The sequence below is a fragment of the Hyla sarda genome, chromosome 1 (assembly GCF_029499605.1).
Source record: "Hyla sarda isolate aHylSar1 chromosome 1, aHylSar1.hap1, whole genome shotgun sequence".
Taxonomy (NCBI): domain Eukaryota; kingdom Metazoa; phylum Chordata; class Amphibia; order Anura; family Hylidae; genus Hyla; species Hyla sarda.
The window spans coordinates 602711880-602783968 of NC_079189.1; the positions used below are offsets into that span (position 1 = coordinate 602711880).

Consider the following 72089-nt stretch of genomic DNA (forward strand, 5'->3'; position numbering starts at 1 on the left):
TGTACACATACAGCTCAGCTACATGTACATTACACATATACAGCTCTACTGTGTACGCATACAGCTCAGCTACATGCACATTACACATATACAGCACTACTGTGTACACATACAGCTCAGCTACATGTACATTACACATATACAGCTCTACTGTGTACACATACAGCTCAGCTACATGTACATTACACATATACAGCTCTACTGTGTACACATACAGCTCAGCTACATGTACATTACACATATACAGCTCTACTGTGTACACATACAGCTCAGCTACATGCACATTACACACAGCTCTGCTGCAGACATATATAACACACACATACACAGCTCTGCACCACGCACATCACACACACACACACAGCTCTGCTGCATACACATAACTTCAGCTCATCCAGCAGCGATCACAACCAGCACAGCAGAGTCCTGCATACACTGAGCAGATGAGCCTAGAGCAGCAGCCCCTGATCATGTGACTCCTCCTCCTCTTTCTCCATGTGACTGATCACATGACTGTGACATCATGGCAGGTGGTGTAAGCACAGGGTAAGTACACGGCTCTGTACAGTCTGCGGTGGAGGTATGTAGTGTATATATATATATATGAGGATTGTGATGTCATCAGGAGGAGTCGCAGTTCTCGGTGACGTCATTACGGGGACATAGAAATTATTGAAGAACTTTTATTTACTTTGTATTTGTGGATGTAAACAGCAGCGATTCCTCCATTGTTACCATTAACCCTTTAATGACTCGGTGTATTTGCATTTGGTTTCCTCCTCGCCCTCTAATGACGCTTTTATTTTCCCTCTTACAGACCCATATGAGGACTTATTTTTTGCGCTTGTTTTTTGGCAGCAGAAATTCCCTATCAGCCCCCTGAGCTAACGGCATCAGTGTACAGTGACCCCCCCGACCTACGATGGCCCCAATATACGATAATTTCAGCATACAATGGTCTCTCAGAGGTCATATTGAAGGCAGCATCAACATACGATGCTTTTGTATGTCGGGGCCATCGCATAAACGTCTATCCGGCAGCGCTGACTGCTTCAGCTGCCACCGGATAGCCGTTTACGGTGCCCCGTGTGCTCCTGTGATGGTCTCCTACCTGTCCGGCGCGTCTTCTTCAGGATCCCCTCCATCGCCGGCGCTCTCCTTTGTCGTCATCACATCGCCATGCATGCCCTCCCGTCATCCAATATGAGCGGCGTGCGTAGTGACGTGATGACGGCGACGGAAAGAGAGAATCCCGGGGAAGAAGACGTCCGGAGCATCGGGGACGCGGTGACAACGATGGACGGCGACATCCAGGGCAGCGGTGACGGTCCGGAGCGGCGGGGACAGGTGAGTATAGCTTCCTATACTTTACATTGCACGGATCCCTCAACATGCGATGGTTTCAACAAACGATGGTTCATTTGGAACGGATTCCCATCGTATGTTGAGGGACCACTGTATTTAGATCAGTGTTTACCAACCAGGGTGCCTCCAGCTGTTGCAAAACTACAACTCCCAGCATGCCTGGACAGCCAAAAGGTTTAACCTGTTAAGGACCAAGGGCATACCTGTACGCCCTGAGTCCGCTCCCGTTCTATAACGCGGGGCCACGGGGGACCCGTGGCTAATAGCGCGCGGCTCAGGGAGCTGTTCGGGATGTCCGCGGCGAAATCGCAGCATCCCGAACAGCTGTGACACAGCAGGAGGGCCCCTACCTGCCTCCTGGTGTCCAATTGCCGAATGACTGCTCAGTGCCTGAGATCCAGGTATGAGCAGTCAAGCGGCAGAATCATCGATCACTGGTTTCCTATGAGAAAGATCATTTAACCCCTTCCCTAATAAAAGTTGGAATCACCCCCCTTTTCCCATAAAAAAAACCTGTGTAAATAAAAATAAACATATATGGTATCGCCGCGTGCAGAAATGTCCGAACTATAAAAATATCATTAATTAAACCGCACGGTCAATGGCGTACGCGCAAAAAAATTCCAAAGTCCAAAATAGTGCATTTTTGGTAACTTTTTATATCATGAAAAAATGAATTAAGCGATCAATAAGTCCGATCAATGCAAAAAATGGTACCGTTAAAAACTTCAGATCACAGCGCAAAAAAATTACACTGAAAAATAAAAAAGTTATAGGGGTCAGAAGATGACATTTTTAAACGTATACATTTTCCTGCATGTAGTTATGATTTTTTCCAGAGGTACGACAAAATCAAACCTATATAAGTAGGGGATCATTTTAATTGTATGGACCTACAGAATAATGATAAGGTGTCATTTTTACCGAAAAATGTACTATGTAGAAACGGAAGCCCCCAAAAGTTACAAAATGGCGCTTTTTTTCAATTTTGTCTCACAATGATGTTGTTTTTCGTTTCGCTGTAGATTTTTGGGTAAAATGACTGACGTCATTACAAAGTAGAATTGGTGATGCAAAAAATAAGCCCTCATATGAAATTTTAGGTGCAAAATTGAAAGAGTTATGCTTTTTAAAGGTAAAGAGGAAAAAATTTAAGTGCAAAAACGGAAACCCCCCTGATCCTTAAAGGGGTATTCCAGGCCAAAACTTTTTTTATATATCAACTGGCTCCTGAAAGTTAAACAGATTTGTAAATTACTTCTATTAAAAATCTTAATCCTTCCAATAGTTATTAGCTTCTGAAGTTGAGTTGTTGTTTTCTGTCTAACTGCTCTCTGATGACTCACGTCCCGGGATGTGACATCATCATTGAGCAGTTAGACAGAAAACTTCAGAAGCTAATAACTATTGGAAGGATTAAGGTTTTTTTAACCCCTTAAGGACCCAGCCATTTTACACCTTAGGACCAGAGCGTTTTTTGCACATCTGACCACTGTCACTTTAAACATTAATAACTCTGGAATGCTTTTAGTTATCATTCTGATTCCGAGATTGTTTTTTCGTGACATATTCTACTTTAACATAGTGGTAAAATTTTGTGGTAACTTGCATCCTTTCTTGGTGAAAAATCCCAAAATTTGATGAAAAAGATGGGGATGAAAAAAATGAGGGTGTGTGTGCAAGGGGGGGGGGGGGGGGGTAGGAAGTATGTACTGTCTGGTGCTTGGTGTAAAAAGTGTAATAACAGTAATAGAAAAAAAAAAAGCTGCGGCCAAAACAAAAAATAATGGATGGCAAACGCAGCTCCCTGAACCCCTAATAGGACCAGGGGTCAGGGATCAGACCCTAATAGGACCCTTGGGGACCTATTAGGAGGTCGGGGGGGGGGGACTTTTTTTTTAAAACTTTTTTTTAACTTTTTAAAAACTTTTTTTACTTAATTAAATCCTACCTGTCCCTGCAATCCGCTGTCCCTATTCTAAGGCTCCTGAGGGGGCTCCGGAGCTCCGAGGGGGGATCCACGGTCTTCTCCTCACTGCTGCACCCGCTAACTGAACACAGAGAGCGGGTGCAGCAGCAGGAAGGGACCGCTAACCCCTCCTCTGCCGCACTGCTATTGGCTGGACGATCGCCCTGCAATAGCAGCATTGCTGGGGAAGTGACAGTATTGTCACCGCTCCCCAGCAACGGCAGGTGATTGGCGGTGAATTATACACCGCCGATCCCCATTTATTACCGGGTCATCGGGTCACAAGTGACCCGAAAGACCTGAATCGCCGAAGATTGCTTGCGTGATTTTGCAAGCGATCTCCGGCGATCGCCGACATGCGAGGGTCCCGGGCCCCCCCTAGACATTTGCACGGCATGCCTGCTGAACGATTTCAGACATGCCGTTCCAATCTCTGCCCGGCGTGCGGCAGAGACCGGAGAAACACCAGGATGTTCTGGAACGTCCTTGGTCCTTAAAGCCCAGGGTGCGGGACGTTCCAGAACGTCCTTGGTTCTTAAGGGGTTAATAGAAGTAATTTACAAATCTGTTTAACTTTCCGGAGCCAGTTGATATATATATAAAAAAAAGGTTTTGCCTGGAATACCCCTTTAAGGGGTTAAATCAACTTTGTCTTCGGTATCATCAAAGGGTTAATGGCGGTCAGCGATCGCGCTGATGTGCGGCATTAGCAATAACACATCTGCTTATAGGGTATGAAGCGCACTCAGCTTGTAATCTCGCTTCATACACCCGGAATGTAACCAGGGTGTACATGTACGCTGTGTGTCATTAAAGGGGTACTCCAAAGGATAGGGAAGATGTCTGATCATGGGTCTCCTGCTGCTGGGGCCCCAACGCTATCTCCTGCAGCACCCGACATTCTAAACAAACGCCAGGTTCCTGCAGGAGTGTCTGTCACGACTACACCCCCCTCGTGATGTCACGACACGCCCCCTACATTTATGTCTGTGGGAGGGGGCGTGTCCCATACACATCCATGCCGCTGGGATCCGATCATCCAGCATGGCGGCCGGAGGTTCCCTCACCTTGCTCCGGCCGTCTCCCGGGGTCTCCTATTCTGGTCTGAGATCGAGCAGACCAGAGCAGAAGATGACCGATAATACTGATCAGTGCTGTGTCCTATACATAGCACTGCACAGTATCAGCAATCAACTGATTGCAATGAATAGTTCCCTATGGGGACATAAAAAGTGTAAAAAAAATAAAATAAAATAAAAAAGTAAAATAAAAAAGTAAAAAAATTTGTAAAATCCCCTCCCCCAATAAAAAAGTAAAATGTCCGTTTTCCCATTTTACCCCCAAAAAAGCGTAAAAAAAATAATTAATACACATATTTGGTATTGCCGCGTGCGTAAAAGTCTGAACTATTAAAATATATTGTTAATTATCCCGTACGGTGAACGGCGTAAACGTAAAAAAATTGCTGCTTTTTTGTCACATTTTATTCCCAAAAAAATTCATAAAAAGTAAAACCTAAGCAAAAGGGATACTGATAAAAACTACAGATCATGGCGCAAAAAATGAGCCCTCATATCGCCCCATATACAGAAAAATGAGAAAGTTATACGTGGTCAAAATAGGGCAATTTCAAACATACTAATTTGCGATACAATTATAGAAAAGAATATAATCATGGGTATCATTTTAATCGTATTGACCCACAGAATAAAGAAAACATGTCATTTTTACCGGAAAGTGTACAGCGGGAAAACAAAACCTTCCAAAATGTGCTAAATTGCGGTTTTCTTTTCAATTTTCCCATATAAATAATATTTGTTTGGTTGCGCCGTACATTTTATGGTAAAATAAGTGATGTAATTGCAAAGTACAATTGGTGAGGCAAAAAACAAGCCCTCATATGGGTCTGTGGAGGGAAATATAAGAGTTATGATTTTTAGAAGGCGAGGAGGAAAAAACGAAAATGCAAAAATAAAATTGGTCTGGTCCTTAAGGGGTTAAAGAAATGTGTCAAACATTTTGATTAGTCAGGGTCTCATTGCTGGGACCCCCACTGACCACATTATAGCGAGCGGGAAGGATCGAACGGTAATGCCCTTCACTCCCCAGCTCGCAGCAATTTCCTTCCAGCTTCATTATGTGAATTAACCCCTTCCCTAATAAAAGTTTGAAACACCCCTCATCTCTTTTAAATAAAATGAAATCTTTTTTTTAAATATAAAAAAAAGCCCTTCCTCTAATAAAAACTTAAAAAAAACACACCTCTTTTTCCAGTCAAATGACATAGAAAAAAGTATCAGTAATTGGTATCGGCGAGTACTTTAAAAAAAAAAAGTATCGGTACTCGTACTCAGTCTTAAAAACATGGTATCCCTAATACGTACCTATCATGTTCTTGCCATGTCACGTTACCTTTAAGCAGGTGTTTGGCGATTACTAATTTAGAGTTGGTTTTCACATGTTACTTTAGCGTCCGTGCGTCGCAGGTTATTTTACCGTTGTTACATGTATAAGTTACTTTAGCTTTGGTGAAGTAAATGTTGTTACTACTCGTTACCTTAACGCGGTCATTACACGGGTCTCCAGCTCCGGTTCTTGTACACACGTCACTTTTAGATTTCTTCCGGCACATACGGTTATTACGTACACGGGTCTTACAGCTTCGTTACTGTGGCGCCTGAGCGTTGTTACCGTTTATTTTACTCTTGCGTTACGGCAAGTTTCGTTATTTTCCACCATTGACGCATCTCATTGGTTCACTTGGGCATGGTTATTGCAGGGTAATTACAGGTCATTATTCATTACATATTTTATCACATCATGTGCATTTACACATTGTCAAGCAATTAATCATGATCCACTCGCAGCACATCCTTATAGACGCTATTAAATACTCTGCTTGCCTGCCACGTCCGCAGGGGAGTACACTAGATGACCTATTGTTTCTGACACGTTTTCAGAGCAATAGCAGCAGGACACATGGGCGGCTGTATACATGGCATGCCCGTCTTGTTTTCAGGTGGGATATACCGCTCACTTATTGTTGCTGACACGTTTTTCAGAGCAATAACATCACAACACATAGCCAGCTGTATACCTGTTATGCCTGTCACGGTTTCAGGTGGGATGCACTGTGGGGCGTTGCTAGGTCTGCAAAAGACTGAGGGCTAGAACGCATTGCCCAAGCTATGCCCCTAACCACACCCCAGTCACGTCCTTAACCACACCACATTACCACTGACTAATAACACTATATTTGTTACTGAATAAAATAAACTATACAAAAGACTATATTTCCAAATATATTCACCATACAGTGATAGATAACGGCTGTACACAGGATCTATATACCATATAAGTGATTATATACAGGACCATATAGTGGTATATACTGTACCAGCTGTACATGGGCTCTGTATACCATGTGATTATATACAGAACCATATAGTGGTATATACCAGCTGTACACACGATCTGTATATCATATAAGTGATTATATACAGGACCATACAGAGGTAGATACCAGCTGTACACAGTATCTGTAAACCATATTATTAATTGTATACAGAACCATATAGCGGTAGATACAGTTGTACACAGTACCGAAAGACAAAGAAAGTAACAGCACGACTCAAATCGGGGCTGAAGATTTATTGCACCATAAAACAAAGCATTTTATGTTATTTGGTGCAATAAATCTTCAGCCCTGATTTGAACATCTAAGGCTAGGTTCAGACTACGGAATTTCCGCCTGCAATTCCGCTTTGAAATTGCAGGCGGAAATTCCGCTTGCTAAAATGTATAGTGTAGTGAATGGGTTTCCGTTCAAAAATTCGCACTTCAAAATTTGTGAAGAGGAATTTGTGAACGGAAAATCCGCTTGGAAATTTCCACCTGAAGAATGGCGTTGCTCTTTCTTCAGGCGGAAATTCGTGCGGAACACATTGCAGTCTATTGGAGACTGCAGTGTCCACGCGGTCCTAGCGCCGACTGATTCAGTCAGCGCTGGCCGCACTCGGAATCTCTGGGCGGAAATTTTCTGCCCGGAGATTTCGTAGTCTGAACCTAGCCTAAACCTTGGAGTTGGACTCCATAAGTGATTAAGGGTACATTCACACCTGCGTATTTTCTGCTGGAGATTTGCTTAGCAGATTTTCCTACCGCTTAAAGTCAGTGGGCAGCAAAATCTACTAAAGCAAATCTGCAGCAGAAAATACGCAGGTGTGAACATAGCCATAAAATTACATTTAGGGAGGGCGCATGCACGCAGCTCACCGGAAGAGACGCCTGTGATGTGAGCTCCGTGCCGGTCTCACCTTAAAAAGCCTCTCTTAGCGCCCTGAGGGCTCCTACAGCGGTAAACCCAACCTGTACTACCGTCTGATATGCCCCGGTCCACTCAGAAGAGAAACAGCAAGCTTTCCCGGAGGCTTTCCCAGTCCATTCCGGACTTTTTCAGAACCTCACCCCGACCCAATATGGCGGCGGCCGCATCCCCGCTCTGTCCTGAGATGGTGTCTGAGGGGGAGGAGAAGATCGCTCCAGAGCAAATGTCTACAGCTGATATGTTCCGCCAGATTAAGCAGATGTTCCAGACAGAACTACAGAAGGCTGTCTCTGACTTCTCCGCCCAACTGCAGGACCTAGGCCAAAGGGTCTCGGACAATGAGAACAAGCTGGACAACCTAGCTGATACAGCCGAAACCGACCGTAAAGATATTGAAGCCCAGGCGGTCAAGCTTGAATCCCTAGAACTAAAAATGGAAGATCTAGAGAACCAGTCTAGGCGGGCGAACATTCGCATTCGTGGCCTACCTGAATCTGAGACGAATCTTAAGTCTGCGGTAGACGCCATGTTTCAAGCACTGCTCCCACAATACTAGCCTGAGATTCTATGCATGGACCGTATACACAGGGTGCTCGGCAGACCGAGGTCCCCTGATATCCCTAGGGACGTGATACTCCGACTGCACTACCCAGAGGTGAGGGATCCACTATTGTTTGCAGCCCAAAACCTCCCAGCCTTACCTGGTATGCCTGCCGAGGTCCGTTTATTCTCAGACCTATCGCCCTCGACCCTTGAAAGACGCCGCTCTTTCCGCCATATTACGCTTGCCCTCTCCCGTGACGGCGTGAAATACAAGTGGGGGTTTCCTTTCTCCCTAATCTATCAGATTAAAGGCCACACTTACCAGGTCCGCTCCTTGTCGGAGGCTCAGGATGCCCTGACCAAAGAAGGGATTAGCTGGGTTGCTCCCACTCCTCAGCCCTCAACTGCTCTGCCCCAGAGGAACCCCAGACCGACCAGGACGTGGACGAAGGTGCCATCTCCGCCGAGTAGGTTCCAGCGACGCCTCGGGAACCCAGCTGACATTTACACTGTACGGGACATTTGGGACTCTTCTTTCTCCATTAGTTGGACTCGCCTCTTTTCCGGAGGCTGGTGGGATTGTATTGTTGTGCCCTACGACCTCTCCTGAGGATGGAAGTATGTGAAGTCACCCTAATAAGTGACTTTGCTTTCCCGATGAACACTCCGGTTCCAGTTTATGTTCTTTGTGTGTTTTGTTTTATGTTTGTTTGTGGGTTTGTGATTCTCCACAGAGCTCGATGTGCTGGCGGTACTGCTATATTTGCTAATTGCTATCCTATGTTATATGTGTCGCATTTTGTCCCATAATGTCAGGGGATTTAATTCCCCTCTTAAGAGGAAAAAGGCTTTTTGAGAATACCAGAGACATAGACCTGATATTGTCTAAATTCAGGAGACCATTTCACCACTTCTTCTCGACCAGCACATATACATCCACAATACTCTAGAATACATGTTTCTTCCTTTCTATCAAAGTGCAGGGGTGTAATGATATGTCTCCATAATTCTTTCCCTCTAGAAGTACAACGAGTTCTTCACGATGAGGAGGGTAGATACGTGCTGCTGTTGGGCTCCCTGTACGGTAAGCAGGTTTGCTTGCTTAACTCCTATAATCCTACTTCTGCTCCTATCCCTTGTTTTCTCTCTCTGTGCTCCCTTCTGCTATCTTACACTTATGATATCCTACTGTGGGCCGGTGACTTTAACTTTGTATATAATGGGGTCCTGGACAGATCCTCCCCTGCCCCACTCTCCAGATCTAGGGCTCTTCAACAGCGCCTTTCCGCTGCCTTTCAGTCCCTACAACTTGTAGATGCATGGCGGGAGCGCAACGGCCAATCTAGGGGGTACACATACTACTCCCCTTCGCAGAAGCATTACACAAGAATAGACTGGATGCTTTTGAACACACCCTCCCTCCCTAATATGCTTTATACTAGACACATCACCACACCATGGTCTGATCATGACATTGTGTACTCAGAATTGGACTTTGTTGGCGGACCCATCACTCCATTCAAATGGCGACTCAATGAGTCCATGCTGACTAACCCCATGGTTAAACAATCTTTAGTGGAGGATCTGACATCCTATTTTTCCATCAATGTCTCCCCTAGTTCTGATCCGATTTGGGTGTGGTCCGCTCACAAAGCATTTATTAGAGGAAGACTTATCTCTTTGGCATTCAAAATGAAAAGAGACCGAGACAGGCATCAGACCACATTACAGGACAAATTAGCGCGTCTCTCCTTAGCTCACCAGCAAAACCCATCCCTCTATCTTCATCAGGTCATTAGAGACACCAGGCTGCGGCTGGATGCTGTGTTGTCACACAGGGTCGTAAAAGCCCTGCGATGGACTAAGGCTTCCTACTACCGTTATGCCAACAAGCCTGACAAATTGCTAGCCAATATGTTGCGGCAACGTCAGAGGCTTAACTATGTTCACGCGATCCAGTCGCACCCTGGTTCAAGGACATCACATCCAGACCGCATCTACGAAGCTTTCCACTCTTTCTATTCTAAACTATACTCTGCTCCTAACCAGTCGCCTGCTCTCTCTTCCCGCTTACTTTCCTTTCTCCACTCTCTCCATCTCCCTTCCCTTGCTGAAGCAGACAGAGAATTCCTGAACGCTCCATTCACTTACGAGGAAGTCTCTGACACCATAGCTTCTTTGAAACTAGGTAAAGCCCCTGGCCCGGATGGCCTGTCGGCCATCTACTATAAAAAGTTTTCATCAATCTCATACCCCACCTGGTTTCGTTATTTAAAGGCTATTTCGGGCGTCACATTTACCCTCAGAATATCTGGACCCTCTGATAACAGTTATACCTAAACCCTCCAAAGATCCTTCTATAGTTTCTAATTATCGTCCCATTTCCCTCATTAACCTTGACACTAAAATATTGACCTCCATTCTAGCACATAGGCTCAATAGATTCCTGCCCCGTCTTATCCACGCCGATCAGGTCGGCTTCATACCTGGTAGACAGGCTGCTGATAACATTCGTAAGGTATTGGGTGTACTCCACTGGGCCTCATCTACCTCCTCCCCTTTAATGTTGTTAGCTTTAGACATCGAAAAAGCTTTCGATAGTGTCTCATGGACCTATCTCTGGGGAGTACTGGGATCTTTTGGATTCACTGGACACTTTCTTCACATCGTAAAATTACTGTACTCCACCCCCTCTGCATATCTAAAACTACCAACGTCATGTCCCACACCTATCCCTATTAGAAGGGGCACTCGCCAGGGGTGCCCATTATCCCCAGCACTATTTTCTTTGGCTATAGAGCCCCTGGCGACCCTCATTCGAGGCACCTCCGAAATTATGGATGTTCCCATTGGTCCCACGACACACAAACTGAGCCTCTTCGCCGACGACCTCTTACTATCACTGACTCACCCCTTGTCTTCTTTACCCAACCTTTTCAATGTTCTTACTGATTTCTCTTCTCTCTCGGGCCTGCAAGTCAACACCTCCAAATCTGAAACGATTTACCTGGGTACTCCTACCCACACCCAAAAACTGATCTCTTTAAACTTTGACTTTCCAGACCCTACCCCCCACTCTCTCCTACCTTGGAATACGCCTTACTCCCGAGATTGCTTCCTTGTATGGGGCCAATTATCCCTTAGCTTTTAGGTCCATTAGACGAGATCTTCACACATGGGATTTACCTCATCTGTCATGGATCGGCAGGGTACAGACTGTGAAGATGGTGGTTTTAGCCAGACTGCTTTACCTGTTTCGTGCCCTGCCGGTTCCTGTCTTGATGGCTGATATCAAGTCTCTGCAGACTGATGTATTCAAGTTTATCTGGAAATCTAAAACTCCCCGCATTGCACGTTCTACTATGCATTACCATAAAAGGTTGGGTGGGTTATCGGTGTCCAACTTTCAGAAATATTATTACTCTGCTAGACTGGACCAATTGGCGTGGTTTCTGGCGGAGGGGGAAGTCCTGCTGTGGGTGCACCTAGAGTCCTCCCTTATAGCTCCATACTCTTTCCCATCCCTAATGTGGTCTACGCTCCCGGTTGCTAAATATGTCCCGTATTCTGTGCGGCTTACTCTCCATTCCCTGTCTCTTTGGCGACTGGTACATTTCCGCTTTCATCTACAATCTGGCTCTTCCTCCCTCACTCCTCTTCTTTGAAACCCTTTCTTCTTACCAGGGGTGGACCTGTCGAACTTCTCCTGGTGGGTTGATCACAACCTCACTGTTGCCAATAAATTTCATATACATGGAAAGATGCTCTCCCTGACCGAGTTTAGGGACCAATATCAACCCCCGATATCGGAACACCTTCGTGTTCGTCAGGTATTCTCGTACTTACAATCTGTATTCCCTGCATGCACTATCCCTGTTCTGACCAGATTTGAGCACCTTATGCTTTACACTCCATTATTTATCACATGTTAAATGCCCTGGACATTAAATTACCATTCATGCTACAGTGGGAGGCCGACTTTCACACTTGGCAGGACTGCTGTGACATACTGAGAAGGGGCAGTTGGCAGGTTTCTCTTACAGAGACCTCATTGAAGATCCTCCACAGGGCCTACTATGTACCGACACGACTACACGCCATCTTTCCCCCTATCTTCCCCTGATTGTTTTAGGGGTTGTGACTCTTTAGGTGACATGCTACACATTTGGTGGACGTGCAGTGTAGTTAAATCTTTTTGGTCTTCTGTCCTTACTATTCTTCGGTCAGTTCTCACCTTCCGCTGTCCTCTCCACCCTACTTTTTGTCTTCTTAGCAAGCGGCCACGCAGGATGCCCAACAGCCAGTTCCGTCTAGCGCAATTTATTTTGCTCGCGGCTCGAATCCACATAGCCTCTAGCTGGAAGTCTCCGATGCTGTCCATAGATAGAGTGGTGGATAGGGTCAATTCCATGATGATTTTGGAGAAGATTAATGCTATGAGGTCGAACCTTGTTGATAACTATAATAGAGTGTGGTCGCCCTGTCATAAGTTCATTGTATATTCCAGGACGGTGGCTTACTAGCCGAGGGGGTTCATGGCCCCTGGCTAGGACTGTGTTGTGGCTCTCAATGAGCCTTTTTAATTGGTTTTAGAGCTTTGTTCACCATTTTGTACATGTATTAAATTTATATGTGCCTTTTTTCCTTTTTTGTACTTAATAAAATTATGGAATTCTTATAAATTATTGGTGTGCTCTCTACAATAGTGTGTGGTCTGTTTTTCTTGTTTGGATTATATTGCTTTTTTGCACACTTGTAGAGCACCCATGTTATGTATTGGATAGATTGAGCCCCCCATTATCCACTGTTTCCTGGTCGCCCTGGCAGTCATCTTCTTTCTGTCCTGATATACGCTATTCCCTATCACTAGCCTAGTTGCGCTGCCGCGTTGAGTTCGTATATTATTACCTCTCTTCACCTTGCTGATTAGGTTTTCGATATTGTCTCCAGACCCACATTTGTTCTTATTTGTATTGTTCTTCATTCTAGAATATGACCTGTATTTGTTTCGGGTTGCATCCCGATACGTTTTATATGTACTGCATTGATATTCCATTTGCTATCTTAATAAAATTTATATGTTTGACACTAAAACTTCATTTAGGGACTCACAATCACGTCTTTACTGATCAGCGTCGTTGTCTTTCCTTTTCTTGTCCATTCAGATCAGACCATCATGACGGCTTCTTCCAGCCAAAACTTCATCTCTTTAGCATCTGCAGGGTAAACATGTTAGACTCTGGATTTTTCCAGTGCCAGTGCCCTCCTCTACACAATCTCCCCATCTTTTCACTATGAGGTCTTTTCTCTTGTAGGTCCATTGTTGCTTTGAGGTTGGGTTAGAAACTCTACAGTCCCGTCATGTAGGTAAACGAGTGGCTTGTAGCAGTGGTTATAATCCAGGATTGGTCACGACAATTCCCTTTGTGGTCTTTGGGCGGAGCTGGACCGATCACTGCTGTGGGCTCTAGGATTGAGCAAGGCCTCTCTTCTTTTCGGTAGGACTGGTTACGTCTACACACACAGCGCACTTTTGTAATGTCCTATTCATATGGCTGTGGGGGTTCTTATCATCGTTATGGTCCATACTTTTTCCTATGGCTTGTCGGGTTTGGCCCCTTTTGACATGCAAGCAGTGTATGACGGGCGTTTATTAGTGGGGGTCCACGTGGTCTAGTGGTGGGAGGATCCTGTTTTCATCAGCTTACCTGACAGGTTAATACGGTGAATGTGCACATGGTGTTTAGGGAGTATTAGTGGCGTCTTGGCGAGTAAGGGTAATGGCAGGGGGGGTCCTTAGTTCCACTGGTACTTCACTAAGGGCTGTTTGTGTAGGCCATGGTCCGTGTGCTAGTTCGGCAGTCGAGACCCTTGTCTTACCTCAAGTTTAAATACTATGCTAGTTCCCTATGTATGCTGGGTTTTGCCCTCTTAAGGAGTACCCCCGATGGCAGCCTGGGCACACCTCTAGCCGCAGATTAGGTGAGGTAGGTATGTTACTTGCACCTTTAGAGGCAGGTTAGGTGAGTTAGGGGTATGTGTCGCTTACACTTTCAGTCGTAGCTTAGTTTAGGTAGGTTTACGTTCAGCACGCAAAAGGCCTTGGCCATAAATTATATATTTTATATATTTTGCTTGGAGGTTTCCTTGTTTTTCTTGTAGATGTTTTTCAGTTATTTTGCCGAGTATCAACATTATAATATTTGAGTCATTCTCAGTGTAATTTATTTTATTATACATTTTGACACCTTTCTGTTTAGTGATAGTGATGTATACACCATTATTATTATTTTTATTAGTATTAATATTGTATAGTTAGTACGGCTGAAAAAAGACTTAGGTCCATATGTCTGCAGATCTGCCATGCACAAGGCTCAAAACTTTGGTTATTCTGTATTTTTGTGGTATTTTCTGTACTTTCCTAATCTCACTAACCTGCCTGTCTGTGTCCCAATGGATGTAACTAATATAAAGTAACATTCCTTATATAGAGAACAGTGCTGAGGTCTCTCCAGGTTCCTATAAGGTGTCAGGACGTGGCGGTCTATTTCTCCATGGAGGAGTGGGAGTATGTAGAAGGACACAAGGATCAGTACAAGGATCAGGTGATGATGGAGGATCAGCAGCCCCTCACATCAGCAGGTAATAGACATGACTATATACACACGTCCTCTCATTATTTGTATGTAAAGAATGAATTCAGTCTCTGTATGTGTTCCCTACAGTCAGATCCAGTAAGAGAACAGCAGCAGAGAGGTGTCCCCGTCCTCTTCTTCCACAGGATCAGGATCAGGTAGATGGAGATATTCCCTATGATCTGTAGAAGGGCTGTGAAGCTCTTGTGTTCAGTCTTGTTTTATCCTACAGTATTATATGCTTTATACTTGTGGAATGAGAAAGGTGCACATCTATGGGGCTCAGATAACTCCTCCTGTCATGTCAGTTTTGGCATCATGATAATGAAATGGTTACCATTATGGGGGGATGAATTTAGAGAGCAGAGACACACAGAGACTGCAAAGCTCCTGGTCTGCCCCCTAGAAACAGGGGGCCCCAAAATGTATTAAATTCTCCTCTATATCTAAATCCTGTGGGTAATGCCAGTGATCGGCCCCTGCCAGCATATGCTGCTCCCAACACTCACTGCCGCTGGGTTGCAGACACTGCTTTGCCTTCCCAATGACAAGTCCCGTCTTCTGCCCACATCCCTCCTTCTGTTTCTTCCTCTGTTTCTTTTTTGTTAAATAAATGCCCCTTTATTATCGTAAAAAAACAAAAACAAAAAACACACAAATCATACACATACTAGGTATTGCCACGTAATGACGTGTACTATAAAGCTATAATGTAAATGATCCCGCACTAAAAAGAAAAACAAAAAAGCGCAAAATTCGCCAATTTTTGTACAAATAGGGGAATAAAAAGGATTAAAAAGGCAGCACGTATTGCAAAAAAGTCACGGCTGTCGGAACATGATAACACAAAAAAGGGAAAAGAAGAATTTTGCTCAGAAAAGGATAAAGAACATAAAAAGCCATATAAAATGGGTATCGCCATAATCGTACCAACCCACAGAATAAATATAACATGATTTTGACCACACAGTGAACACCATAAAAAATAATTGAACAAAAAGCCAGAAATTTTCCAGTTTTTCACAATATTTTGGAGTTACTCACAAATAATGCTGGATGTGTCAACAAAAATGCACCACTTATATGTACAATATGTCACGAAAAAACAATCTGCGAATAATTCTGCTCAGAAAAAACTTTCTAAATTTATTACCATTTAAAGTGACACATGTCAAATAAAAAAAAGACTGGTCATTAAGGTAAAATATGGATCCCTCCTTTAAGGGTTAATCAGCCAGTGCATGTGTTTCTAATATTTTCTTCACTTATCCTAGTTGTCTACCGCCACTTTTCTACCTAAACTTGACTCCACTACCTCGCTTCCAGCCTACTACTAACACCTCCATACAGTCCCACCTCTGCCTGATTCCCAGTGCCTGCCACTTGGACCATCTGCCCCACTTGGCAAATGGCTACTGACACCAGGACCACTCACGGAAAATGTCCTGGGGACTTCTACCAGCAGAGTTCCAGCTTGCACATCCTGGAGTGGGATAAAGGGTAGGAACCTTAGAGGGTACTTAGACTCGACAAGGTCACTCCCTGAGGGTAGTCCTGGTGCGGGTAGCTGCTTGCCAGGTAGGCCAAATAGGATCCTCTTCTCTGTGTGTGCAATGTATGGGAGACATCATAGAGTCTAGGCTGCACCCACCAGGGTAGGGACAACTAAAAATCAAAAATGAAGCCTCTAGAGCAGAAATCTGAAGAAAAATGCCATAAATGCTATTGTGTATAATGGCCAGAATCAGTGCTACTTGTTATGTACACGCACAAGGCAGCTTATCCTGATAAGATACCTAAAATGACAGCTGCACTTTAATAATCTTTTTTTACCCTAAAACATTGTAAGTGACTTCTCCTACTGCCTGATGACTTTTATGATATTTCTTCTACAGCTTATGGATCAGGGTAAAGATCTGAACTATATTAATGCTACGGACATAAAGGAAGAAGAGACATATGTGAGCGGTGATGATCAGTATAAGGAGGACATTCCTACAGGGAAAGATATGAACTATATTAATGCTACAGACATAAAGGATGAAGAAGAAGAGACAGATGTAAGCGGTGATGAGCAGTATAAGGAGGACATTCCTACAGGGAAAGATCTGAACTATATCAATGCTACAGACATAAAGGAAGAAGAGGAGGAGAAAGATGTGAGCGGTGATGAGCAGTGTAAGGAGGACATTCCTACAGGTAACCCCCAAGGTGAGTAGTAACCACTAAATGTAGGGAAGAAATTTCACAGGGAATTAACAAAAATATCAAAAAATTAGTGTACGGCTGTTCTGTCACTTTTTGTTCTGTGTATATTCCCCATTTAACCTAAATATGAATGAAATCTGGATAAAATTGTGACACTGTTATAGGCTATGACACATGCTGTGAGCTTATAATATGGATGTAGAATCATCTTCTGCTGTCAGTCATTATGAGGGAAATGTTTTTTTTTTACAATTTTGGGACTAAGACATATTATCATCTTTTATATGTTGGTGGATGTATTTGGAAGTCAGCAGGTGGCGCTGTGTTAAATGTGAATGTTTATCCAATGTTCCTGGTTCCTCTGGTATTCTTATCCACTTTCCATCAGTCTTCTCTGTATCCTCCATCTTATATCTCATGTACTTGTTCTCTGTTTCTAGTAAACAGGTAATTCTCGCACAATGTTTGAATGCTGAGGCTTATTTCCTCATCATCCGCTGTCACTACTTAGAAGTGAAAAGTATTTTCCCAATTTTTTGACTAAGGAACTATAAGCTCCTTTTATATGTAGATAAAAACATAACAGATTTGTTGAAATATAAGCAACAGCCGCAGATTGATTAAATGTTGTCTGAAGTATATTGAAGTCAATAGGTGGCGCTGTGTTAAGTGTTTGTTGATGTGTACACTGATTTCTTTTGTATAAAGAACCACTTTCTACAGTTATAAGGTTCATCTGCTCTGTGTCCTCCATCTTGAATCTGATGTACATGATGTTCTCTACATGTCCTAAAGAAGCACTCCGGAAAATTATTTGCTTATATAGTGCAGTATAGGCTTTTGTTAGAGGACACAGAAGACAAACAAAAACAGACAGCAGAGGGTGGTGGGGAGGGGGGCACAAGAAGTAAGGGATCAAAAGAGGGATGGGAAGGGGTCAGGAAGGCCGTCCGTCTTCCAAATGATCCCAGGGTTCCCATATGGAGGTAAATAAGTCCATAGTATTATTCAGTGAGGCTGTGAGGGTCTCCAAAGACCTAATTTCCTGTTCCCTGGCTATTAGGTCCAACAGGGAAGGGGGGCTAACCTTTTTCCAGAATTTAGCTATCAGTGTTTTAGCTTCTAAAAGGACATGTAGAAGTAATGTAACACCCTTCTACCCCAAGGAAGGAAGAGAGACAAGAGGAAGAGGTAAATCATAGGGTCCAAAAGGTACAACCCCAAACAAATCCATCACCAATCGGCCAACCTCAGCCCAAAACCTCCCTATCAACGGGCATGACCAAAAGATATGAAGGGTCAACCCCCACCACCCCACCGACATATCCTATATAACTGAGCAAGTGAGATTACCTATGAGCAGGCGCACCATCTCCCACCGGAGCATTATAAAATAGAGAACATATCAGAGAGAAGGCCCTGGCTGCAGAGCTGTTCAATCTTCATAGGGATAGATACCGCCAGCGCCCCCAATTTGGAGAACATGATGACGTTTGTGTAGGTATCACAGCCATTCGGAGGAGGGAATTCAATTTCTGGAGCACGGACTATGCGGGCCACTTCCCAGGTATAGTAAATGAATGGAGAAGGGGGTCCAGCTCTCAGATGAATCGCTGTTAAAACATATCTTTTACTAAGTCATATTAAAACATGGAACAAACAAAACAAAAAAAACTAATAGTGCGTTAAAACAGCATGCTGACACATTTCGAGCTTATGGTAAGCTTTTAGTCATGCCATGACTAAGAGCTTGTCATAGGCTCGAAATGCGTCGGCGTGTTGTTTTTAACGCACTATTAGTTTTTTTGTTTTCCTTTGTTCCATGTTTTAATATGACTTAGTAAAAGCTATGTTTTAACAGCGATTCATCTGAGAGCTGGACCCCCTTCTCCATTCATGTACTATAAGCATAGTATAAGGACCTAGCAGACAGATGGTCGGAGGTGGTCCGCCAAGTAATACTTCCGGTTCTGCTAGACCTCCTGCAGATTTGCTGCCCATCATAACAGACATGAGCAAATAATACCGTTTGTCGGAAAATTGCTGATTGCATGAAGCGGATCTCCCTGCTGCACCCGTCATTCGTTTAGAGCATCTGGTGAAGCACCGGAGGCTCATGATGTAACGGCCATTCCCCCTCAATGCAAGTCCCTCCCATAGACCTGCATTGAGGGGGCGTGATGTCACAAGCCTCCGGCTCTGTATTGCCAGTCATCCGGCACGGAGTGAAGTTTTTTTCTGTGCACCGGATGTTTGGGGTGCCGCAGCCGAGATTGCGGGGGTCCCTGGCAGCGGAATCCCCGCCATCAAACATCTTATCCTTTGGATAGGGGATAAAATGTCTAGGGACGGAGCCCCCTCCTATAGACATCAATGGAGGGGCGTGGCCATGATGTCATAAGGGAGCGTGGCAGTGACATTGCAGCCACTGCTCCAGTCCTTCTGAACCAGATGTTCAGAAGGTTGGGGCACTTGTCCTGTGGAAATCAACAGGGTTTCAGACTTTTCACTAAAATGTATGTGGAATATAAAGAGGGAGTGAAGAGTATCTTTTGGATTATTTGATAGATTGCGCCCTTCCTGTTTTTAGGGTTTGGGGGTATGAGAAAATTGTTGACAGCAGGTTTACTGATTCAAGAGGCCAACGTCATGCAGACTCCTGTACATGTATGACAGCTGCGCTCTAACAGAAAATATATATGGCGGGTGTCGGCTGCTATCAGCACCCTGCACTTTCTGACAATGACTGACATCAGTGATCCCGCTGATGTTGGTTATTTGTGCCTTTAAATGCTGCAAACAAAAATGCTACAATTGATTGCGGCATTTAAAAGGCTAAGTGTCAGGTGCCCGATTGGCATCCCTGCAATGTGATTGTGGCGCTGATCGGTCACTATGGCAGCCGTGTACCTGCCATAGTAATTCTACCGATAGTTTGCCTCAGGCAGGCTGTGCCAGCAAAGAACTGATCTAACTAGCATAGCACTGATCTGTATAAGCAATCTAGTGATTGCTTATAAATGCCCTTTTGAGAGACTTGGGGGGAAAAATTTAATAAAATAAACGAATGTTAAAAAAATATGAAAAAGACCCTCCCCTAATAAAAATTTTAATCACCTGCACTTAATTTTTTTCAAATTAAATCTATGAACAAAAGAAGAAATATGTCAGAATTATCAAAATATGTTATATATATATGGAGTAATCAAAAAGAAATATTAAACTCTAAAATTGAGGATTTTTTCTTGTCTCAAAAAATGCAAAAATGCTGAAGAAATGCATTAAAAAAATCTGTCAAAAAATTCTCATCTACAAAATATGAGCCTCCATACGGACCTGTAGAGTGAAAAATAAAAAAATTGGACAATTGAAGGTCAGAATTGGGGGAGTATGAATTGATAATTTTTTTTTTTAACAATGGTAAAATAAAAAACATGCTCTATAAAAAAAAAAGTTTAAAAAAATAAATATAATTTTTGGATGCTTTATTATTATTATTATTATTATTATTTCTCTTTTCTCTTATTTTTTTACCCGCAGTTTTTTTCCAGTTTCGCAGTACACTTTGTAATGACACCTTTTGTGTTACCATAAAGTACAATTTGTCTTTCAAAAAACAAGCCCTCGTATGGGTCTGTGGATAGAAAAATAAAGTGTTCTGGCTCTTTGAAGGTGAGGGGGGAAAAAACGAAAATGCAAAAATGAAAATTGACCCGGTCATTACGAAATTAAAGAGGTACTCTGATGGAAAACAATATTTTTTTTAATCAGCTGGTGCCAGAAAGTTAAACAGATTTGTAAATTTCTTCTATATAAAAATCTTAATCCTTCCAGTACAGTGGTCCCTCAACATATGATATTAATTGGTTCCAGGAGAACCATCATATGTTGAAACCATCATATGTCGAGTACATATGTCTATATAAAAATGGTAATTGGTTCTGGGGCCTCGGAACCATTGTATGTTGAATACATATCTCTATGGGAAACTGCTAATTGGTTCTGGGATGACCATTGTATGTGGAGTGTATGGGGAGGGTTTAACAAACCAGGGTGCCTCCAGCTGTTGCACAACTACAACTCCCAGCATGCATGTACAGCCATTGACTGTCTGGGCATGCTGGGAGTTGTAGTTTTGCCACAGCTGGAGGCACACTGATAGGGAAACATTGATGTATGGGGTGTATAGTGTGTATATGTACTGTATGTGATGTGAGACATCGCATACAGTACTGTACAGTTCTTTAAATACCTTCAGGGGGGACAGAATGTCCTCCATTACCATCCTGCCGACTACAGCTCTATAGGAAAGGAAGGGGAGGGCAGCCAGCAGCTCATTGGATGCCTGCAGCAAGATGCTGCAGGCTATTGGCTATGGCTGCACTGGGGGGCGGGGCTTACACGGAGCTCACAGTGGAAGCCTGTATGAGTTAGCAGGACAGCATGTGAGTAACAGGAGGCAGAACGGGGCACATTATACAACTATCTGTCAGTTGCTGAAGTTGTCAGCGCTGTCAGATAGCTGTTTGTATGATGGCCCCGACACACAGCACCATCATATGTCGATGCTGCCTTCAACATACGATGGGCTCTGAGAGGCCATCATATGTTGAAATGATCATATGTCGGGGCCATCATAAGTCGGGGGGTCACTGTATTTATCAGCTGCTGTATGCTCCAGAGGAAGTTGTGTAGTTCTTTCCAGTCTGTCCACAGTGCTCTCTGCTGACGCCTCTGTCCATGTCAGGAACTGTCCAGAGCAGGATAGGTTTGCTATAGGGATTTTCTCTTACTCTGGACAGTTCCTGACATGAACAGAGGTGTCAGCAGAGAGCACTGTGGTCAGGCTGGAAAGAGCTACAAGGATAGATGTAAGGAAAATAGAAACAAGGTGACTTCATACACCAGTGTTTCCCAATCACGCTGGCTTCAGCTGTTGCAAATCTACAACTCTCAGCATGCCCGGACAGCCTTCAGCTATCCGGACATGCTGTGAATTGTAGTATTGCAACAGCTGGAGGCACAGCCATACACAGTAGAGGAAAATATAATAGATTCTTTCCTGCAGTGTAACATGCTGGGCTTTGTAGTGCCATCAGTGTTATTGGGACATATCTGGGGTTCAGAAAATGATTAGATCAGATGGGGAGAATGTTCTATGATGTCAATTTCTATTGTCAAATTCTATGATGTCGTGGAATAATTCAGCACTAACTATATATGTGACTGACTGGACATGGGACTGACTGGACATGTGACTGACTGGACATGGGACTGACTGTACATATGTGCAAAATGTTTAAGGTTCTATTATTGATAAATAACAATCTGTTTTATCCTTGACAGATTCTTGTACCAGGAGATCAGAGGAGAATCTTATATCTTCATATTATAAAGCAGATGATGATATCACACAAGATACATATGAAGAACATTCCATTATCCCAGATACACCCTCAGCCCTTCACAGACAAGATCTGTCATCTCATCCTGTTATACCCGTCCTGTCTACTGATCCATCACAGGCTGTTAAGTCACATCTTGTTGAGCATCCGAGAATTCACACAGGGAAGAAACTTTTTTCCTGCCAAGAATGTGGGAAATGTTTTATTTTCAAATCAGAGCTTGATAGACATGTGAGAATTCACACAGGGGAGAAGCCATTTTCATGCCAAGCATGTGGGAAATGTTATACTATCAAATCACATCTTGTTCGACATCAGAGAACTCACACAGGGGAGAAGCCATTTTCATGCCAAGAATGTAGGAAATGTTTTACTATCAAATCATATCTTGTTGCACATCAGAGAACTCACACGGGGGAGAAGCCATTTCCATGCCAAGAATGTGGGAAATGTTTTACTACGAAATCATATCTTATTGCACATCAGGGAATTCACACATGTGAGAAGCCCTTTTCATGCTCAGAATGTGGAAAATGTTTTATTCTCAAATCAGAACTTGATAACCATGCAAGAAATCACACAGAGAAGAAGCCATTTTCATGCCAGGAATGTGGAAAATGTTTTATTTTCAAATCACAGCTTGATAGACATGTGAGAATTCACACAGGAGAGAAGCCATTTTCATGCCAAGAATGTGGGAAATGTTTTACTCAGAAATCACATCTTGTTGAACACCAGAGAACTCACACACAAAAGAAGCAGATTTCATGACCAGAATGTGGAAAAGTTTGTGTTTGTTAAACAATTTTATTTGGCGGAGTAAACATGTGTGCGTTTTTTGTGACTTTTCATCTACCACACACTCAATTTGGGTCCACTGGATGGTAATTTATGTGAAGTGCGACTTGAAAAGTAAAAAAAAAAAAAGGAATGGTGTCCCATTTTTGTTGTGTAAATCGTGTGGAAAAAATGTATTTTATGGACATCAGCGATGTGGAAATCCTATCGCCCGACGCCCGGGACATGTAGTTCCGGGCAGCGGGCAGGTGAAATTTTCATAGATTTATCCCTGTATCTGGCTAGCAGGGACAGACCGACTTCCCCCTTATTTTTATTTAATGCCGGTGTGAGGCGCAAGAGCGGATGCAAGTCTGCACCTCACACACAACTATATATATGGAAAAATATATATGGAAAAATTGGCGTTGTAGGGGTCAGATGGGGGGGGGGGGGCTTGCCTTGGGAATAAAAGGAGCTAGTTACAGCTAGTGTAAATGTTCGAACTATCAAAATATAATGTTATTGTTCCCGTATGGTGAATAACGTAAACGTAAAAAGAAAATAAGTCCAAAATTGCTGCTTTTTGGTCACAGAATATAAAAAAAAAAAGTTTTTAAAAAAATGTATTCAAAGTTTAATATATGCAAATGTGGTACCAATAAAAAGTACAGATGACGGCGCAAAAAAAGGAGTTCTCATACCGCCGCTTATACGGAAAAATGAAAAAGTTAAAGGTCATCAAACTAGAGGGATTTTAAATGCACTAATTTTGTTAAAGTTTGAGATTTTTGTTAAAGCGGTACAATAATAGAAAAATATATAATCAGGGGTATCATTTTAGTATCAAACAACCAATTTTATTGTAATAGGCAAAAAGGTAGCAATACCAAGGTAAAGCAAAAGTATCGGGACGCAGCCCGAATCAACAAAGAGGTAAAATCAAATGAATAAAAGGGAATAGGGGGATAAACAAGTCCATGGGTCAGACATGTGTGGATAAAAATAGACAGCAGGGTAATAAAACAGAACGGGTGTTGTCAGTGATTACGTTAGAGACAAAGTATGGCGAATCTCCGGGCAATAGGAGGATGATATCCAGGGAGACCAGACTTTCTCGTAGGAGGCCATTATGTCGGCGCGAACCGCGTTAATTTTTTCAAAGATCAGAATATTATTAACTCTATCAATTACTCTATCAATAGACAGGACTGGGCTTTTCCAGCATGTTGCTATATGGATCCGCGCAGCCAGCAGTATGAATTGCGCTAGTCTAAATTGGCTGTTGGGCATCCTGCGTGGCCGTCTGCTAAGGAGGCAAAAAGCAGGTTGGAGGGGACAGCGAAAAGAGAGAACAGAGCGAAGAATAGAAAGAACAGATGTCCAGAATGTTCTGACGAGAGGACAGGTCCACCATATATGAAGCATGGTTCCCCTATCTGCGCAGCCCCTAAAGCATAAGGGAGAGGCACAGGGGAAGATGGAATGTATTCTCGTGGGAACATAATACGTCCTATGTAATATTTTCAGTGACGTCTCAGTAAGGGACACCTGCCAGCTCCCTCTACTCAAGGTGTCGCAACATTCCCTCCAGTCTTCCAGAGACAGTTCCATATGGAAGTCAGCTTCCCATTGGGTCATGAACGACAGTTTAGTGTCGGGTGGGGGAGAATTTAGTATTCCATATATTATGGCTAGAAGTCCTCGTCTAGAAGGACTATATTGCATAAGACGTTCAAACCTAGTCAACTGTGGTATGGTGCATGCAGGGAAATTAGAATGTAGGAATGAAAAGATCTGATGCATTCGGAAGAGTTCTGAGGGTGGGGGGCGAAATTGTAGAGCAAACACTTCCTTTGTCATCAGAACCCCTCGAGTGTGGAATTGATGGGCAGTAGTCAGGGATAGTGAAGTCCACCAACTGAATGAGGAATGAGCAAGACCGGGTGGGAAAAAAGGGTTACAGAGGAAGGGCAGGAGGGGAGGAGGGCAAGATTGTAGGTGAAAGCGAAAGCGGACCAGTCGCCAAAGGGAGAGGGAATGAAGAGTGAGAAGAGCAGAGTAAGGGACGTATTTAGTGACAGGTTGAGTAGACCACATTAGAGAAGAGAAGGAGTGGGGAGAGATGAGGGAGGATTCGAGGTGAACCCAGATGGGGGTATCGCCATCTGTCAGGAACCAGGCAATCTGTCCTAGTCTGGCAGCATAATAGTATTTTTGAAAGTTGGGGACGGACATACCACCTAAACGCTTATGAAGGTACATTACATTACGTGCTATGCGGGGGGTCCCGGATTTCCATACAAATTTAAAGACATCGGACTGAAGGGACCTGAGATCCGCAGTTGAGACCGGAACCGGAAGAGTGCGAAACAGGTATAGTAGTTTAGGCAGAATCACCATTTTAACCGTGTTTATTCTTCCGATCCACGATAAATATGGTTTGTCCCAAGTGCGGATATCATGTCGAATAGATTTGTATAGGGGCGGGTAGTTCGCACCGTAGAGGGAAGCAACCGCCGAAGTTATACGAACACCTAGATAGGACAGGGCAGGCATTGGAGGAGGAAAGTTAAAGTTAAGGGAGATCAACTGTTGTGTATGGAGGGGAACATGTATATAGAGAGTTTCAGACTTAGATGGACTAATCCGGAGACCCGAGCAAGACGAGAAGTCTGTGAGTAGGCGAAACAGGTTAGGTAGAGATGATAGGGGGTGTGTCAGGGATAGAAGGAGGTCATCGGCAAACAAACAAAGTTTATGGGTAGAGTCCTTAATCGTGACCCCCAGCACGGTGGGAGAGGCTCGTAGGGATCTCGCCAGGGGCTCCATCGCCAGGGCGAAGAGAGCAGGAGATAACGGGCATCCCTGGCGAGTGCCCCTCTTAATAAAAATCGGGGAAGGGGAGGAGGTAGGGAGTTTGAGAAAAGCCGTAGGATTAGAGTACAGCAGGTGTAGGAGGTGTACAAACGGCCCAGTGAACCCCATTTTAGAGAGGACCCCCCAAAGGTATGGCCAGAGAACTGAGTCGAAGGCCTTTTCTATGTCTAAGGCCAATAGCATAACAGGAGTAGAAGTGGAGGAAGCCCAGTGCACCACCCCCAGCACCCTTCTAATATTGTCCGCCGCTTGTCTCCCCGGTATAAAGCCCACCTGGTCAGCGTGAATAACACGGGGCAGTATAGTGTTCAGTCTGCGTGCCAGGAGAGACGTTAATATCTTCGTATCCAGGTTAATTAAGGAGATTGGGCGGTAGTTTGAGACCAGGGACGGGTCCTTCTGGGGTTTGGGGATCACCGTTATAAGGGCATCCAAGTATTCAGGGGGTAAAGAGGGGGCCTGAAAGAGGTTATTATAAAGGTTAACTAGGTGGGGAACTAGAATAGGAGAGAATTTCTTATAGTACATTGCAGACAGGCCATCTGGGCCAGGGGCTTTTCCCAATTTCAGGGACGCGATTGTATCTGACACATCTTCGTATGAAATTGGAGAATTAAGGAGATCCCTTTCGGGGTCAGTGAGAGAGGGGAGGGAGGTAGAATCAAGAAAAGAGTTCAGACTGGGGGTGAAAGTAGGCGACTGGTCAGGGATAGAATAAAGTTTAGAGTAGTAAGAGTGAAAAGTCTGGTAAATCTTATCGGGGTGGGAGGACCGGGAACCAGGGTGCAGCTGAATGGTGTGAACATAGTTAAGCCGTTGTTTGGTGCGGAGCATATTGGCAAGCAACCTATCTGGCATATTGGCATAGCGGTAGTATGTGGCCTTAGTCCACCTAAGCGCTTTTTCCACTCCGGTGGACAGGACAGCATCCAGGCGCAACCTGGTATCCCGGATAGCATTATGGAGATAAAGGGAGGGGGCACGCTGGTGAGCCAGGGTGAGTCGAGAAAGCTTATTGTGTAGCATATGTTGAAGGTGGGAGCGACCTCTTTTCATGTATGAAGCTAACGATATGAGCCGTCCCCTAATGAAGGCTTTGTGGGCAGACCATACCCAGATCGGGTTTGAATTCGGAGTAGCATTGGTGGAGAAGTAGGATGTGAGATCAGCTGTAAGAGAACGTTTAACTGTCTGGTTAGTCAGCATAGACTCGTTAAGTCTCCAGGTAAAAGGTGTGGTAGGACCACCTATGAGATCCAGCTCTACACATACCATCTCATGGTCAGACCAGGGAGAGGCAATGTGTCTCGCGTACAGGAGGCATGGTAAAGTAGAGGTGTTGAGAAGTAGCCAGTCTATGCGAGTGTAATTTTTCTGGGAGGATGAATAGTAAGAATACCCCCTCGACTGACCATTGTGTTCCCTCCAGGCATCCGCGAGTTGAAGTGAGTGGAAGGCCGAGACCAACCTTTTCTGCAATGCTCTAGATCGACCTAAGGGACTAGGAGAGGACCTATCCAGGACGCCATCATAGACAAAATTAAAATCGCCCGCCCACACCAGAACATCATAAGAGTATGATAGGAGTAAAGAGCAGAGAGAAAGAAAGAATGAAATAGGAGAAGAGTTAGGAGCATAAGAGTTAAGTAGACAGAACTGCTTACCGTACAGGGTGCCCAACAGCAAGACATACCTGCCTTCGGAATCTGTATGAACGCGGGTCACCTCGAATGGCAACGTATTTTTCAAACAAATCATTACTCCCCTGCTTTTGGAAACAAAAGAAGAGACATATAACCGGGAGTACTGGGGATGGAGGAAGCTAGGGCAGGAGGACTGGGAGAAATGAGTCTCCTGAATGCAAATTATATCAGGGCGGTAACATCTATAATCGATGAAAGCTTTCCTCCGTTTGGGGGGGGAATTAAATCCCCTGACATTATGGGAAATTATCTTACACATAAAACGGAAGACCAGGCAATGCGGAGACGGGACAAACACGCAGAGACGGAACAACCATAGAACACATGGACCCACTGACTAACAAAAACGAACAACATCAAACCACAAACAAAACAACGAACAAACAGAAAAAAGTCAAACTGGAAAGCGAAGCCGTATAATATAGCGGCTCCGCCTACTTCCATCTATCGAAGGAAACGAAGGACACATCAGTCCGGTCACACCAGCCCTTCCAGGGTCGGTGGCTTCAGGGTGCCAGATGAGAGGGGGTCACTTGCAACGGCGAGTCAGCCATCCGGGGCCATCCCCAGGCATCGCTGTGATTTACGCTGGGTCGAGGGGACACTGGTCCAAGACTTGGAGGGTCGGGGACCCCGTCGAGGTAAGTCGGTCGCAGGAGGCCGTTCTGGGGCAGTCCAGGGGATACCCTCTTTAGTGAGGGCAGTTTGGGCTTCAGACAGGGAGCGAAACTGGTAGGGGCGCCCCTTAAGTTGGCAGATGAGGGAGAATGGAAATCCCCATTTATACTTCACCCCTTCCCGGACCAGGGCCAGCGTGATGTGGCGGAATGTCCTGCGCCGTTCTAGCGTGGACGGGGATAAGTCCGAGTAGAGGCGCACTTCAGCGGGCATGCCAGGTAGTGCTGTCAAGTTGCGGGCAGCGAAGAGTAGGGGATCTCTCACCTCCGGGTAGTGCAGGCGGAGGACCACGTCCCTCGGCATTTCAGAAGATCTCGGGCGACCTAGGGCTCTGTGGACACGATCCATACGAAGAAGCTCAGGCTCATATTGTGGCAGTAGGGCCTGGAACATCGCATCAACCGCAGATTTCAGGTTAGTCTCCGACTCAGGTAGTCCCCGAATGCGAATGTTGGCTCTGCGGGAGCGGTTCTCCAGATCCTCAAGTTTGAGGTCGATAGCATCAAGCTTGGCCGCATGTAGGTCAATGTCCCGACGGTCAGACTCCGCGGCCTCCGCTAAATCGTCCAGTTTGTTTTCATTGTCGGAGACTCTCTGGCCTAGATCTTGGAGTTGCGCTGCGAAGTCTGAGACAGCTTTTCTGAGCTCCGACTGGAACATTTGTTTGATCTGGCGAAACATATCTGCCGGGGACATCTGCGCCAGGTCCGGCTCCCCCTCCTCATCGGACGCCATATCAGAGCGGTGTGGGGAGGACGCTGCCGCCGCCGCCATATTGGGTTTCGGGGAGGCTCTGAAAAAGTCCGGAATGGACTGAGAGAGACGCTGTGAAAGGTTCTTATTTCGTGACCGCTGCCTCCTGGGCATGACCAGGTCCAGTTAGCACTGAAGCCACAGCGTGTGGAGCCTTTAGGGCGCTGAATAGGGCTTAGATAGGTGAGACTGGCGCGGAGCTTACATCACCCACGTCTCTTCCGGTAAGCCGCGCGCATGCGCCTCCGGGGTATCATTTTATTCGTATTGACTCACAGAATAAAGAAAACGTCATTTTTACCGTAAATTGTACGGCGTGAAAACGAAACCTTCCAAAATTAGCAATATTGCTGTTTTCAATTTCCCCACACAAATAATATTTTTTTAATTTTGCCGTACATTTTATGGTAAAGTGAGTGAAGTCATTACAAAGGACAACTGGTCACACAAAAGATATAAAAGAGTTATGATTTTTAGAGTGTGAGGAGGAAAAAACAAAACGCAAAAATAAGATTGGCTGAGTCCTTAAGGGGTTAATGTTATATTACGTCACCATCATAAATGAGAAAATATCCAGCGCAGCAGCTCGAATGCAGGAATATTTATTTCAGTGCAGCAACACACACGGACCAGGACAGCAGTGACGCGTTTCGATCATCTAAGCGATCTTAGTCATACTGACACAGAGTCACAAGTTTGGATGATTAAGATCGCTTAGATGATCGAAACGCGTCACTGCTGTCCTGGTCCGTGTGTGTTGCTGCACTGAAATAAATATTCCTACATTTGAGCTGCTGCGCTGGATATTTTCATATGTCTTATATTATCTTCAGCAATGTCCATGATCCGTGATGCGGAGGGCGTTCTAAGGGGGTGAGCTGGTTTACTGTTTCAGGTGATATCTTTATATTATTATATACAATATATTATGTCCCCATCATACAGGAGATATCTTTATATTATTATATACAATATATTATGTCCCCATCATACAGGAGATATCTTTATATTATTATATTATATACAATATATTATGTCCCCATCATACAGGAGATATCTTTATATTATTATATTATATACAATATATTATGTCCCCATCATACAGGAGATATCTTTATATTATTATATACAATATATTATGTCCCCATCATACAGGAGATATCTTTATATTATTATATACAATATATTATGTCCCCATCATACAGGAGATATCTTTATATTATTATATACAATATATTATGTCTCCATCATACAGGAGATATCTTTATATTATTATATACAATATATTATGTCCCCATCATACAGGAGATATCTATATATTATTATATATACAATATATTATGTCCCCATCATACAGGAGATATCTTTATATTATTATATACAATATATTATGTCCCCATCATACTGGAGATATCTTTATATTATTATATTATATACAATATATTATGTCCCCATCATACAGGAGATATCTTTATATTATTATATACAATATATTATGTCCCCATCATACAGGAGATATCTTTATATTATTATATACAATATATTATGTCGCCATCATACAGGAGATATCTTTATATTATTATATTATATACAATATATTATATCCCCATCATACAGGAGATATCTTTATATTATTATATACAATATATTATGTCCCCATCATACAGGAGATATCTTTATATTATTATATACAATATATTATGTCCCCATCATACTGGAGATATCTTTATATTATTATATACAATATATTATGTCCCCATCATACAGGAGATATCTTTATATTATTATATACAATATATTATGTCCCCATCATACAGGAGATATCTTTATATTATATACAATATATTATGTCCCCATCATACAGGAGATATCTTTATATTATTATATACAATATATTATGTCCCCATCATACTGGAGATATCTTTATATTATTATATACAATATATTATGTCCCCATCATACAGGAGATATCTTTACATTATTATATACCGTATATACTCGAGTATAAGCCGACCCGAGTATAAGCCGAGACCCCTAATTTCAACCCAAAATCCCAGGAAAATTTATTGACTCGAGTATAAGCCTAGGGTGGGAAATACCTCATCCCCCCCTGTCATCATCCAGACCCGTCATTAACATCCTCATCATCCCCTTGTCATCATCCCACACATCCCCCCTTCATCATCCCCTTGTCATCATCCCACACATCCCCTTATCATCCCACACATCCCCCCTTCATCATCCCCTTGTCATCATCCCACACATCCCCCCTTCATCATCCCCTTGTCATCATCCCACACATCCCCTTATCCCACACATCCCCCCTTCATCATCCCCTTGTCATCATCCCACACATCCCCCCTTCATTATCCCCTTGTCATCATCCCACACATCCCCTTATCATCCCACACATCCCCCCTTCATCATCCCCTTGTAATCATCCCACACCCCCCCCCCCTTCATCATCCCCACCCCCCTTCATCATCCCCACACCCCCCCCCCCCCCTTCATCATCCTCTTCTCATCATTCGCCCTCAGTGGTCTTCAACCTGCGGACCTCCAGAGGTTTCAAAACTACAACTCCCAGCAAGCCCGGGCAGCCATCGGCTGTCCGGGCTTGCTGGGAGTTGTAGTTTTGAAACCTCCGGAGGTCCGCAGGTTGAAGACCACTGCGGCCTTCAACCTGCGGACCTCCAGAGGTTTCAAAACTACAACTCCCAGCAAGCCCGGGCAGCCATCGGCTGTCCGGGCTTGCTGGGAGTTGTAGTTTTGAAACCTCTGGAGGTCCGCAGGTTGAAGACCACTGCGGCCTTCAACATGCGGACCTCCAGAGGTTTCAAAACTACAACTCCCAGCAAGCCCGGGCAGCCATCGGCTGTCCGGGCTTGCTGGGAGTTGTAGTTTTGAAACCTCCGGAGGTCCGCAGGTTGAAGACCACTGCGGCCTTCAACATCATCCAGCCCCCTCTCACCCCCTTTAGTTCTGAGTACTCACCTCCGCTCGGCGCTGGTCCGGTCCTGCAGGGCTGTCCGGTAAGGAGGTGGTCCGGTGAGGAGGTGGTCCGGGCTGCTATCTTCACCGGGGGCGCCTCTTCTCCGCGCTTCCGGCCCGGAATAGAGCCGTTGCCTTGACAACGACGTATCTGCGTCGTTGTCAAGGCAACGTGACTATTCTGAGGCCGGGCCCGAAGCGCTTAGAAGAGGCCTCCCCGGTGAAGATAGCAGCCCGGACCACCTCCTCACCGGACCACCTCCTTACCGGACAGCCCTGCAGGACCGGACCAGCGCCGAGCGGAGGTGAGTACTCAGAACTAAAGGGGGTGAGAGGGGGCTGGATGATGTTGAAGGCCGCAGTGGTCTTCAACCTGCGGACCTCCGGAGGTTTCAAAACTACAACTCCCAGCAAGCCCGGACAGCCGATGGCTGCCCGGGCTTGCTGGGAGTTGTAGTTTTGAAACCTCTGGAGGTCCGCAGGTTGAAGACCACTGCGGGTGGGGGAGTTCACTCGAGTATAAGCCGAGGGGGGTGTTTTCAGCACGAAAAATCGTGCTGAAAAACTCGGCCTATACTCGAGTATATACGGTACAATATATTATGTCCCCATCATACAGGAGATATCTTTATATTATTATATACAATATATTATGTCCCCATCATACTGGAGATATCTTTATATTATTATATACAATATATTATGTCCCCATCATACAGGAGATATCTTTATATTATTATATACAATATATTATGTCACCATCATACAGGAGATATCTTTATATTATATACAATATATTATGTCACCATCATACAGGAGATATCTTTATATTATTATATACAATATATTATGTCCCCATCATACAGGAGATATCTTTATTATATTATATACAATATATTATGTCCCCATCATACAGGAGATATCTTTATATTATTATATACAATATATTATATCACCATCATACAGGAGATATCTTTATATTATTATATACAATATATTATGTCCCCATCATACAGGAGATATCTTTATATTATTATATACAATATATTATGTCCCCATCATACAGGAGATATCTTTATATTATTATATACAATATATTATGTCCCCATCATACAGGAGATATCTTTATATTATTATATACAATATATTATGTCCCCATCATACTGGAGATATCTTTATATTATTATATACAATATATTATGTCCCCATCATACAGGAGATATCTATATATTATATATATATACAATATATTATGTCCCCATCATACAGGAGATATCTATATATTATTATATACAATATATTATGTCCCCATCATACAGGAGATATAAAGATATTATTATATACAATATATTATGTCCCCATCATACTGGAGATATCTTTATATTATTATATACAATATATTATGTCCCCATCATACAGGAGATATCTTTATATTATTATACAGAATATATTATGTCCCCATCATACAGGAGATATCTTTATATTATATACAATATATTATGTCCCCATCATACAGGAGATATCTTTATATTATTATATACAATATATTATGTCCCCATCATACAGGAGATATCTTTATATTATTATATACAATATATTATGTCCCCATCATACAGGAGATATCTTTATATTATTATATACAATATATTATGTCACCATCATACAGGAGATATCTTTATATTATTATACACAATATATTATGTCCCCATCATACAGGAGATATCTTTATATTATTATATACAATATATTATGTCCCCATCATACAGGAGATATCTTTATATTATTATATACAATATATTATGTCCCCATCATAAAGGAGATATCTTTATATTATTATATACAATATATTATGTCCCCATCATACAGGAGATATCTTTATATTATTATATACAATATATTATGTCTCCATCATACAGGAGATATCTTTATATTATTATATACAATATATTATGTCCCCATCATACAGGAGATATCTATATATTATTATATATACAATATATTATGTCCCCATCATACAGGAGATATCTTTATATTATTATATACAATATATTATGTCCCCATCATACTGGAGATATCTTTATATTATTATATACAATATATTATGTCCCCATCATACAGGAGATATCTTTATATTATTATATACAATATATTATGTCCCCATCATACAGGAGATATCTTTATATTATTATATACAATATATTATGTCGCCATCATACAGGAGATATCTTTATATTATTATATTATATACAATATATTATGTCCCCATCATACAGGAGATATCTTTATATTATTATATACAATATATTATGTCCCCATCATACTGGAGATATCTTTATATTATTATATACAATATATTATGTCCCCATCATACAGGAGATATCTTTATATTATTATATTATATACAATATATTATGTCCCCATCATACAGGAGATATCTTTATATTATTATATACAATATATTATGTCCCCATCATACAGGAGATATCTTTATATTATTATATACAATATATTATGTCCCCATCATACAGGAGATATCTTTATATTATTATATACAATATATTATGTCCCCATCATACTGGAGATATCTTTATATTATTATATACAATATATTATGTCCCCATCATACAGGAGATATCTATATATTATATATATATACAATATATTATGTCCCCATCATACAGGAGATATCTATATATTATTATATACAATATATTATGTCCCCATCATACAGGAGATATAAAGATATTATTATATACAATATATTATGTCCCCATCATACTGGAGATATCTTTATATTATTATATACAATATATTATGTCCCCATCATACAGGAGATATCTTTATATTATTATATACAATATATTATGTCCCCATCATACAGGAGATATCTTTATATTATTATATACAATACATTATGTCCCCATCATACAGGAGATATCTTTATATTATTATATACAATATATTATGTCCCCATCATACAGGAGATATCTTTATATTATTATATACAATATATTATGTCCCCATCATACAGTAGATATCTTTATATTATTATATACAATATATTATGTCCCCATCATACAGGAGATATCTTTATATTATTATATACAATATATTATGTCACCATCATACAGGAGATATCTTTATATTATTATATACAATATATTATGTCCCCATCATACAGGAGATATCTTTATATTATTATATACAATATATTATGTCCCCATCATACAGGAGATATCTTTATATTATTATACACAATATATTATGTCCCCATCATACAGGAGATATCTTTATATTATATACAATATATTATGTCCCCATCATACAGGAGATATCTTTATATTATTATATACAATATATTATGTCCCCATCATACAGGAGATATCTTTATATTATTATATACAATATATTATGTCCCCATCATACAGGAGATATCTTTATATTATTATATACAATATATTATGTCCCCATCATACAGGAGATATCTTTATATTATTATATACAATATATTATGTCCCCATCATACAGGAGATATCTTTATATTATTATATTATATACAATATATTATGTCCCCATCATACAGGAGATATCTTTATATTATTATATACAATATATTATGTCCCCATCATACAGGTGATATCTTTATATTATTACCGTATATACTCGAGTATAGGCCGAGTTTTTCAGCACGATTTTTCGTGCTGAAAACACCCCCCTCGGCTTATACTCGAGTGAACTCCCCCACCCGCAGTGGTCTTCAACCTGCGGACCTCCAGAGGTTTCAAAACTACAACTCCCAGCAAGCCCGGGCAGCCATCGGCTGTCCGGGCTTGCTGGGAGTTGTAGTTTTGAAACCTCCGGAGGTCCGCAGGTTGAAGACCACTGCGGCCTTCAACATCATCCAGCCCCCTCTCACCCCCTTTAGTTCTGAGTACTCACCTCCGCTCGGCGCTGGTCCGGTCCTGCAGGACTGTCCGGTGAGGAGGTGGTCCGGTGGGATAGTGGTCCGGGCTGCTATCTTCACCGGGGAGGCCTCTTCTAAGCGCTTCGGGCCCGGCCTCAGAATAGTCACGTTGCCGTGACAACGACGCATAGGTGCGTTCATTGCCAACGTACTCCTGCGTCATTGTCAAGGCAACGCCTCTCGTCCGGGCCGGAAGCGCGGAGAAGAGGCCTCCCCGGTGAAGATAGCAGCCCGGACCACCTCCCCACCGGACAGCCCTGCAGGACCGGACCAGCGCCGAGCGGAGGTGAGTACTCAGAACTAAAGGGGGGTGAGAGGGGGCTGGATGATGTTGAAGGCCGCAGTGGTCTTCAACCTGCGGACCTCCGGAGGTTTCAAAACTACAACTCCCAGCAAGCCCGGACAGCCGATGGCTGCCCGGGCTTGCTGGGAGTTGTAGTTTTGAAACCTCTGGAGGTCCGCAGGTTGAAGACCACTGAGGGCGAATGATGAGAAGAGGATGATGAAGGGGGGGTGTGGGGATGATGAAGGGGGGTGGGGATGATGAAGGGGGGATGTGTGGGATGATAAGGGGATGATGAAGGGGGGATGTGCGGGATGATAAGGGGATGATGAAGGGGGGATGTGTGGGATGATGACAAGGGGATGATGAAGGGGGGGATGTGTGGGATGATAAGGGGATGATGAAGGGGGGATGTGTGGGATAAGAGGATGATGAAGGGGGGATGTGTGGGATGATGACAAGGGTATGATGAAGGGGGGATGTGTGGGATGATAAGGGGATGATGAAGGGGGGATGTGTGGGATGATGACAAGGGGATGATGATGAGGATGTTAATGACGGGTCTGGATGATGACAGGGGGGGATGAGGTATTTCCCACCCTAGGCTTATACTCGAGTCAATAACTTTTTCCTGGGATTTTGGGTTGAAATTCGAGTATATACGGTATATATACAATATATTATGTCCCCATCATACAGGAGATATCTTTATATTATTATATACAATATATTATGTCCCCATCATACAGGAGATATCTTTATATTATTATATACAATATATTATGTCCCCATCATACAGGAGATATCTTTATATTATATACAATATATTATGTCACCATCATACAGGAGATATCTTTATATTATTATATACAATATATTATGTCCCCATCATACAGGAGATATCTTTATATTATATTATTATATACAATATATTATGTCCCCATCATACAGGAGATATCTTTATATTATTATATACAATATATTATGTCCCCATCATACAGGAGATATCTTTATATTATTATATACAATATATTATGTCCCCATCATACAGGAGATATCTTTATATTATTATATACAATATATTATGTCACCATCATACAGGAGATATCTTTATATTATTATATACAATATATTATGTCCCGATCATACAGGTGATATCTTTATATTATTATATACTATATATTATGTCCCCATCATACAGGTGATATCTTTATATTATTATATATACAATATATTATGTCCCCATCATACAGGAGATATCTTTATATTATTATATACAATATATTATGTCCCCATCATACAGGAGATATCTTTATATTATTATATACAATATATTATGTCACCATCATACAGGAGATATCTTTATATTATTATATACAATATATTATGTCCCCATCATACAGGAGATATCTTGCCCCAACAATCAGCACCGTGGGTTCTTCTAAGCAGTTGTCTAGAAATCTGAAACTGAAAATAGTTGACGCTCCTAAAGCTGGAGAAGGCTATAAGAAGATAGCAAAACATTTTCAGATGTCAATATCCTCTGTTCGGAATTTAATTAAGAAATGGCAGTTATCAGGAACAGTGGAAGTTAAAGCAAGATCTGGAAGACCAAGAAAAATATCAGACAGAACAGCTCGCAGGATTGTGAGAAAAACCATTCAAAACCCACATTTGACTGCACAATCCCTCCAGAAAGATCTGTCAGACACTGGAGTTGTGGTACACTATTCCACTATAAATACTTGTACAAATATGGTCTTCATGCTGAAAGTTGGAGAGGTGTGCACCCCTCACTGGTGAGGTTCGCGGTCCGGCACTGCAGGGTTGCAGTCTGATATGGATTCACAGCAGACAGCCAAGGTAAAACCAAACTGGTTTATTGTTTAAAATAGCATAGGGACAACGCGTTTCGCAAGGCACCCCTTGCTTCATCAGGTCTGAGGTATAGTGGTACAGACAGGCTTTAAATATTTAAAAAGCCCGCGAATGTTGCATAACAATAATGACGTCACGAATGACCTCAGTGACATGCGCATTGCAAGCAGGATAAAATGCAGGTTTAAAACATATATAAACAAAACTCAGTAAAACTTTTTATTTGTGAATATACCATTAAATGTGTGGATGCTTTTACATTTGCTTGTTATCCTAGTCTTTTGTGTGTGTTTTCGGTGCTGATGTCCTTCAACCATGTTTGTCGCAGCAGGTATACCAAGCGGCTATGCGCTATGTCTGTATGGAGGAAGAAATCCAATGGAAAGAACCAAGGTAACACAGGAGGACATCCATGTACCACGCCATAAACCTCGGGATCCCAAGCCACATGGCTACGACTCCAGGACCTATTACAACACCAGGAGACCACCCCATCCCCACAACACCCAACGCAACAATCCTATAATAACAAAGGACATAAGAGGACCCAATACCCAAACAGGACAAGGACCTACAGCAACTAACAACAAAACTAGAGATGAGCGAACTTACAGTAAATTCGATTTGTCACGAACTTCTCGGCTCGGCAGTTGATGACTTATCCTGCGTAAATTAGTTCAGCCTTCAGGTGCTCCAGTGGGCTGGAAAAGCTTGATACATTCCTAGGAAAGAGTCTCCTAGGACTGTATCCACAATTTCCAGCTCACGGGAGCACCTGAAAGCTGAACTAATTTATGCAAGATAAGTCATCAACTGCCGAGCCGAGAAGTTCGTGACGAATCGAATTTACTGTAAGTTCGCTCATCTCTACACAAAACCTCAAACTGTGACATGAGAGGGACTACAAGACATCACCTGCCTTTAACATCTAATCGAGAAAACAGGGACACCAAAGACCCCTATACAATCCAAGGTCCAACTGATCGAAATCAGGTGCACCATCGACAGGATCCAAGAAGAACTAGGTGAGGAACGACCAAAAGAGTATACCAATCAAACCACTCTACACCTGTCGCCCACCCCCCCAAAGGAGACCAACTAGATTCCTTTGCGAATGACTTATCCTTTCTCACCACCCATGAGGAATCTACCAGAGATTCCTGAGACATTTGAAGGATCCCCTAAAGAAACTTCCTACAGAAAAATCCCTCTCACCTAAAACAGGAAGAGAGATTATTACAATAGACAACATCAGGTCTAATGGAATACAAACACTGGTCCCCTTTTTAAAACCCTGTGAGGCCATCCCGAATAAGGAACTAAGCCACAACAACAGCATAACTGAGACTAATTTTTGGGAGTTGGGAGCCAAACCCAAGATCAAACAGAAAACCCTGGACCAATTTTTCGCGCCAGGAAAATCCACCAAAAGGAAAGACAGAGACGTAGAACCAGAGGAGGAGTCAGAGAAAGGAGAGAAAAAGAAAAAAACACTAACTATGGATCAAATGAAAACACCCAGCCAAAAAGCTTCAAATATGAAAATATATAATCTCTCCACACACAAACTGACTCCCTACGAGATCCTCCTTTTAGAAAAAGGCTTATCCTTTTGTCCCTCCAACAAACCGGACAACTTCACACTTTTCATAGATCTACACCAATATACCAGGAAGCTTACCCTCCATAGGCATTTCAAACTAAAAGAAACCAAGGAGGGAACTCCCACAGGAGATCATCCCCACAGAAACAATCCCGGGGATCCACCCTAAACTCAAGAACAAATCACACTCTTATTCCACCTACAGCCAGGGACATATGGTAAAAGCATTCCATGACTTGGTAGCCACAGACCTTAAGAAGCTATCAGCAAAACCTAATCAACATCAAGAAGGCAAACTACCCAAAAAAGAAAGAATTGCGCAGAATTCCCTCAAGAAAAACCAGGAAATCATAATCCGGCCCGCGGATAAGGGTGGGGGAATTGTGGTTCAGAACTATGAAGATTACCAAAAGGAAGCCCTATCATCCTTGATGATCCCAACTATTACAGGAAAGTAAGTGACGACCCGTATCCTGCTCTGAAAGAAAAAAAAAATAGGTGCTTTCGTGGAAGGAGCATTCAAAAATAACATCATTAACAAAGAAGAAAATAAATTTCTCCAGATTCAAAACCCGGCTAAACCATTCTATTACCATTTACCCAAAATACATAAAAATCTCACCAACCCTCCAGGCCGACCCATCATTTCTGGTATATATATAGCCACACATTTTTCACAGTATCTTGACTGCATTTTGCAAAAACATGTTCAAACTCTATCCAGCTATCTAAAGAATTCGGACGACCTCATCTCTCTCTTACGTAAAACACCATGGAAAGAAAATTATTTCTTAATCACCATGGACGTAACAGCATTGTACATTAATATCCAACACTCTATTGGCTTGAGCTGTATCAACAAAACTAACAGAAGACCCCGACATTCCTATCACTCAGACTTTTCTACAGGAATGCATGGAAATCATTCTAACCAATAATTTTTTTTAACTATGTTGGTACCACCTACCATCAGATCCATGGTACCGCCATGGGCACAACAGTGGCACCGTCCTATGCCAACATAATGATGGGATGCTTTGAAAAAACATTCCTCACTACCAATGAGCTATTCAAGAAGCATGTAATTCTTTATATAAGATATATTGATGATCTCTTCTTTTTATGGGATGGACCAGACGACTTAATCAACCAATTCACAACAGATATCAATAAAAATGATTGGGACATCAATCTCATGTCCAATTTTTCCATCCGAAAAAATTGAATACCTGGATCTACAGATATATCACAACACCAGCTAGATATTAACAGTGACCTTTTTTAAAAAAAAGTAGACGCCAACAGTTATATCTCTTTCAACAGCGGGCACCTTAAGAAATGGCGTACAAACATCCCGTTCAGTCAGTTTAAAAGGATACGCAAAAACTGTACTCAAGACGACATCTACCAGCAACAAACAGAGATCCTAACTGAACGCTTTAAGGCAAACGGATATCCTGAACAACTTATTTCGGGAGCAAAAAACCTCATGCAAGAAGAATGTCTGCCAAAAGAAAACTACGGACCAACACAACAAAGCACCACCACAACTCAATTTCATAACCATATACAATTCCGCTCACAATCAGATAAAAGGAATTTTCAAAAAACATTGGCACATTTTACAGAATGACCCTATCCTGAAAGACCCATGAACCCAACAATCACATATAGGCGAGCACCCACCCTGAAGTCAATGATAGCGCCCAGCAAATTAAAACAACATAAGATCCAACAATCCAGCCACAGGAACCCAGGCGTCCACAGATGTGGAAGTACGCGTTGTTTATGCTGTAAATCTATCAAAGCAGGATCAAGATACATAAAGAGTAACAACACTGGGGAGGCCTTTCCGATTAAGCATTTTCTGAACTGCCATTCTAAGTTCGTAATTTATGTGCTAGAATGCTTATGCGGCCAGCAATATGTCGGCCGCACCTCACAGGAATTGTATCTGAGGCTGAATGGCCATAGGAGAAATATGAAAAAAGGCTTCCTTCTACACAGTGTGCCAAGACGCTGTCTGGAGAAACACACAGGAATCATCAATCCAGTCACCATCTGCCCTATTGACTACGTAGAAGAGCATGTCTCTAATAGACACGAAGAACTCACCAGGAGGGAGATGTACTGGATCTACAAACTGGACACGCTAACACCTGGTGGCCTCAACAAAGCCACGGAATTAATTAAATAAACCCATTTATATCAATCACAGCTACAAACCTAGCCCCTCTCCTGGCCAGACCCCCATACCATTACTTTAGACCTTCCACTCCCTCTATTTCACCCTGCTGGTACCCATTCACACATATAGGTACTATCACCATCTCCAGGGTGTTATAGTCATTACTAATATTTTTACAACTGGATACAGACGTTAGCACTATAACATCTGTGCACATATGTATACTAAGTTATACACTATTATATTAATATGGCTACTACTGCTATTACTACTACTAATATTTGTAATATGAATGAACTGGATATTTATGCTCTAACATCTGTGCACTTATGTTTACTGAGATGTACATAGTCATATATATATATATATATTTATTTGTACATTAATGTGTATATATATTAGGGATCGATCGATTATCGGTATGGCCGATATTATCGGCCGATAATCACGATTTTGGGCATTATCGGTATCGGCAATTACCTTGCCGATAATGCACCGCCCCCTGCCCCACGACCACCCCCCAGACCCGCCGCACCGCGTCGCACCCCCCACCGTAGTGCTGGGCGGTATACCGGTATGAACTGGATACCGTTTTTTTTTTCTCCCACGGTATGGATTTTTGCCCATACCGCTATACCGGTCGGGCCCCTCCCCCACCCTCCGAGTCAATAAAAAAAATTAAACTTACCCGTAATGGGGGTGGTCTGGGCCATCCATCCTTCCTGTAGTGTCCGGCGGCATTCCGGGTGGAGGGTGAACTGGTCCGGGCTGTCCTTCTCCGGGGGTCATCTTCTCCACTCCGGGCAGGCTCCGGCCTAGTACGCTGCATACACGCCGCTACGCCGTGACGTCAGGTGCGTCGCTGCGCACGGGCGTCACTGCGCAGCGGCGTCTAAGCTGCGTTAGTAGGCCGGAGCCTGTCCGGAGTGGAGAAGATGACCCCCGGAGAAGGACAGCCCGGACCAGTTCACCCTCCACCCGGATTGCCGCCGGACACTACAGGAAGGATGGATGGCTGGGACCACCCTGACAGGTAGGGGGAGAGAAGCGGGTGGTGGCGGCGGTGGCCTATGGCACTGCAAAAGCCACTGCAGTGCATGGATTTAAAGTGCCCGCTTTAAATCAATGATCTGCAGCAGTGTCGCGGGGGGATAAATAGCCGATAACTTATACCGGAATATCGGTATAAGTTATTGGCTATCGGCCCTAACCTCCACCAATTATCGGTATCGGCCCTAAAAAATGATATCGGTCGATCCCTAATTTTATATTATATATATATACACACACACACACACACACACACACTTTGTCATAGCTGGGGTCGATTCTTGTTCCTACTTTGATTGCCAACATGTTGTGAACCCACATACACACACAATCTACTATCCACCAATACAATAATATCCTAACAGTTTTGTATCCCGTATCGATACACTAATCAGCTATACACCTATCATGGATACATATACCCACATATACTAAATACTACCACCTATCAATATCATCAGATAGGTTCATCCATGCAGTCCCGCACACCTCCTCTATCTCAAATCATAACTAATAACTCAACACCAGAATCCCCCGGCAAAAATTGGTGCGCTAATTCACACACAGATGCCCCGCATCCAACTGTCGGCCCACCATAAACTAATAACAGATCGCCTAATATAATATAATATCAACCCGATACCTCTACCATCAATTAGCAGTAATAGAGAATGAAATCTGTCGATGACTAACGAGTACTGGCCTTAATATATATTGCGACCGACCAGAAGAGAGAACAAACAGCTACTATAATTTCTTAGGTTCGCCATGGGATGGGGACCCCCCCAACACCCCCCACAAACAAACCGTCCATTAAATAAAAAACACTTACACTTGCATGGGGTAAAAGGCCACGGCCGTTTATTGAGGGTAATTAAATAAATAACTTATTAATAAATAACCATTAAATAACCATAAATAATTCATAATAATAATTAACCTATAAAACCATCAATCAAATTAAACCACTAGTGAAACTCTTTCACCAAAGCTGTCCACCCAGCAGATCTGGGTGACATACCCCATACGCATGACCCTCAGTCATGCCCACCCACAACCGTGGCCTTCTCAATCATATTTTGCAACCCAACATTAAAAATGTCCATACCGATCATTGACAAATGCACCTTGTCGGACCAGTATAGACCGCGCACAAAACCTTCCAAGTCCACGTGCCTGTAAGAAAAGCCATTTAATTTTAACATAAACTTCTCCATACTCCTGTTCAATCTCTTACGAATTCTATCCTTGAACCTTTCATTTTTGTCCAACCAAACCAGCCTCGGTATTATTTCTGAAAAGACAATTAACGCTGCAGGACAAACTTCTTTAACTGCAAATACTGTTTGCTTTAAATTTTGATATAACATAGACGTACTCCATTTCCCTATATCATTACCCCCTATATGCAGGATTAGAATATCTGGGTTTGGCCAAATTGCGGCTTTACTCAAACATAAATCAAACAGTTCTGATAAAACTAAACCTCTTTTTCCTCCCCAGAAGATGCAGACTTCCTTATCAGGGAAACCAAGATTTAGGCCATATGATCTGCTTACTGCACGTCTCCTGGCCCAGTGGACGAAGGAGTGTCCCAGTATCCACACAATCTTGGTTGCCTTGTCTGCAAAAGAACCAATGTTTAGTCAAGGAGCAACTCTGGGCGAATATACATTTTGTAACGGTCAGATTGCCATCTACCCAACTTCTTAATCTCCTCCACGGACAACCCTGCTAGAGCCGCTTCAGTCGCGGCCCCAATCCTAAATGAATGTGAGCTGATTCCCGCATTAGCCAAACCCAATTGCAAAGTAGTGATAGCTGAGCCATCCTTATGTACAAATAAGTAAATAGAATTATCTGGGCGAATCTTCAAATAGCTTTCCATCCTTTTAACTGGGCATAAGTCATTACCAGGAAGGCTAAAAATGTGCAATCTTTTGCCCTTCCCCATTGGATCCGTTTTCGATTTTTTAATGTTTATCTCTAAACTATCTTTTGTTACGGAGATATCGCTTACTTCTAACGGTGCTGGGACATGTTTTGAACTCGCGGTGAATTCACCTACTCTGAGTTCCCCGAAAAAGGCTATTACAAAGGCAGTCTGAAACAGGACTGCTTCCAAACCGTCTCTGCACACTTCATCACATGCCTTGCACAGTTTAAGCACAGTACTAAACACTATCGGGGTCTCTTGTCTTTAACTCTTTTCGTACTCCGATAACCCTTTAGCACCTGCTTTATTTGATAGAAGGAATTAATGCTTCTCAAACCCAACCACCTCTGGAAAAACGACACTCCAGCTAACACATTAGACACATAGCTTGGTGATAACTTTTTATGTAATAGCTCGGCCAGAAACAACAGTGCGCAATTCACCTCTGAATTATCGACATTAAAACCACTCTTTTCACAAAAAGAACACCATCCTGACCAAAACTTGCTATAGTCTACAAAAGTTTTGTCAGATACCGACTTCTTCAAATACTCCTGCATTATTCCCAAATTAGGTCCCATAAATGTGGTGGGCATTGTAACCCTTCCTTTGCTGCTTCTGGACACAACTGCTGGAACCTGCGGAACTGTCCACGGGAAAGGGCGTCAGCTATACAGTTAACCTCACCTTTAATATAAGAAGCTTTAAGCCATATGTTTAATCACAAGCACAACAAAACTAAATGGCGGAGCAGTTTTATAACTTCCACCGACCTAGAAGATAGACAATTGATTGCAAACTCCACACCTTTACTGTCTGTATGCACAATAATTCTCGTCTCTGAAGGCTGCACCCCAGATTGCTAGGGACACCACCACCGGGAATAACTCTAATAAAACTATGTTACTTGTTGCCCCTGCTTCTATCCATGCTATAGGCCATGGCTCAGCAGACCATTGCCCCTTAAAGTATGCTCCATAACCAAATGACCCTGCAACATCCGTAAAAATACCTAATTCTGTCCAACTAGTAAATTCTGCTTGCCACACCGAAGCCCCATTATAGTTTTCTAAAAATTCCGCCCACAACGATAAATCCTCTTTAAGGGGTCTATTAATCCTTATATGATGCCGAGGGGACCTAACTCCACTAGTAGCTAGGTATAACCTCCTTGAGAACACTCTACCCATCGGAATTATTCTAGAGGCGAAGACTAATAAACCAAGCAACCTCTGCAAATCTCTCAGCTGAACTTTCTTTGTAACCAAACAACTATTTATTCTATTTAACAATTCAACAATTTTTTCCCTTGGCAAAAAGAATAACATATAGAAAGAATCAATTTCTATCCCCAAAAAGATTAACCTCCTGCATGGCAAAACAGTTTTCTCTTCAGCTAATGGAACACCAAACTCATAACAAATCTCTCTAAATGCTTTAAATAAAAACTGAATGTCATCACTGCTCTCCTGACCTATAAACAAAAAATCATCTAAATAGTGCACCATTTCCCCTACCGGACATATCTGCTTAACTGACCATTCTAAAAAAGAAGAAAATGCCTCAAAGTAAAAACAAGACAATCTGAAGCCCATAGGCAGTGCCTTATCAAAGTAGAATTTATTTTCAAATTGAAACCCTAGGGAATTATATCCGGATTCTCTAACTGGCAGTAACCTGAACGCGGATTTGATGTCTGCCTTGGCCAACCAAGCGCCCTGACCAGTCTTTCTCAATTTGTCCAAGGCAGAGTCAAATGAAGCGTATTCTACTGAAAATTCGTGACTATTCACTGTATCATTCAGTGAAGTCTTATCCGGATAGGATAAATGGTGTATTAGTCTAAATGTTCCCGGCTCTTTTTTTGGGGATAATACCTAACGGGGAGAGTCTGAAATTTTTGAAAGGGGGGGCATCAAACGGACCTTCTACTCTACCTTCTTCCACTTCTGTTTTGAAAAAACCCATATCAAAACCTTCCTCTAATAATTTAGCTTTCATTGTGTCTGGATACCTGCTTAGGAAGGGGGACATTCCTTTGAGGTTCACTGGCGTCCATGCTTTTTGAAACCGCCTCTCTACTGTGGTGGGGGTTATTATTGGACATGTTGATCTTCTTGAAGCATTTGAATACTGCATGGCTACCTCCACAGTGTGAACATTCGTGCCGGTACTTGCAGTTTGCCTGCCATCTGCATTGATTTTCCTTAAACGCAAAGCATACTCCTTTCCGAAAGGAGCTCTGACCAGATGGCAGATAACTGCGAGACCTTTGCGTGGGGAGCATTAAATTTAACCAAAGGCCCACATCTTTTTGGCCCCATTTCAAATTGGGATTTACCACTATTTTATGTCTAAACATCTCATCATACCCAATCCATGCTACTCCCCCAAAATTTCTATACGCCTCCAGTATTATGTCCATGTGTTGGAAAAGTCCCGAACATAGGTTGGGCTTTTTCTCCCCCATTACTGCTGCAAATATACAGAATGCTTGTATCCAATTGTTAAATGACTTAATCGGTTGATATCTTTTTTTATCCTCATCTTTCTCCTCTTTTTTATCACTAATTTTCTGGGATTCTTTTACTGATGGCAGTAAGGAAAAATATCCATATACTCTCCTTCCAGATTTTCTCTTTGACCGCATTTGACAGGTGGAAACCGAGGGGCGACAACTCACATACCATGGCCTCCTTCATGCACACACCCGGTACCGACCCTAATGGGAGAGTATCTGGATCTTTTGGCCTATCGCTACTCTGCGCAGCAATCCCTGTTACTGTATTACTAATAACCTCTTGGACTTTATTTGTATCCTTTGCACTGTTCAACTCTATCCTACAGTGAGGGGAGGATGCAACTTGCTCCTCACCCGACTGCAGTGTATTTTGTACCTTAGTAGCATGCGGGAAACCGACCATGCAGCACTAGGATTTGCAGAACCACCGGGGGGAGGGGGGGTTGCCTGTCCCCTTGCTGGCGTGGCAGCGAACATATTAAAAAATGCCGCCATACCAGCAAGTAAACTGTGCCCAGGAGTAGAACCAGACGACCCGGCTAGCTCCCTAATACCCATAAGAGATTGAGCGGCATCATACTCACCGATCGATGCCCTCTCTGTAGATGCTTGGATCTCTTCCTCTCTTCCGATAGGAGTAATTGAACTCACTGAACGGGAGGGAGGGACGGGCGTCTTCTTACTTGCGGTCCGGCTGTGTCTTGCGGCTTCCGGAGAGCAATTCTTCCTCTTCGGCCGGTTGGCGCTGCGTAGCGACAGAGGCGGTTGCTCCGCTTGCTCTTCGGCTTCCGGCAAGCTTTCAATGACGTCACCGGAAACCTGTCCCGCGCTGCTGACGTCAAACACCATGGACGCGGCCGCTCTGAACTCGCTTGCTTCCGCTTTTTCCGCTCCTTTCTGCCTTCCGGGCATCGCGGACCTGGTCGCAGGAGAGCTAGGTGCAGAAGGTAACAGCTCGCCCTCTTCTCTTGGCGCAGGAACCTGCAGCTCTAAGCACAGGCGTAGCCACTCGTCACCGCCGGGTCCGGAGGCTCTATCCAGCAACAATCGGTATAAATCATTCACCGGGAGGCTGGCACCAGACTGAGAATCTTCCGCCGACGACCTGGACATCATAGCCGCTGTTATTTCTTCAGGTAACTCTTCTTTGTCTAGCCAACTGCCCAGACGTCCTTTTCTTAAATAGATCTATCTTTTCCCGCCGTGCCCTGTATAGCCAATCCGCATCTCCTCTTCTTCTGCCCAGCAACAACAACAACCTGTAATAAAAGACTCCAAGTACAAGTTAATAATGTTAACTCTTTATATCCCTCACTTACTTCCTTACCCTCTTTTTTTTTTTTCACACATCATTTATCTAAAACATGGAGGGGGGGGGGGGAATGGGGGGGCCCATCCCATGGGGCCCTTCCATTATCTTCCAGGGCCCCTTCACACACTGTTACATATTGCTACAATATAACGGGACCTTCCCCTCACAACCTCATACACTTATCAACTCTACTTACCTGCATGTCTACTACATTCTTCCAACTATACGATAATGAAAAGAATTAATACCATTACTCCTGTAGACACCCCTCAGCAGGTCACCCATTCCGTATACTTCCCCAGCGCTCACTGTCTGACTAATCTATGTGAGCTTCGCTCCATACAGACATAGCACATAGCCGCTTGTCTGACTAATCTATGTGAGCTTCGCTCCATACAGACATAGCGCATAGCTGCTTGTCTGACTAATCTATGTGAGCTTCGCTCCATACAGACATAGCACGTAGCCGCCTGTCTGACTAATCTATGTGAGCTTCGCTCCATACAGACATAGCGCATAGCCGCTTGTCTGACTAATCTATGTGAGCTTCGCTCCATACAGACATAGCACGTAGCCGCCTGTCTGACTAATCTATGTGAGCTTCGCTCCATACAGACATAGCGCATAGCCGCTTGTCTGACTAATCTATGTGAGCTTCGCTCCATACAGACATAGCGCATAGCCGCTTGTCTGACTAATCTATGTGAGCTTCGCTCCATACAGACATAGCGCATAGCCGCTTGTCTGACTAATATATGTGAGCTTCGCTCCATACAGACATAGCGCATAGCCGCTTGTCTGACTAATATATGTGAGCTTCGCTCCATACAGACATAGTGCATAGCCGCCTGTCTGACTAATCTATGTGAGCTTCGCTCCATACAGACATAGCACGTAGCCGCCTGTCTGACTAATCTATGTGAGCTTCGCTCCATACAGACATAGCGCATAGCCGCTTGTCTGACTAATCTATGTGAGCTTCACTCCATACAGACATAGCGCATAGCCGCTTGTCTGACTAATATATGTGAGCTTCGCTCCATACAGACATAGCGCATAGCCGCTTGTCTGACTAATCTGTGAGCTTCGCTCCATACAGACATAGCGCATAGCCGCTTGTCTGACTAATCTATGTGAACTTCGCTCCATACAGACATAGCGCATAGCCGCTTGTCTGACTAATCTATGTGAGCTTCGCTCCATACAGACATAGCACATAGCCGCTTGTCTGACTAATCTATGTGAGCTTCGCTCCATACAGACATAGCGCATAGCCGCTTGTCTGACTAATCTATGTGAGCTTCGCTCCATACAGACATAGCACATAGCCGCTTGTCTGACTAATATATGTGAGCTTCGCTCCATACAGACATAGCGCATAGCCGCTTGTCTGACTAATCTATGTGAGCTTCGCTCCATACAGACATAGCGCATAGCCGCTTGTCTGACTAATCTATGTGAGCTTCGCTCCATACAGACATAGCGCATAGCCGCTTGTCTGACTAATCTGTGAGCTTCGCTCCATACAGACATAGCGCATAACCGCTTGTCTGACTAATCTATGTGAACTTCGCTCCATACAGACATAGCGCATAGCCGCTTGTCTGACTAATCTATGTGAGCTTCGCTCCATACAGACATAGCACATAGCCGCTTGTCTGACTAATCTATGTGAGCTTCGCTCCATACAGACATAGCACATAGCCGCTTGTCTGACTAATCTATGTGAGCTTCGCTCCATACAGACATAGCACATAGCCGCTTGTCTGACTAATATATGTGAGTTTCGCTCCATACAGACATAGCACATAGCCGCTTGTCTGACTAATCTATGTGAGCTTCGCTCCATACAGACATAGCACATAGCCGCTTGTCTGACTAATCTATGTGAGCTTCGCTCCATACAGACATAGCACATAGCCGCTTGTCTGACTAATCTATGTGAGCTTCGCTCCATACAGACATAGCGCATAGCCGCTTGTCTGACTAATCTATGTGAGCTTCGCTCCATACAGACATAGCACATAGCCGCTTGTCTGACTATATGTGAGCTTCGCTCCATACAGACATAGCGCATAGCCGCTTGTCTGACTAATCTATGTGAGCTTCGCTCCATACAGACATAGCGCATAGCCGCCTGTCTGACTAATCTATGTGAGCTTCGCTCCATACAGACATAGCACATAGCCGCTTGTCTGACTAATCTATGTGTGCTTCACTCCATACAGACATAGCACATAGCCGCTTGTCTGACTAATCTATGTGAGCTTCGCTCCATACAGACATAGCGCATAGCCGCTTGTCTGACTAATCTATGTGAGCTTCGCTCCATACAGACATAGCACATAGCCGCTTGTCTGACTAATCTATGTGAGCTTCGCTCCATACAGACATTGCACATAGCTGCTTGTCTGACTAATCTATGTGAGCTTCACTCCATACAGACATAGCACATAGCCGCTTGTCTGACTAATATATGTGAGCTTCGCTCCATACAGACATAGCGCATAGCCGCTTGTCTGACTAATCTATGTGAGCTTCGCTCCATACAGACATAGCGCATAGCCGCTTGTCTGACTAATATATGTGAGCTTCGCTCCATACAGACATAGCGCATAGCCGCTTGTCTGACTAATCTATGTGAGCTTCGCTCCATACAGACATAGCGCATAGCCGCTTGTCTGACTAATCTGTGTGAGCTTCGCTCCATACAGACATAGCGCATAGCCGCTTGTCTGACTAATCTATGTGAGCTTCGCTCCATACAGACATAGCGCATAGCCGCTTGTCTGACTAATCTATGTGAGCTTCGCTCCATACAGACATAGCGCATAGCCGCTTGTCTGACTAATCTATGTGAGCTTCGCTCCATACAGACATAGCGCATAGCCGCTTGTCTGACTAATCTGTGAGCTTCGCTCCATACAGACATAGCGCATAGCCGCTTGTCTGACTAATCTATGTGAGCTTCGCTCCATACAGACATAGCGCATAGCCGCTTGTCTGACTAATCTATGTGAGCTTCGCTCCATACAGACATAGCGCGTAGCCGCCTGTCTGACTAATCTATGTGAGCTTCGCTCCATACAGACATAGCGCGTAGCCGCTTGTCTGACTAATCTGTGAGCTTCGCTCCATACAGACATAGCGCATAGCCGCTTGTCTGACTAATCTATGTGAGCTTCGCTCCATACAGACATAGCGCGTAGCCGCCTGTCTGACTAATCTATGTGAGCTTCGCTCCATACAGACATAGTGCATAGCCGCTTGTCTGACTAATCTATGTGAGCTTCGCTCCATACAGACATAACACATAGCCGCTTGTCTGACTAATCTATGTGAGCTTCGCTCCATACAGACATAGCACATAGCCGCTTGTCTGACTAATCTATGTGAGCTTCGCTCCATACAGACATAGCACATAGCCGCTTGTCTGACTAATCTATGTGAGCTTCGCTCCATACAGACATAGCGCATAGCCGCTTGTCTGACTAATATATGTGAGCTTCGCTCCATACAGACATAGCGCATAGCCGCTTGTCTGACTAATCTATGTGAGCTTCGCTCCATACAGACATAGCGCATAGCCGCTTGTCTGACTAATCTATGTGAGCTTCGCTCCATACAGACATAGCACATAGCCGCTTGTCTGACTAATCTATGTGAGCTTCGCTCCATACAGACATAGCGCATAGCCGCTTGTCTGACTAATCTATGTGAGCTTCGCTCCATACAGACATAGCGCATAGCCGCTTGTCTGACTAATATATGTGAGCTTCGCTCCATACAGACATAGCGCATAGCCGCTTGTCTGACTAATCTATGTGAGCTTCGCTCCATACAGACATAGCGCATAGCCGCTTGTCTGACTAATCTATGTGAGCTTTGCTCCATACAGACATAGCGCATAGCCGCTTGGTATAACAGATAGTAACACCTGAGCACCCGCTGCTGCGACAAACACGGCTGAAGGACATCAGCACCAAAAACGATCACAAAAGACTAGGAGAACCAGCAAATGTAAAAGCATCCACACATTTAATGGTATATTCACAAATCAGAAGTTTTACTGTGTTTTGTTTATATATGTTTTAAACCTGCATTTTATCCTGCTTGCAATGCGCATGTCACTGAGGTCATTCGTGACGTCATTATTGTTATGCAACATTCGCGGGCTTTTTAAATATTTAAAGCCTGTCTGTACCACTATACCTCAGACCTGACGAAGCAAGGGGTGCCTTGCGAAACGCGTTGTCTCTATGCTATTTTAAACAATAAACCAGTTTGGTTTTACCTTGGCTGTCTGCTGTGAATCCATATCAGGCTGCAACCCTGCAGCGCCGGATCGCGATACTCACCAGTGAGGGGTGCACACCTCTCCAACCTTCAAACTGCTAGACCGCCATCTTTGATGACCGGGACCAGGACGCCAGGCAGCCGCAGGGTCTCCCTTTGAGGAATTTTATCCGTACATGCGCATCGCAGTGTTGTGCCTGCAGCACAACACAGCAAGGTAAGTGCAATACCCAACTATCTGCCAGATACCACCCATTACTGTATATGTTACATACTATATATACAGTATCCTAAACAATTGGGAACATCTACACTTAGAGAGCGCCTTCTTTTTTCTGTTCTGCTCTCTACATGTACTCCCAAATATGGTCTTCATGGAAGAGTCATCAGAAGAAAACCTCTTCTACGTCCTCACCACAAAAATCAGCGTTTGAACTTTGCAAAGGAACATATAGACAAGCCTGATGCATTCTGGAAACAAGTTCTGTGGACCGATGAAGTTAAAATTGAACTTTTTGGCAGGAATGAGCAAAGGTACGTTTGGAGAAGAAGGGGAACAGAATTTAATGAAAAGAACCTCTGTCCCACTGTTAAGCCTAGGGGTGGATCAATCATGCTTTGGGGTTGTATTGCAGCCAGTGGCACAGGGAACATCTCACGAGTAGAAGGAAAAATGGATTCAATAACTTGATGCCATCTGTGAAAAAGCTGAAGTTAAAGGGGTTCTCCAGTGCTTACACATCTTATCCCGGATAAGATGCCTGATCGCGGGAGTCCTGCCGCTGGGGACCCCCGGGATCTTGCACGCGGCACCCCGTTTGTAATCAGTCCCCGAAGCATGTTCGCTCCGGGTCTGATTACAGACGACCACAAGGCCGCCGGCGTGTGACGTCACGCCTCCGCCCCGTGTGACGTCACTCTCCGCCCCTCAATGCAAGCCTGCGGGAGGGGGCGTGACAGCTATCACGCCCCCTTCCGTAGGCTTGCATTGAGGGGCAGAGTGTGACGTCACACGGGGGCGAAGGCGTGACGTCATACGCCGCCGGCCTTGTGGTCATCGGTAATCAGACCCGGAGTGAACACGCTCCGGGGACTGATTACAAACGGGGTGCCGCATGCAAGAACCCGGGGGTCCCCAGCGGCGGGACTCCCGCGATCAGGCATCTTATCCCCTATCCTTTGGATAGGGGATAAGATGTCTAAGCACCGGAGAACCCCTTTAAAGAGAGGATGGCTTCTACAAATGGATAATGATCCTAAACACACCTTAAAATCCACGGGGGATTACATCAAGGCATAAACTGAAGGTTTTGCCATGGCCTTCACAATCTCATGACCTCAACATAATTGAAAATCTATGGATAGACCTTAAAAGAGCAGTGCGTGACAGACAGCCCAGAAATCTCAAAGAACTGGAAGACTTTTGTAAGGAAGAATGGGCAAAGATACCTCAAACAAGAATTGAAAGACTCTTAGCTGGCTACAAAAAGCGTTTACAAGCTGTTTACTCTGCAGGGTGCCCAAACTTTTGCAGACACCATTTTTTTTATTTTCTGTTATATTGAAAGTGTAAGTGATGGAAATAAAATCTAACTTTTGTTGACATATTATAAGAATGTCTAATCTGTAATTTGATGCCTTTTGGAGATTTTTCCATCTTTCCTTGGCTTCTTTATGCACATTAATACAAATTTTTACCTGGGGTGCCCAAACTTTTCATCCCACTGTACAGCTCTACTGTGTACCCATACAGCTCAGCTACATGTACATTACACATATACAGCTCTACTGTGTAAACATACAGCTCAGCTACATGTACATTACACATATACAGCTCTACTGTGTACACATACAGCTCATCTACATGCACATTACACATATACAGCTCTACTGTGTACACATACAGCTCAGCTACATGCACATTACACATATACAGCTCTGTGTACACATACAGCTCAGCTACATGCACATTACACATATACAGCTCTACTGTGTACACATACAGCTCAGCTACACATGTACATTACACATATACAGCTCTACTGTGTACACATACAGCTCAGCTACATGTACATTACACATATACAGCTCTACTGTGTACATATACAGCTCAGCTACATGCACATTACACATATACAGCTCTACTGTGTACACATACAGCTCAGCTACATGCACATTACACATATACAGCTCTACTGTGTACACATACAGCTCAGCTACATGCACATTACACATATACAGCTCTACTGTGTACACATACAGCTCAGCTACATGCACATTACACATATACAGCACTACTGTGTACACATACAGCTCAGCTACATGCACATTACACATATACAGCTCTACTGTGTACACATACAGCTCAGCTACATGTACATTACACATATACAGCTCTACTGTGTACACATACAGCTCAGCTACATGCACATTACACATATACAGCTCTACTGTGTACACATACAGCTCAGCTACATGTACATTATACATATACAGCTCTACTGTGTACACATACAGCTCAGCTACATGTACATTACACATATACAGCTCTACTGTGTACACATACAGCTCAGCTACATGTACATTACACATATACAGCACTACTGTGTACACATACAGCTAAGCTACATGTACATTACACATATACAGCTCTACTGTGTACACATACAGCTCAGCTACATGCACATTACACATATAAAGCTCTACTGTGTACACATACAGCTCAGCTACATGTACATTACACGTATACAGCTCTACTGTGTACACATACAGCTCAGCTACATGCACATTACACATATACAGCTCTACTGTGTACACATACAGCTCAGCTACATGTACATTACACATATACAGCTCTACTGTGTACACATACAGCTCAGCTACATGTACATTACACACATACAGCTCTACTGTGTACACATACAGCTCAGCTACATGTACATTACACACAGCTCTACTGTGTACACATACAGCTCAGCTACATGTACATTACACACAGCTCTACTGTGTACACATACAGCTCAGCTACATGTACATTACACATATACAGCTCTACTGTGTACACATACAGCTCAGCTACATGTACATTACACATATACAGCTCTACTGTGTACACATACAGCTCAGCTACATGCACATTACACATATACAGCTCTACTGTGTACACATACAGCTCAGCTACATGTACATTACACATATACAGCTCTGCTGTGTACACATACAGCTCAGCTACATGCACATTACACATATACAGCTCTACTGTGTACACATACAGCTCAGCTACATGTACATTACACATATACAGCTCTACTGTGTACACATACAGCTCAGCTACATGTACATTACACATATACAGCTCTACTGTGTACACATACAGCTCAGCTACATGCACATTACACATATACAGCTCTACTGTGTACACATAGAGCTCAGCTACATGTACATTACACATATACAGCTCTACTGTGTACACATACAGCTCAGCTACATGCACATTACACATATACAGCTCTACTGTGTACACATACAGCTCGGCTACATGTACATTACACATATACAGCTCTACTGTGTACACATACAGCTCAGCTACATGCACATTACACATATACAGCTCTACTGTGTACACATACAGCTCAGCTACATGTACAATACACATATACAGCTCTACTGTGTACACATACAGCTCAGCTACATGTACATTACACATATACAGCTCTACTGTGTACACATACAGCTCAGCTACATGCACATTACACATATACAGCTCTACTGTGTACACATACAGCTCAGCTACATGTACATTACACATATACAGCTCTACTGTGTACACATACAGCTCAGCTACATGCACATTACACATATACAGCTCTACTGTGTACACATACAGCTCAGCTACATGTACATTACACATATACAGCTCTACTGTGTACACATACAGCTCAGCTACATGCACATTACACACAGCTCTGCTGCAGACATATATAACACACACATACACAGCTCTGCACCACGCACATCACACACACACAGCTCTGCTGCATACACATAACTTCAGCTCATCCAGCAGCGATCACAACCAGCACAGCAGAGTCCTGCATACACTGAGCAGATGAGCCGAGAGCAGCAGCCCCTGATCATGTGACTCCTCCTCCTCCATGTGACTGATCACATGACTGATGACATCATCACAGGTCCTGTAAGGACAAGGACACCACAGGTGGAGGTATGTGTGTGTGTGTGTGTGAGATCTTTTCTATTGACTCGTTCCCAGAGTAGGTTTTGTTTTCATATTTTCTTTCTTTATGTCTTTATTTCTATACATTTTTTCTGGACACCATTTAGGGAGTAAATAACTTATTGACTTTTGTTGAATTTAATAACTTTTTTGAGGGGGTAAAATGGTAAAGACAACTGGGTGGACTGGAACTGGGGACATTCCCACCAAATGAATCACATAAATGATCAATAACAGAAATGGTATAAAGTAAATAAACAAAGCAACAGCAGGAACGCAAACAACTTTACAAGAGAGAGTAGAGGTCAAGGAGGGGGAGATGTAGGGGGAAGGACCAGACCGGATGCAGGACACCGAACATAAGGGGCCACCACAATGTAGCACCCAGCAGCAGATGAAGGACAGCCATTGGAATTAGGCTGCTTTCACACTGCGGTTGGAGTATACAGCTGCCGGATCCGGCTGGGGGAGGGGAAAACCATGCACTTCCGAACCCCAGCCGGACCGGCACCGAACTCCATTGACTTTAATGAGCCGACCAGAGTCAAACAGTGACTCCGGTCGGCTCATTTTTGCCCCGTATCAGGTTTTGTGACGTATACGGCTCTGCGGGCAGATACCCTGGTTAACACCTAGGTGGATGCTGGGAGCATTTTCGGTCCTATAGTAGCTTTGGTGAAAAGGGACATTGAACCTGGATCCTTGCAGGTGCCTTTTGGCCCGAAGGGGAAGGGTAGGTTTATTGGGGGCCGCTCTACTTTTGGAAAAGGGCTTTGCGATAGACCGCATCGTTTTTGCAAGTTTTTTTTAAGTGTAACACGTTTGCACTTTTTCTTGCACCTTGGGTGATTGAGAGCACGTTCCTCGGCTCTTAGATACAATATTGCTCATATTTATTAATAAATAAAGCTAACCCTTAATAAAGCATTGCAATATCTACCATCAAATGGTCTTGGTGTCTTGGTTTCCTGTTATTGTTAGGCAATGCACCTTTATTAGGTCTTCTGCCACCATGTTCCAATCCACCCAAGAGAAAGAATAAATCATCTACGCTCATATCTCCTCAAATCTTTCTCCATCTAATTTCTCTATTTCTTGTTTTTTTATCTTGGTTTACCTTCTATCCATTTATGTTACTACAGAAAACGATCATCTGTCCAATCAACAATGAAGAGAGACAGGAACAAGATGGCCGACAGGGTCATAAACCTCACCCTACAGATACTCTTCCTGCTTACTGGAGAGGTGAGGGATTCTGGGAGTGATGTCACATGACCTCATTCTTATCTATGTAATTACAGATGGATATGACTGGAGAGGTGAGGGATTCTGGGAGTGATGTCACATGACCTCATTCTTATCTATGTAATAACAGATGGATATGACTGGAGAGGTGAGGGATTCTGGTAGTGATGTCACATGACCTCATTCTTATCTATGTAATAGATGGATATGACTGGAGAGGTGAGGGATTCTGGGAGTGATGTCACATGACCTCATTCTTTATGTATATAGGAAGCAGGCGGGCTCAGCGTCATACACAAAGAGGTGCTATTAAGCGTACCACATAACAATAACTACACAAAAAAAGAGAAAGAGATACGCAATATAATGCACACCCACAGTAGTACGACAGGTGCCCCACTAAAGACCCCACGCGTTCCGTTGCCCGTCAGCAACTTCCTCAGGGGTGTTGCTACCCCTGAGGAAGTTGCTGACGGGCAACGGAACGCGTGGGGTCTCTAGGGGGGCACCTGCCGTACTACTCCTCCATCTATTGTCCTCTACTACCAGTCCCCTGTGCTATACATTAAGGACACTCAGGTTGTATACATATTATTGGTGTTGTGGGGACAGGACTGTATTGATTTAACATTCTTGTTGTATGATAGGTTGATAACCTGTGTATTTGTGGAGGCAGGTGCCCTGGGTGGGGTTTCTCCCCTTCTTTTTGGTAGGGGGTTCCCTTGGTAGGGGGTTCCCCCCCCCCCCCCCCCCCTCGTTTGTGCAGTGGCCAATTGGGCCTTTTTTAATTGGTTTTAACTGTATTGTCTGCTTTTTGTACTATTTATATGTAATAAAGATAAACTTTTTGGATTACAGTTACTGTGGGTGTGCATTATATTGCGTATCTCTTTCTCTTTTTTTGTGTAATGACCTCATTCTTATCTATGTAATAGATGGATATGACTGGAGAGGTGAGGGATTCTGGGAGTGATGTTACATGACCTCATTCTTATCTCTGTAATAGATGGATATGACTGGAGAGGTGAGGGATTCTGGGAGTGATGTCACATGACCTCATTCTTATCTATGTAATAACAGATGGATATGACTAGAGAGGTGAGGGATTCTGGGAGTGATGTCACATGACCTCATTCTTATCTATGTAATAATAGATGGATATGACTGGAGAGGTGAGGGATTCTGGGAGTGATGTCACATGACCTCATTCTTATCTATGTAATAACAGATCGATATGACTGGAGAGGTGAGGGATTCTGGGAGTGATGTCACATGACCTCATTCTTATCTATGTAATAATAGATGGATATGACTGGAGAGGTGAGGGATTCTGGGAGTGATGTTACATGACCTCATTCTTATCTCTGTAATAGATGGATATGACTGGAGAGGTGAGGGATTCTGGGAGTGATGTTACATGACCTCATTCTTATCTCTGTAATAGATGGATATGACTGGAGAGGTGAGGGATTCTGGGAGTGATGTCACATGACCTCATTCTTATCTATGTAATAACAGATGGATATGACTAGAGAGGTGAGGGATTCTGGGAGTGATGTCACATGACCTCATTCTTATCTATGTAATAATAGATGGATATGACTGGAGAGGTGAGGGATTCTGGGAGTGATGTCACATGACCTCATTCTTATCTATGTAATAACAGATCGATATGACTGGAGAGGTGAGGGATTCTGGGAGTGATGTCACATGACCTCATTCTTATCTATGTAATAATAGATGGATATGACTGGAGAGGTGAGGGATTCTGGGAGTGATGTTACATGACCTCATTCTTATCTCTGTAATAGATGGATATGACTGGAGAGGTGAGGGATTCTGGGAGTGATGTCACATGACCTCATTCTTATCTATGTAATAACAGATGGATATGACTAGAGAGGTGAGGGATTCTGGGAGTGATGTCACATGACCTCATTCTTATCTATGTAATAATAGATGGATATGACTGGAGAGGTGAGGGATTCTGGGAGTGATGTCACATGACCTCATTCTTATCTATGTAATAACAGATCGATATGACTGGAGAGGTGAGGGATTCTGGGAGTGATGTCACATGACCTCATTCTTATCTATGTAATAATAGATGGATATGACTGGAGAGGTGAGGGATTCTGGGAGTGATGTCACATGACCTCATTCTTATCTATGTAATTACAGATGGATATGACTGGAGAGGTGAGGGATTCTGTGAGTGATGTCACATGACCTCATTCTTATCTATGTAATAACAGATCGATATGACTGGAGAGGTGAGGGATTCTGGGAGTGATGTCACATGACCTCATTCTTATCTATGTAATAACAGATCGATATGACTGGAGAGGTGAGGGATTCTGGGAGTGATGTCACATGACCTCATTCTTATCTCTGTAATAGATGGATATGACTGGAGAGGTGAGGGATTCTGGGAGTGATGTCACATGACCTCATTCTTATCTATGTAATAACAGATGGATATGACTGGAGAGGTGAGGGATTCTGGGAGTGATGTCACATGACCTCATTCTTATCTATGTAATAATAGATGGATATGACTGGAGAGGTGAGGGATTCTGGGAGTGATGTCACATGACCTCATTCTTATCTATGTAATAACAGATCGATATGACTGGAGAGGTGAGGGATTCTGGGAGTGATGTCACATGACCTCATTCTTATCTATGTAATAATAGATGGATATGACTGGAGAGGTGAGGGATTCTGGGAGTGATGTCACATGACCTCATTCTTATCTATGTAATTACAGATGGATATGACTGGAGAGGTGAGGGATTCTGTGAGTGATGTCACATGACCTCATTCTTATCTATGTAATAACAGATCGATATGACTGGAGAGGTGAGGGATTCTGGGAGTGATGTCACATGACCTCATTCTTATCTATGTAATAACAGATCGATATGACTGGAGAGGTGAGGGATTCTGGGAGTGATGTCACATGACCTCATTCTTATCTCTGTAATAGATGGATATGACTGGAGAGGTGAGGGATTCTGGGAGTGATGTCACATGACCTCATTCTTATCTATGTAATAACAGATGGATATGACTGGAGAGGTGAGGGATTCTGGGAGTGATGTCACATGACCTCATTCTTATCTATGTAATAATAGATGGATATGACTGGAGAGGTGAGGGATTCTGGGAGTGATGTCACATGACCTCATTCTTATCTATGTAATAACAGATGGATATGACTGGAGAGGTGAGGGATTCTGGGAGTGATGTCACATGACCTCATTCTTATCTATGTAATAACAGATGGATATGACTGGAGAGGTGAGGGATTCTGGGAGTGATGTCACATGACCTCATTCTTATCTATGTAATAACAGATCGATATGACTGGAGAGGTGAGGGATTCTGGGAGTGATGTCACATGACCTCATTCTTATCTCTGTAATAGATGGATATGACTGGAGAGGTGAGGGATTCTGGGAGTGATGTCACATGACCTCATTCTTATCTATGTAATAACAGATGGATATGACTGGAGAGGTGAGGGATTCTGGGAGTGATGTCACATGACCTCATTCTTATCTATGTAATAATAGATGGATATGACTGGAGAGGTGAGGGATTCTGGGAGTGATGTCACATGACCTCATTCTTATCTATGTAATAACAGATCGATATGACTGGAGAGGTGAGGGATTCTGGGAGTGATGTCACATGACCTCATTCTTATCTATGTAATAATAGATGGATATGACTGGAGAGGTGAGGGATTCTGGGAGTGATGTCACATGACCTCATTCTTATCTATGTAATTACAGATGGATATGACTGGAGAGGTGAGGGATTCTGTGAGTGATGTCACATGACCTCATTCTTATCTATGTAATAACAGATCGATATGACTGGAGAGGTGAGGGATTCTGGGAGTGATGTCACATGACCTCATTCTTATCTATGTAATAACAGATCGATATGACTGGAGAGGTGAGGGATTCTGGGAGTGATGTCACATGACCTCATTCTTATCTCTGTAATAGATGGATATGACTGGAGAGGTGAGGGATTCTGGGAGTGATGTCACATGACCTCATTCTTATCTATGTAATAACAGATGGATATGACTGGAGAGGTGAGGGATTCTGGGAGTGATGTCACATGACCTCATTCTTATCTATGTAATAATAGATGGATATGACTGGAGAGGTGAGGGATTCTGGGAGTGATGTCACATGACCTCATTCTTATCTATGTAATAACAGATCGATATGACTGGAGAGGTGAGGGATTCTGGGAGTGATGTCACATGACCTCATTCTTATCTATGTAATAATAGATGGATATGACTGGAGAGGTGAGGGATTCTGGGAGTGATGTCACATGACCTCATTCTTATCTATGTAATTACAGATGGATATGACTGGAGAGGTGAGGGATTCTGTGAGTGATGTCACATGACCTCATTCTTATCTATGTAATAACAGATCGATATGACTGGAGAGGTGAGGGATTCTGGGAATGATGTCACATGACCTCATTCTTATCTATGTAATAACAGATCGATATGACTGGAGAGGTGAGGGATTCTGGGAGTGATGTCACATGACCTCATTCTTATCTATGTAATAACAGATGGATATGACTGGAGAGGTGAGGGATTCTGGGAGTGATGTCACATGACCTCATACTTATCTATGTAATTACAGATGGATATGACTGGAGAGGTGAGGGATTCTGGGAGTGATGTCACATGACCTCATTCTTATCTATGTAATAACAGATCGATATGACTGGAGAGGTGAGGGATTCTGGGAGTGATGTCACATGACCTCATTTTTATCTATGTAATAATACATTGATATGACTGGAGAGGTGAGGGATTCTGGGAGTGATGTCACATGACCTCATTCCTATCTATGTAATAACAGATGGATATGACTGGAGAGGTGAGGGATTCTGGGAGTGATGTCACATGACCTCATACTTATCTATGTAATAATAGATGGATATGACTGGAGAGGTGAGGGATTCTGGGAGTGATGTCACATGACCTCATTCTTATCTATGTAATTACAGATGGATATGATGGAGAGGTGAGGGATTCTGGGAGTGATGTCACATGACCTCATTCTTATCTATGTAATAACAGATCGATATGACTGGAGAGGTGAGGGATTCTGGGAGTGATGTCACATGACCTCATTCTTATTTATGTAATAACAGATCGATATGACTGGAGAGGTGAGGGATTCTGGGAGTGATGTCACATGACCTCATTCTTATCTATGTAATAACAGATGGATATGACTGGAGAGGTGAGGGATTCTGGGAGTGATGTCACATGACCTCATTCTTATCTATGTAATAACAGATGGATATGACTGGAGAGGTGAGGGATTCTGGGAGTGATGTCACATGACCTCATTCTTATCTATGTAATAACAGATCGATATGACTGGAGAGGTGAGGGATTCTGGGAGTGATGTCACATGACCTCATTCTTATCTATGTAATAACAGATGGATATGACTGGAGAGGTGAGGGATTCTGGGAGTGATGTCACATGACCTCATTCTTATCTATGTAATAACAGATGGATATGACTGGAGATGTGAGGGATTCTGGGAGTGATGTCACATGACCTCATTCTTATCTATGTAATAACAGATGGATATGACTGGAGAGGTGAGGGATTCTGGGAGTGATGTCACATGACCTCATACTTATCTATGTAATAATAGATGGATATGACTGGAGAGGTGAGGGATTCTGGGAGTGATGTCACATGACCTCATTCTTTTCTATGTAATTACAGATGGATATGACTGGAGAGGTGAGGGATTCTGGGAGTGATGTCACATGACCTCATTCTTATCTATGTAATAACAGATCGATATGACTGGAGAGGTGAGGGATTCTGGGAGTGATGTCACATGACCTCATTCTTATCTATGTAATAACAGATCGATATGACTGGAGAGGTGAGGGATTCTGGGAGTGATGTCACATGACCTCATTCTTATCTATGTAATAACAGATGGATATGACTGGAGAGGTGAGGGATTCTGGGAATGTATGTAGTGATATTAATGTGTCCCTCCATACACAGGATTACACAGTAGTGAAGAAGTCCTCTAGTGGGCGCTGTCGGGCCCCTGTGTGTGAAGGATGGGGAAGAACCCTGAGCCCAATCCCGGGGCCCCCACCTCACTCCCTGATACATGAGGAAATGGATGAACAGAATATCCTAGAACTGATCAACAAGATGATGGAGCTGCTGACTGGAGAGGTGACCCTGCTGGGAATGCTGGGACATTATACAGTAATGGAGGGGTCTGGTGATGACTGGAGAGGTGACCCTGCTGGGACATTATACAGTAATGGAGGGGTCTGGTGATGACTGGAGAGGTGACCCTGCTGGGAGTGCTGGGACATTGTACAGTAATGGAGGGGTCTGGTGATGACTGGAGAGGTGACCCTGCTGGGACATTATACAGTAATGGAGGGGTCTGGTGATGACTGGAGAGGTGACACTGCTGGGACATTATACAGTAATGGAGGGGTCTGGTGATGACTGGAGAGGTGACACTGTTGGGAATGCTGGGACATTATACAGTAATGGAGGGGTCTGGTGATGACTGGAGAGGTGACACTGCTGGGACATTATACAGTAATGGAGGGGTCTGGTGATGACTGGAGAGGTGACACTGCTGGGACATTATACAGTAATGGAGGGGTCTGGTGATGACTGGAGAGGTGACACTGCTGGGAATGCTGGGATATTATACAGTAATGGAGGGGTCTGGTGATGACTGGAGAGGTGACCCTGCTGGGAATGCTGGGACATTATACAGTAATGGAGGGGACTGGTGATGACTGGAGAGGTGACACTGCTGGGAATGCTGGGATATTATACAGTAATGGACTGGTGATGACTGGAGAGGTGAGACTGCTGGGAATGCTGGGACATTATACAGTAATGGAGGGGTCTGGTGATGACTGGAGAGGTGACACTGCTGGGAATGCTGGGACATTATACAGTAATGGAGGGGTCTGGTGATGACTGGAGAGGTGACACTGCTGGGAATGCTGGGATATTATACAGTAATGGAGGGGTCTGGTGATGACTGGAGAGGTGACACTGCTGGGAATGCTGGGACATTATACAGTAATGGAGGGGTCTGGTGATGACTGGAGAGGTGACACTGCTGGGAATGCTGGGACATTATACAGTAATGGAGGGGTCTGGTGATGACTGGAGAGGTGACACTGCTGGGAATGCTGGGACATTTATACAGTAATGGAGGGGTCTGGTGATGACCGGAGAGGTGACACTGCTGGGAATGCTGGGACATTATACAGTAATGGAGGGGTCTGGTGATGACTGGAGAGGTGACACTGCTGGGACATTATACAGTAATGGAGGGGTCTGGTGATGACTGGAGAGGTGACACTGCTGGGACATTATACAGTAATGGAGGGGTCTGGTGATGACTGGAGAGGTGACCCTGCTGGGACATTATACAGTAATGGAGGGGTCTGGTGATGACTGGAGAGGTGACACTGCTGGGAATGCTGGGACATTATACAGTAATGGAGGGTTCTGGTGATGACTGGAGAGGTGACACTGCTGGGACATTATACAGTAATGGAGGAGTCTGGTGATGACTGGAGAGGTGACACTGCTGGGAATGCTGGGACATTATACAGTAATGGAGGGGTCTGGTAATGACTGGAGAGGTGACACTGCTGGGACATTATACAGTAATGGAGGGGTCTGGTGATGACTGGAGAGGTAACTGCTGGGACATTATACAGTAATGGAGGGGTCTGGTGATGACTGGAGAGGTGACACTGCTGGGACATTATATAGTAATGGAGGGGTCTGGTGATGACTGGAGAGGTGACACTGCTGGGACATTATACAGTAATGGAGGGGTCTGGTGATGACTGGAGAGGTGACACTGCTGGGACATTATACAGTAATGGAGGGGTCTGGTGATGACTGGAGAGGTGACACTGCTGGGACATTATACAGTAATGGAGGGGTCTGGTGATGACTGGAGAGGTGACACTGCTGGGAATGCTGGGACATTATACAGTAATGGAGGGGTCTGGTGATGACTGGAGAGGTGACACTGCTGGGAATGCTGGGACATTATACAGTAATGGAGGGGTCTGGTGATGACTGGAGAGGTGACACTGCTGGGAATGCTGGGACATTATACAGTAATGGAGGGGTCTGGTGATGACTGGAGAGGTGACACTGCTGGGAATGCTGGGACATTATACAGTAATGGAGGGGTCTGGTGATGACTGGAGAGGTGACACTGCTGGGAATGCTGGGACATTATACAGTAATGGAGGGGTCTGGTGATGACTGGAGAGGTGACACTGCTGGACATTATACAGTAATGGAGGGGTCTGGTGATGACTGGAGAGGTGACACTGCTGGGAATGCTGGGACATTATACAGTAATGGAGGGGTCTGGTGATGACTGGAGAGGTGACACTGCTGGGAATGCTGGGACATTATACAGTAATGGGGGGGTCTGGTGATGACTGGAGAGGTGACACTGCTGGGAATGCTGGGACATTATACAGTAATGGAGGGGTCTGGTGATGACTGGAGAGGTGACACTGCTGGGACATTATACAGTAATGGAGGGGTCTGGTGATGACTGGAGAGGTGACACTGCTGGGAATGCTGGGACATTATACAGTAATGGAGGGGTCTGGTGATGACTGGAGAGGTGACACTGCTGGGAATGCTGGGACATTATACAGTAATGGAGGGGTCTGGTGATGACTGGAGAGGTGACACTGCTGGGAATGCTGGGACATTATACAGTAATGGAGGGGTCTGGTGATGACTGGAGAGGTGACACTGCTGGGAATGCTGGGACATTATACAGTAATGGAGGGGTCTGGTGATGACTGGAGAGGTGACACTGCTGGGAATGCTGGGACATTATACAGTAATGGAGGGGTCTGATGATGACTGGAGAGGTGACACTGCTGGGACATTATACAGTAATGGAGGGGTCTGGTGATGACTGGAGAGGTGACACTGCTGGGAATGCTGGGACATTATACAGTAACACCACTGGAGGGGTCGGGGTGATGACTGTATCATTATGTGTCAGGTTCCTATAAGGTGTCAGGACGTGGCGGTCTATTTCTCCATGGAGGAGTGGGAGTATGTAGAAGGACACAAGGATCAGTACAAGGATCAGGTGATGATGGAGGATCAGCAGCCCCTCACATCAGCAGGTAATAGACATGACTATATACACACGTCCTCTCATTATTTGTATGTAAAGAATGAATTCAGTCTCTGTATGTGTTCCCTACAGTCAGATCCAGTAAGAGAACAGCAGCAGAGAGGTGTCCCCGTCCTCTTCTTCCACAGGATCAGGATCAGGTAGATGGAGATATTCCCTATGATCTGTAGAAGGGCTGTGAAGCTCTTGTGTTCAGTCTTGTTTTATCCTACAGTATTATATGCTTTATACTTGTGGAATGAGAAAGGTGCACAGCTATGGGGCTCAGATAACTCCTCCTGTCATGTCAGTTTCGGCATCATGATAATGAAATGGTTACCATTATGGGGGGATGAATTTAGAGAGCAGAGACACACAGAGACTGCAAAGCTCCTGGTCTGCCCCCTAGAAACAGGGGCCCCAAAATTAATTAACCCCTTAAGGACTGAGCTCTTTTTCACCTTAAGGACTGAGCCCTTTTTTGCAATTCTGACCACTGTCACTTTATGCATTAATAACTCTGGAATGCTTTTAGCGATTATTCTGATTCCGAGATTTTTTTCGTGACATATTCTACTTTATGATAGTGGTAAATTTTCATCGTTACTTGCATCCTTTCTTGGTGAAAAATTCCAAAATTTCATGAAAATTTTAAAAATTTGGCATTTTTCTAACTTTTGAAACTCTCTGCTTGTAAGGAAAATGGATATTGCAAATAAATTATATATTGATTCACATATACAATATGTCTACTTTATGTTTGCATCATAAAGTTGACATGTTTTTACTTTTGGAAAACATCAGAGGGCTTCAAAGTTCAGCAGCAATTTTCAAAATCAGAATTTTTCAGGGACCAGTTCAGTTTTGAAGTGGATTTGAGGGGTCTTTATATTAGAAATACCCCATAAATGACCCCATTATAAAAACTGCACCCCCCAAAGTATTAAAAATGACATTCAGAAAGTGTGTTAACCCTTTAGGTGTTTCACAGGAATAGCAGCAAGGTAAAGGAGAAAATTCAAAATTTTCATTTTTTGCACTCGCATGTTCTTGTAGACCCAGTTTTTGAAATTTAACAAGGGGTAAAAGGAGAAAAAGCCCCCCAAAATTTGTAACCCAATTTCTCTGGAGTAAGGAAATACCTCATATGTGGATGTCAAGTGCTCTGTGGGTGCACTACAAGGCTCAGAAGGGAAGGATCGACAATGGGATTTTGGAGAGTGAGTTTTTCTGAAATGGTTTTTGGGGGGCACGTCACATTTAGGAAGCCCCTATGGTGCCAGAACAACAGAAAACATATGACTCCATTTTGAAAACTACACCCCTCACAGAATTTAATAAGGGGTGCAGTGAAGATTTACACCCCACTGGCGTTTAACAGATCTTTGGAACAGTGGGCTGTGCAAATTAAAAATAAAATTTTTCATTTTCACGGATCACTGTTCCAAAAATCTGTCAGACACCTGTGGGGTGTAAATGCTCACTGCACCCCTAATTACATTACCTGAGGGGTGTAGTTTCAAAAATGGGGTCACATGTGGGGGGGGGGTCCACTGTTCTGGCACTATGGGGGCTTTGTAAACACACATTGCCTTCAATTTCGGACACATTCTCTTGCCAAAATCCCAATGGCGCTCCTTCTCTTCTGAGCATTGTAGTTCACCCGCAGAGCACTTTACATACACATATGGGGTATGTTCTTACTCAGAAGAAATGGAGTTACAAATTTTGGGGGGGCTTTTTTCCTAAAACTTTCTAAGTGACTTTTCCTACTCTCTGATGACTTTAACGATATTCCTTCTACAGCTTATGGATCAGGGTAAAGATCTGAACTATATTAATGCTTCAGACATAAAGGAAGAAGAAGAGACATATGTGAGCGGTGATGATCAGTATAAGAAGGACATTCCTACACGAAAAAATCTGATCTATATTAATTCTACAGACAGAAAGGAGGAAGAAGAGGAGACCGATGTGAGCGGTGATGAGCAGTATAAGGAGGCCATTCCTACAGGGAAAGATATGGACTATATTAATACTACAGCCATAAAGGAAGAAGAGACAGATGTGAGCGGGGATGAGCAGTATAAGGAGGACATTCCTACAGGGAAAGATCTGATCTATATTAATGCTACAGACATAAAGGAAGAAGAAGAAGAGACAGATGTGAGTGGTGATGAGCAGTATAAGAAGGACATTCCTACAGGGAAAGACCTGGTCTATATTAATGCTACAGACATAAAGAAAGAAGAAGAAGAGACAGATGTGAGCGGTGATGAGCAGTATAAGGAGGACATTCCTACAGGTAACCCCCAAGGTGAGTAGTAACCACTAAATGTAGGGAAGAAGTTTCACAGGGAATTAGCAAAAATATCTAAAAATTTGTGTACGGCTGTTCTGTCACTTTTTGTGCTGTATATATTCCCCATTTAACCTAAATATGAATGAAATCTGGATAAAATTGTGACACTATTATAGGCTATGACACATGCTTTGAGCTTATAATATGGATGTAGAATCATCTTCTGCTGTCAGTCATGATGAGGGAAATGTTTTTTTTTTACAATTTTGGGAATAAGACATATTATCTTCTTTTATATCATGTGGATGTATTTGGAAGTCAGCAGGTGGCGCTGTGTTAAATGTGAATGTTTATCCATGTTCCTGGTTCCTCTGGTATTCTTATCCACTTTCCATCAGTCTTCTCTGTATCCTCCATCTTATATCTCATGTACTTGTTCTCTGTTTCTAGTAAACAGGTAATTCTCGCACAATGTTTGAATGCCGAGGCTTATTTCCCTATCATCCGCTGTCACTACTTAGAAGGGAAAAGTATTTTCCCAATTTTTTGACTAAGGAACTATAAGCTCCTTTTATATGTAGATACAAAGATAACAGATTTGTTGAAATATAAGCAACAGCTGCAGATTTATTAAATGTTGTCTGAAGTATATTGAAGTCAATAGGTGGCGCTGTGTTAAGTGTTTGTTGATGTGTACACTGATTTCTTTTGTATAAAGAACCACTTTCTACAGTTATAAGGTTCATCTGCTCTGTGTCCTCCATCTTGAATCTGATGTACATGATGTTCTCTACATGTCTTAAAGAAGCACTCCGGAAAATTATTTGCTTATATAGAGCAGTATAGGCTATTGTTAGAGGACATAGAAGACAAACAAAAACAGACAGCAGAGGGGGAGGGGAGCACAATAAGTAAGGGATCAAAAGAGGGATGGTAAGTGGTCAGGAAGGCCGTCCGTCTACCAAATGATCCCAGGGTTCCCATATGGAGGTAAATAAGTCCATAGTATTATTCAGTGAGGCTGTGAGGGACTCCAAAGACCTAATTTCCTGTACACTGGCTATTAGGTCCAACAGGGAAGCGGGGCGAACCTTTTTCCAGAATTTAGCTATCAGTGTTTTAGCTTCTAAAAGGACATGTAGAAGTAATGTAACGGGGCGTGGTCTTCATGGCTGACTGAGAGGATGTGCCGACACTGAGCTCCTGCCATCCTGTGCCCAAATCCTGTTAATATCCCTACCATCCTGCATTTTTTTGGCTGCTCCCTCTCTCACTGTGACCCCTGCTACCTTGGGGCCCCCTGTGGTGGCTTTATTGGAAGGATAGGTGGAGTTTGGGGAGCATGCCGCGGCCTGTGGTGTCCTGGGCTGCTAAGCCTGTGGCCCTCCGTGACTGATTGTGCACCGGAGTCCCCGCTGCAGCGCTCCTGGAGGAGCAGAAGTTGTACTCACCGGACCCGGGACCTCTCCGCTACAGCTTCTGGTGTCCGGTCACGGCGGTGGTGGCTGGGGGAGTCGGGAATCCGGCCCGCTGCGGTCCTTGGACTGCGTTCTGACGTGGCCCTCCGCGGCTTCCGGTCCGGGCCTTGACTGGCGGAGAGGGGGATGCTGCGCAAAGGAGCGGCGGCGGCTGGATTCTTCTGTGGCCTCGGGGATCCTGGCGCGTCTGCTTCTGATCCGCTGGTCGGGACTGTGCTGGCAGTGTGGGGAGAGCGGCGTCACGTGGAGGAGAAGCTGCACTACTGCCGGAGTTTCCGGGGCTCTTGCTGGAATCCCTGCTCAGTCAGTCTGTGAGTACGGCT

The 72089-nt window shown here is 43.5% G+C and overlaps 2 protein-coding genes across 8 annotated transcripts in view; both read left to right on the top strand.

Annotated features, from left to right (window-relative positions):
• The first annotated feature begins 502 nt into the window (after window positions 1-502).
• LOC130297023 (oocyte zinc finger protein XlCOF7.1-like) lies at window positions 503-23615 on the top strand. 4 transcript variants are annotated; one of them, XM_056549198.1, is made up of 5 exons: window positions 503-546; window positions 14696-14846; window positions 14930-14997; window positions 16735-17050; window positions 22394-23613. In XM_056549198.1, the coding sequence occupies exons 2-5, from the start codon at window positions 14759-14761 to the stop codon at window positions 23221-23223; spliced, it is 1302 nt and encodes a 433-aa protein (XP_056405173.1). In that variant the 5' UTR covers window positions 503-546; window positions 14696-14758; the 3' UTR covers window positions 23224-23613. The 4 variants fall into 4 exon arrangements, with proteins under 4 accessions (XP_056405173.1, XP_056405154.1, XP_056405164.1 ...); XM_056549179.1 differs by lacking the exon at window positions 503-546 and adding an exon at window positions 985-1347 and having other exon boundaries at window positions 22394-23615; XM_056549189.1 differs by lacking the exon at window positions 503-546 and adding an exon at window positions 9116-9288 and having other exon boundaries at window positions 22394-23614.
• A 33837-nt stretch (window positions 23616-57452) lies between these two features.
• The window catches only part of LOC130296879 (oocyte zinc finger protein XlCOF7.1-like), a 51349-nt gene continuing 36712 nt past the window's right edge, over window positions 57453-72089 (top strand). For 3 of the 4 annotated variants that reach the window (XM_056548891.1, XM_056548901.1, XM_056548911.1), the window contains exons 1-6: window positions 57453-57487; window positions 58642-58744; window positions 64833-65012; window positions 67870-67996; window positions 68080-68147; window positions 69793-70303. In XM_056548891.1, the coding sequence (XP_056404866.1) occupies window positions 58667-58744; window positions 64833-65012; window positions 67870-67996; window positions 68080-68147; window positions 69793-70303 (964 nt within the window). In that variant the 5' untranslated portion in view covers window positions 57453-57487; window positions 58642-58666. The remainder of the gene's footprint in view (window positions 57488-58641; window positions 58745-64832; window positions 65013-67869; window positions 67997-68079; window positions 68148-69792; window positions 70304-72089) is intronic. The other variant, XM_056548922.1, reaches the window with a different exon arrangement.

What these genes read in the sequence shown, in the direction of transcription:
- LOC130297023 (XM_056549179.1), top strand. Translation starts at nt 1,180, where the DNA reads ATGCATGCCCTCCCGTCATCCAATATGAGCGGCGTGCGTAGTGACGTG. An exon ending in GTCCGGAGCGGCGGGGACAG is followed by an intron (nt 1,348 to 14,695) that starts GTGAGTATAGCT and finishes TTCCTTATATAG; the next exon opens with AGAACAGTGCTGAGGTCTCT. An exon ending in TTCCACAGGATCAGGATCAG is followed by an intron (nt 14,998 to 16,734) that starts GTAGATGGAGAT and finishes TTTCTTCTACAG; the next exon opens with CTTATGGATCAGGGTAAAGA.